Raw genomic sequence first — 72089 nt, forward strand, 5'->3', positions numbered from 1 at the left:
TCGTGGCAACCACATATTATCATGTTCCCACGAGTTTATATGTTGTGGCCACGACAAAACTAAGTGAACCGAACATGTCCCCTCCCGGTCACCGTACTGAATCACATTAGTGTTTCCCGATAAATTATCTTCATTCACAAACCACTGTTAATTTTAACAGAAAATCAAGCTTAGGCTACTGGATGTTTGAGTTGGCATGGCAGAAACCACGCAAAGAGCTGTCCCTTTATAATCACTAAAAATGTGTCCCTCGTTTTAATTGCAATCTCGCAAAGTTCCATTATAATCTGTCTACACTGTACAATAAATTATTTATTTATATAGTACATATTGCTTTTATTAACATCAAAGTGCATACAGCACCATGTTATGACTGTTGGGAAAGCATTGGTTTGATAAATGTCTTTTTTCTTGTGCTTGCAGGTTCATTCTGAGAATAAACCCTGATAGCACCAAATGCCAATCAAAATCACAGATCAGCCGGACATCTGGAAAAAGGGTCCAGAGAAAAATCGCCAGCCTAAATCCCCTTGTGGCATCTTTCATCAGAGAGCTTGTTGACTTCGATTGGCAAAATTATTGAAGGCTTGTTCTGATTTTCAGCATGTTTATATTTTTAGCCATGTTAAATACACGGGATGAATTCAAACACATTTGTAAAATGTACTTTTTAAAGTAAATGTTAAACAGTTAAACAATTAAACAGCATATTTTAATGACAAATGTTCATGAGGACTCATTCATTTTTGGGGGGTAAAAAACATATAGTTTACAGTGCTGTAGTGGTTTTTCATTATTTAATCATCAGTTCCCTTACGAGAGTACTCTCGTATTGCGTTTTGCTAAAACGCTATGGGGGAATTCCTTTCCTCGAGATATTGAAGCAAATTTTTATCCAAAAATACCATGTACACGCAGTGCAGCTGCACAACTCTCAGCAGGAAGCAGCTGCGTGCTGATTGGCTGTGCCGCTGCAACTGCAGCAACCTATGGCGAGACCGTGGGGCGGGACGGACCAATCAGGTCCTTCCAAATTCCCGCCACAAGGGGCAACAGAATTTGCATAGCCAAGGGTATATAAGACCCACTCTCGCAAGGTTAGTCAGATTAATTCTTCTTCAGCGACTTGCAATCGTTGAGCTCCAGATCGAAGCCCGCCGTCGACACGCACCCAGCGGAATTCCCTGCAGCCCTGAGGACGACGGATTCCAACCTGGTCTCCGCCTTCAGCCGCCTGCTGTTCCAGCTGAGCCATCCGGCGTTGAAATATCCTTTATACTATGTTTATGTGTGTTTATGATGTGTGCGTTGCTGCCAACGCCACTTCTAAGAGCTTCTAGCTCTCCACCTCTCTTCTCTCGTGCCCGCCGCGTGTTTACGCCGCGAACAGAGAACATTGGTCCTCCGCCGCTTCAAATAAAGCCGAGGACAGACGGAGCGCTCCTCTTCTCTCGTTCCGTCGCGCTGAAATGCGCCGCGGACAGAGAATGTGATACCCCCCGCCGCTATATGGCGCCGCGGGCATACGGAGCTCTCCCTTTCTCTCGTTCCGTCGCGCTGTGAAGCGCCGCGGACGGAGAAGGTTTTTCTCGCCGCACTGATGACACCGCGGACATACAGAGTTTCACTCCTTCCTCTCTCATCCCCACCGCTCTAAAATGGCCGTGGACAGAGAACGTTATATCCCCGCTGCGGACATACAGAGCTCTCCCTTCCTCTCATTCCGTCGCGCTGAAACGCGCCGCGGACCGAGAAGGTTATATCCTCGCTGTGCTGATGACGCCGCGGACATATGGAGCTCTCCACGCGCCTCCCTCTCTCCTCCGCCGCTCTAAAATGGCCGTGGACAGAGAATGTTATTTCCGCCGTGCTAATGGCTCCGCGGGCATACGGGGCTTTTCACTCGCTCCTTCTCTTACTCCGCCGCCCTGAAATGGCCGCTGACAGAGAATGTGATACTGCCGCCACGCGGATGGAAGATGTGCACTTCTACACACGAGTGAACTCAACATAAGCTCTCCTCACTCTTCCTTCTCTCTCACCCCGCCGCCCTGATATGCCACGGGCAGAGAATGCTAGAGGAGAGGCATGCGAACTCAGGCTGCTGGATATACCGAGAACGCGCTTACGTCACAGCCGTTCTCGCTGCAGCGCGCGCTTGCTGCTAAAGGTAAACAGCTGCTATATGGCAGCGCGCGCTCTCTGCACAGCGCGAGTTCGCTGACTAGAGCGCGTCATAACACGCGCTCTCCGTCTAGAGCATAACGATGTCATAAAATGGCTGCCAAGCTTGCGCCTTTTTTCCCTCAAACATCACTTCTCCCAGTTCCCCTATTCAGGCGGCTGGAGTGGTTCAACACTGTAGGTAATGTGTCCACTACATAGTGTGCACTCCTGCATAAGCACTGTTAATTCAGTGCCACAAAATCACTCAATAAACCTGATATTCTCCCAGTTCCCTTAGTTCAGGTGACTGGAGATGTAACATTGCAATAACTAGCCTGTGGCCAAACATGCTCAGTTGCACATTGACGCTGTTATGCGTTTACCTCTGTGAATTCGCTCGCTGGCGTACGCCGCGAATACTCTAATGTAGTGGCGCCCATTATTCAGTGCACGCCACCACACATTGTTTACAATGAATCAGAGCTTTTCTAGTGGCTAGGTAGACCCGCGCCTGCAGAGCACGCGCTATCCATTAGCCCGGCCGCTAACGTGCACGTGGACTAATCCGCAAGAATGCGTCCACTTTACAGTAACACTATCTAAACACAGTGTTACGAGTTCATCTGTAGGCAGGTGCCAACATCAAAGTTGTACCCCTACACTCAAGCACTTCCCTATGTTCCCCAGCTCCCTGCACTCAGGCGGCTGGAAACATTATTCCTACAATCGACGAGCCCGCAAACAAACGCGCTCGCCTGTACACATGCACCATTTCCCCGGCGACACAAAGCGTTCGCCGCTATTCTGCGTTCTCCGGCCCCCTGCACTCAGGCGGCTGGGAACACTATTTCCCTATTTACTATTTATGAGCCCGTGAGCAACGTGCTCTTCTGTACACAAACACAATCCCCTTGGTAAGCGCCACTTCCAAGGCGACCCAATAAGGCGTGCGTCACCATTCAGTGCATGCCGCCTCTCACAGTGTTACTAGCACAATGCATCCGGGCTAACAGGTCCCTGTTATTCAGTGACCCGCCCCACAAATTAATTCAACCCTTGGCTTCGATAACAAGGTTACTCACTACAGTTCGCTCACAGACCACCGTGCTTCCGCACTGTGGTAGAGACAGCGGTGAGAAGCGACATGAGTCACGTGCTTCGAACCGAAATATCAAACTGTTAAATTAAGGGAGCGGTGGTAACCGTGCACCCCTCACAGAGCGAGTCAGGCTTTGACAGTCGCTACTTCCTTGTGCCAAAAGAAGGGTGGTGGTCTCAGGCCATTCTAGATTTCAGACATCTGAACAAAGCCCTTATGAAGCGCCCGTTCAGAATGTTGAGAATGAAACAAATCCTCGCGCACATCCGCCCGGGTTATTGGGTTTTCACTGTGGATCTAAAGGATGCCTTTTTCCACGTACAAATAGCCCCTCATTACAGGCCATTCTTGAGATTCGCCTTCGAAGGGAAAGTTTACCAATACAAGGTGCTACCTTTTTGGTCTATCTCTGACTCCCCGCACGAAGTGCATGGAAGCGGCGCTAACCCCGCTGAGCTTCGGGGAATGAGAATTCTCAATTATCTCGACGACTGGCTCAGAATAGCTCAGTCAGAGATACAGTTGTTAAACCACAGATCTTGGCTTCTCAACCATTTAGAATGCTTGGGACTCAGAATCAACGTGGCAAAGAGTTTATTGTCTCCCACACAGAAAGTTTCGTTTCTGGGAACAGTATTGGACTCACTGCAGATGAGCGTGCGACTGACGTCACAGCGCGCGCTCTCTGTTCAGAACCGAGCGGTTTCCCTCAGGTCCGGTGCACACATTCCTCTCAAACACTTTCAGAGGGTGCTGGGTCTCATGGCCTCGACGGCGCTAGTTTTCAGACTGGGTCTGTTGCACATGCGCCCCCTACAGCACTGGCTGAATCGCCGCGTTCCAGCTCACGCATGGCTCTCGGGCCGATTGCAAATCAAGGTAGACCACAGCTGTGTGTTGGCTCTGGCTCCTTGGAAAAATCCCGTCTGGTACCAGACGGGCGTGAGTTTGGGCACTGTTACGAAGTGGAAAGTTATCTCGACAGATGCATCCAACCTAGGTTGGGGAGCCCTTCACGAGGGCAGGCCAGTCTCCGGTCTCTGGTCAGACTCGGGGAGGAGCCTTTACATAAACTGTCTAGAGATGAATGCGGTCACGCTATCGCTAAGAGCTTTCCTTCCGTACATAAAGCACCACCATGCCATGGTCCGAACGGACAGCAGGTCGGTGGTAGCCTATATAAATCGTCAAGGCGGTCTGAAAATTATCGATCTGCACACAATGGCATAAGAAGTCCTAATATGGGCAGAGCACAATACGCTGAGAGCGACTCATGTGCCAGGCATTCTGAATTTGGGTCCGGACATGCTGTCCAGGTGCAATTCAGACAATTGGGGCAGTTCTTGGAGAGGCAAAAGTGGATATTTTCGCCTCACAAGACTATGCTCAATGCCGAATATAATTCTCCAAGCACAAGGATGCGTTGGCCCACGAATGGCCCAACCTTCTTCTCTATGCTTTTTCCCCAATCTCAATGTTACCTCAGGTCATAGAGAGGATTAGGGAGAGCAGATGCGCTGTGCTTTAATAGCCCCGCTTTGGAGAAATCAACCTTGGTTCTCACTACTGAGTCAGATGTCGGATACAGATTCGTGGCCGGTCCCGCTGAGGAGAGACCTCCTCATGCAGGCGGGACGGCAGATCTGGCATCCCCGTCCCGATCGATGGGCGCTTCATGTCCGGGTACATGAGAACCCCTCTGAAAATGTATTGAATACCATTACTGAAGCTAGAGCCCCCGCGACCAGGCGGCTCTATTCAGACAAATGGTCAGTCTTTTCGGACTGGTGTAAAGCGCGAAGTCTGACCCCACATGATTGTGAAGTGTCAGAAGTGCTTACATTTTACAAGAGCTTCTGGACGCGGGTCGTTCCCCCTCCACGCTCAAAATTATGTGGCTGCTATATCTGATCCGTCCAGCGTATCACGTTCAAGTGAACGGACTAACATTGTTCGCTTCCTTAAAGGGGCTAGAAGGCTTCACCCACCTCGCACCCTCTTCAGTCCCTATATGGGACTTGTCCAGTGACTTGGATGTCATGAAGAGCTCTGCACTTGAGCCTCTGCATTCGGTGAGCTTTAAGCTCCTGTCACTAAAGACCGCTTTTCTGCTGGCGATCGTCAGTTAAGCGAGTGGGTGATCTGCACGCGCTCTCTGTGAGCGCCTTCGTGTCTGGAATTGGGCCAAACGATTTCAAGTCGTCCTCAAACCAAGACATGGATATGTACCTAAGTGCTTTCAACTCCATTCAGAGCACAGGTCATTTCACTCTCAGCACTTTCATCACCGATAGATGAAGAAGATGCTAATTTGCTCTGTCCTGTCAGAGCGCTGAGGATATACATAGAGCGTTCCGCTGCTTAGGCAACTGAACAGCTCTTTGTATGCTTTGGCGGCCGCACCCGAGGGTGCGCGGTTACAAAGCAGACCTTGTCACGATGGATAGTAGATGCTATCTCGCTGGCTTATGAGTCTAAAGATCTCAGCTGCCCTTTAGGCATTAAAGCCCATTCTACTAGAGGCATGGCCTCTTCGTGGGCTTGGTCTACTGGCATTTCTCTAAATCATATCTGTGTGGCGGCAGGCTGGGCCTCCCCGTCCACTTTATCAGATTATAATTTAGATGTCCCGGCCTTATAGGCTGGGCTTCTTGCTGTGTACAGTTTTAACCCCTTAAGGCTCGAAAAGTCCGGTCTGGGTTAAGTATTGTATAAGTCATAGCACATTCCTTATACGGCTCGAATTATCTGGCCATTCATTATCCTAAGTGCTTTCAACTCCGTTCAGAGCACAGGTCATTTCACTCTCAGCACTTTCATCACCGATAGATGAAGAAGATGCTAATTTGCTCTGTCCTGTCAGAGCGCTGAGGATATACATAGAGCGTTCCGCTGCTTAGGCAACTGAACAGCTCTTTGTATGCTTTGGCGGCCGCACCCGAGGGTGCGCGGTTACAAAGCAGACCTTGTCACGATGGATAGTAGATGCTATCTCGCTGGCTTATGAGTCTAAAGATCTCAGCTGCCCTTTAGGCATTAAAGCCCATTCTACTAGAGGCATGGCCTCTTCGTGGGCTTGGTCTACTGGCATTTCTCTAAATGATATCTGTGTGGCGGCAGGCTGGGCCTCCCCGTCCACTTTATCAGATTATAATTTAGATGTCCCGGCCTTATAGGCTGGGCTTCTTGCTGTGTACAGTTTTAACCCCTTAAGGCTCGAAAAGTCCGGTCTCGGTTAAGTATTGTATAAGTCATAGCACATTCCTTATACGGCTCGAATTATCTGGCCATTCATTATTCCTGGCCCGACTATGTCCGGTCTATACATTATATTACACGTATATCGTGTTCATTCTCATTAAGGGCTTGACTCAGGTCTGGCTCTTTTTGGGACTTCTTGATATCATATTACGGGCCCACCTAGGTTGGCCTGGGTTTGGTGTCGTCGGCTTTAGAGCTGTTAAGCAAGCACGGCGTTTTGCATTGGTCCCCCATAGCGTTTTAGCAAAACGCAATACGAGAGTACTCTCGTAAGGGAACGTTTCGGTTACTAACGTAACCTCGGTTCCCTAAGATGAGGGAACGAGTATTGCGTTTTGCTTGTCGTGCTTGCTCACTTGCTCAGGAGTCGCTTCAGTCGATTAACCTGACTAACCTTGCGAGAGTGGGTCTTATATACCCTTGGCTATGCAAATTCTGTTGCCCCTTGTGCCGGGAATTTGGAAGGACCTGATTGGTCCGTCCCGCCCCACGGTCTCGTCATAGGTTGCTGCAGTTGCAGCGGCACAGCCAATCAGCACGCAGCTGCTTCCTGCTGAGAGTTGTGCAGCTGCACTGGACATGGTATTTTTGGATAAAAATTTGCTTCAATATCTCGAGGAAAGGAATTCCCCCATAGCGTTTTAGCAAAACGCAATACTCGTTCCCTCATCTTAGGGAACCGAGGTTACGTTAGTAACCGAAACGTTACACCTGTTGTTAATTTAAAACTAATTGCTTTGTCTTTTTAAACTCTGTGTCTGGTTTGGTTGTTTTGTTCCTTTGTTTTCTGAGTATTTTGAGTTCTGTGTTAAATAAAACTGACCGCTGTGATTAGATCCGTTTCATCAACTTTATTGCAACCTTACCTATGGCATGTAGATTCAAATCAAATAAATGTTGTTTAAAGTAAATTAAGCTAAACTCAAATCGTAAAAAAAAATATAATTCTGTAATAGGAAATCAATTCTAATACTGTAAATAAAAATACAGTACTTGTACTGTAAATGAAAAACAGTATTCATACTGTAAATAAAATATACAGTATTATTACTGTAAATGAAAATACGGTACTTGTACTGGAAATATTCATACTGTAAATATCAATACAGTATACATTATTATTACTGTAAATTGAAACTACTAGTGTCACGGAGCGGGAGTGTTATGGATACGTGGTGTTGCAATAGACAATTAATTAATTTGGTAAATAAATATAAACAACATTTATTTATACATCACACAACTATTTACAACACAACAGAGGTTGGCTTTGCTTGAGTTGTTGCTCTGGATTTTCTTGCTTTAAAAAAAAAAAAAACTAATTTTTGCCTGTTTAGGTTCGTCACCTTCTCCATTGCATTTTTACATTTTTACCATTAAAGTTCTACACGCATATCCGTGTTTTTTTGTTTGTTGTTTTTTTGGGGGAATATATTTCAGGGCTCAATGCTAAGGATTTTTTTCAGGGGTTCAAATTTTTACTTGCCCTGTCAGAATTTTCACTGACCCCACCACAAAAAAAACCGACAAATAAAATAAAATAGGCCTAGTATTGTTTTTGAGCCATATAAGCTTAATAAATAAGGTTATGACTCTAAAAACTAATATCCTAACTCATATATATATTTTTTATATTGTTAAAGACCGTCAGTAATAAAATAAGAACAAATAATCAAATTATGAGCAAAAGCACAAATAAATACAGCAGAACAAACATATACAAATGAAATAAACAGTTCCCCTTCGAGGGAACTCGAACTGCGTCATCGTGACGACACTTTGGGGAACGCCCCTCGCGTAAAGCGTCTGAAGAAACTGTAAAATCAGCCCAATCCGATTGGTGTTGCGTGATGACGTCGTATGTGACGGCATACCCGGAAGATACAAAGAGATGTCTGAACAAAACCGAGATAGCTTTTTTGCTCTTCAGCGTGAGCGCTCTGTTTGTTCAGTCTGAAGGTGTTGTTGCAACTTGAAAGTAAGTGTAATAAATATATATATACTATGGCGAGCGAGCGTTTCAGGCTGTGTGTGCACCCGTGTCCGCGCTACATTACGGGCACGGACACACATCAGCTTTGTGTGCAGTGTCTCGGCGTGCAGCACGCCCAAGCCGCTCTTGAGGGGGCGGCTTGCGGTGATTGTGAACTGCTGCCGCTGAGGGTGCTGCGCTCGCGGCTGGCCGTCTTTGAGGAGACCGGTCAGCCTCGTGAGCCCCGCGGTTCTGGGCCTGCGTCTGTTGAGGCAGCGTGGCGCCGTAGATCGTGGGGCTCGCAGCGGGATCTGTCAAGAAGATATGGGACTGCTGAGGCATCCTCCCTATCCTCCTCTGACGATTCTGATATCCTCCCGCCCCGTGTGGAGGCCCGCGATGCGGCTTCTTCCCGCGGGGCGGAGGATCCGGTTCTCAGGCTGTCTGATTCTGAGGAATCAGACAATTTGAGGATCGAGGTGGATGATGTGGGGCTTTCGCCACCCCACACACCCGCTATTGAGGAGCTGGTGGAGGTTTTAACCCGCGCTGTGGCCAAACTGAGTTTGGATTGGCCACAGGAAATAGTGGACATCCAGCCACCATCTAAGCTGGATGAACGCTTTTCAGGCGTCGGGTTCAACCTCCACGGCGGGGTCTTCCTTTTTTCCCCGATCTGCATAACGAGTTGTGTAGATCGTGGGAAAAACCCTTCTCAGCCCGTGTAGCTAATCCCCCAGTACTTGATTTTGCTAATGTGCTGGGGACGGCTGAGTTGGGGTATGCAGCGTTGCCTCAGGTGGAAGAGGCGCTTGCGGGCCACCTCTCACCCGGGGCCGCTGCATCATTGAAGGCTCCGTCGCTGCCCACTAAACCTTGCCGCGACACGTCCAAGTTAGTCGGCAGGGCTTTTAGTGCGGCAGGTCGAGCTGCTGGTTGTCTGCACACCATGGCGGTCCTGCAGGCATACCAAGCCGACCTCCTCAAGGAACTGGATGAGGGCGAGGGACCATCTCCGGATGACTTCACCGAGCTCAGGAAGGCAACGGATTTGTCTCTCCGCATTACCAAAGAGACGGCTCGCGCTGTGGGCCGCTCTATGGCTGGAATGGTATGCGTCGAGAGGCATCTCTGGCTGACGCTGTCGGGAATCAAGGAGAGCGAGAAACATTTTCTCCTTGATGCTCCGATCTCGCCTTCTGGCCTCTTCGGCGGGGCAGTGGATACTGTCGTCGAGAGGTTTCAGGAGGTGAGGAAGCAGTCAGCCGCCTTCCAGAAGTTCTTCCCTCGCCGCTCGGGCTCTGCAGTTAGAGCAGGCCCGGGTGGGCAGCCCGGACCCTCATCCAGCTCACTGCACCGCGATGTGCAGAGGCAGAGTGTCGCCTCCCGCGCCCCTCCCGAGGGAGCTTGGCAAAGGAGGCGGCGCTCTCGCAGGAAGCCTTCTCAGCCTAAGAGCGACCTGAGGGACGTCATCCAGGCTAAGAAGGCTCCCAAGCGGTCCTAGCTTCGGCAGGACCGCTGAGAGTCGTCCCCCACAGGGTGGAGCGATCGAGGTCGTTTCCACTCTGGGACTCTCGGGGAATCGTTGCTGCGCTCCCGCCGTCCAAGACGTTTCGGGCCGCATCGGTTCCCTGCGCGCGCGCACTGAACCAGTCGCCTCCATTAGGACTTGCGACAGTTCAGCAGCCGCGTGCGCCTCACGGATCTCTTCCCCGACGACACCCTGCCGGTCAGCCGCTTCAGGGCGTTTTGGTAGGGACTCGAATAACACCCGAGGCTGGCCTCGAGAGGCTAGTTCCCTTAGTAGATTATCTCGGCGCATGGTCATGCCTTCCGGGTATATCTGCGTGGGCCCTGCGTACTGTGGAACGGGGTTACAGACTGCAGTTCGGTTTCCCTCCCCCGAAATTCAACGGGGTGGTTCGAACTGTGGTCGGTCCCGAGCAGGTGCGGGTGATGGAGCAAGAAGTACGCTCTCTGCTGGTCAAGGAGGCTATAGAATATATTCCTCCACCAGGCAGGGAGTCCGGGTTCTACAGCCGGTACTTCATAGTTCCCAAGAAGGATGGGGGGTTGCGTCCAATTCTAGATCTCAGGCTCCTGAACCGGTCTCTGAGGAGATACAGGTTCAGGATGCTCACAATTCCAGCCATCGTGACTCAGATCCAGTTCGAGGACTGGTTCGTCACGATAGATCTGAAGGACGCATACTTCCATATCTCCATCCTTCCAGCTCACAGGAAGTTCCTGCGGTTCGCTTTCGGGGGCGAAGCGTACCAGTATCGGGTTCTTCCGTTCGGCCTAGCTCTCTCCCCTCGCACCTTCACGAAGTGTATGGATGCAGCACTGGCTCCGTTGAGACTCCAGGGCATCCGTTTACTCAATTATATCGACGACTGGCTGATTTTGGCTCAGTCGTACGATATGGCGGTTCGACATCGAGATGTCGTTCTAGCCCACATAAGGTGCTTGGGTCTCAGACTCAACACGAAGAAGAGCGTGTTGACGCCCTCCCAGAGGACTACGTTCCTGGGGGTTGTATGGGATTCGACGCTGATGCGGGCACAACTGTCCCCCGCACGCGTGGAGTCCATACTGGCGATGGTCTCGAGAGTGAAACTGGGCCGCAGCCTCACTGTGAAGCAGTTTCAGAGACTGCTGGGTCTCATGGCAGCAGCAGCCAACGTGATTCCGTTCGGTTTGCTCTACATGAGACCCCTCCAGTGGTGGCTGAGAACCAAGGGGTTTTCCCCCAGGGGGAATCCTTTCCGCATGATCAGGGTAACGCGCAGATGCCTTCGTTCCCTCGTCATGTGGAAGAAACCTTGGTTTCTGTCCCAGGGGCCGGTGTTGGGAGCGTCGTGTTGCCGGAAGTCCGTTTCAACAGACGCTTCCCTCACTGGTTGGGGCGCGGTCATGGAAGGCCGCTTTTCCAGGGGTCTGTGGGAGACCCGGCATTCTTCCTGGCATATCAATTGCCTGGAAATGCTGGCGGTCTTCAAGGCTCTGAGGAGCTTTCTCCCGGACCTCCGCGGCCACCATGTCCTGATACAATCCGACAACATGTCGGCAGTATCGTATCTGAACCACCAGGGGGGCCTGAGGTGACGCCCTCTTTGCAGACTGGCGCATCAGGTCCTTCTGTGGTCCCAGGGGAAGTTGTCATCCCTCAGGGCGATGTACATTCCCGGGGACCAGAATCAGGGAGCAGACATCCTGTCAAGGCAGGGGCTGAGGCCCGGGGAATGGCGGCTCCACCCCGAGGTGGTGGAGGCTATGTGCGAGCGGCTGGGCCCGGTGGAAGTGGATCTATTTGCGTCTCGAGAGACGTCCCACTGCCCGCTGTGGTTCTCCCTCACTCATCCGGCCCCTCTGGGGCTGGATGCCATGGCACAGACGTGGCCGAGGCTGCGTCTGTACGCTTTTCCCCCGATTGCTCTGCTCCCGGGAGTTCTGGAACGTGTCCGCCGGGAGGGCGTCAGCCTTCTCTTAGTAGCACCCCGGTGGCCCACTCGGGTATGGTTCTCCGACATCATCGACCTGCTGGACGGTCCCCCATGGCAGGTCCCTCTGAGGAGGGATCTGCTGTCTCAGGCCGGGGGTACGATTTTCTACCCACGGCCAGAGGTGTGGGATCTCTGGGTCTGGCCCCTGAGGGGGCTCAGTTCCTAGCAGAGGGCCTGTCGGCAGGTGTTGTGGAGACCCTACTCAGTTCCAGAGCTCCATCCACCAGGAGGTTGTACAGCCTAAAGTGGAATGTATTTTCCACTTGGTGTAGAGAGCGGGAGGTGAACCCAGTTAACTGCCCAGTGGCTTCAGTGCTGGAGTTCCTTCAAGACCGCTTCTCCGCCGGTCTTTCCCCGTCCACACTTAAGGTGTATGTGGCTGCCATTGGGGCTTTCCACGCACCTTTAGGTGATGCGACGTTGGGAAGGCACCATCTGGTTGTGCCCAAGGTGCCATCTAACAGGGCAAGGTCAGTGGTTCTCCAGGCATTCCATCCTCCACCTCACGTGATGGCGGAAGAGAGCAGACTTCACCTCCTCTGCCCCGTGCGGGCATTGAGGATTTATCTGGAGAAGTCTGCTCAGTGGAGAAAGTCAGACCAGCTGTTGGTGTGTTTTGGTTCACCCAAGAAAGGGCTGCCTGCGTCAAAGCAGACGATTAGTAACTGGATTGTCCAGGCTATAGCCATGGCTTATCGGGTGCGCAACCTGCCTTCACCCTTAGCCGTGAGGGCCCATTCTACCAGGAGCATGGCCTCCTCGGTAGCCCTCCTTTCTGGGGCCTCTATGCTAGACATCTGCGAGGCAGCTGGGTGGGCCACTCCTCACACCTTCATTCGTTTTTATAGTCTGCATCTCCCTGAGACGCCTGGCGCGAGAGTGCTCGCCCCCTAGTTGTGCCTGGTTCCAGCTTCACACTGGGGTGGGTATGATTGGTGCGGGATAGTTGGTACTCGTTCCCCAAAGTGTCGTCACGATGACGCAGTTCGAGTTCCCTCGAAGGGGAACGTCTCGGGTTATGACTATAACCCTTGTTCCCCGAGAAGGGGAACGAGACACTGCGTCTCGTGTCCACCCAATCATCAGAGCGCTCGCTTCATCGCAAAGAACGCTATCTCGGTTTCGTTCAGACGTCTCTTTGTATCTTCCGGGTATGCCGTCACATACGACGTCATCACGCAACACCAATCGGATTGGGCTGATTTTACAGTTTCTTCAGACGCTTTACGCGAGGGGCGTTCCCCAAAGTGTCGTCACGATGACGCAGTGTCTCGTTCCCCTTTCATCACCATTAAACAGCATGTAAATCACAACTGCCTAATGTTATTGAATGAAATGCCAACCCAGGACGAGTTATAGGACTGTGAGGCTTTGGGGTGTTGATGGACTCGATCTACAACATCTGTGTTTTGTTCATCGTTTGGACGTAACGTTAGTCTTTTACAAAAACGGGATTTTTTTCAGCTTTATGCTCAAAATGTTGCTTTTTCATGAAACTTGCAACATTCAAGTGTTGATTAAAAAAATTATGTATGAAGCTGGAATAAAACAGTGGGTCTGTTCTTTCTTTTGATATATTGCATGTTTAGATATTCTGTGGACCATTAAAACTTGTGAAAATGACCATAAATGCTGGCGGTGACTGGCAAATTTCATGTTTACGTTCATTTAAAAGACCTAACCGACTATGTTTACGATGATACTCAACAAGACAGTCATTTTGATATAATTTTGTGTGATTATTCGCGTGCTGTGAGACGCGTGGCCGTGTGTGTGTGTTGTTGCCCTTCGCGAGTATCAAACTGAGAGACACTTTCTCGTCTATGAGCGCTTGAATTTTTAAATTGGAAATGCGCAAATGATCAGTTTCCGTGAAGATGCAGCTCTGGCCCTAGTGTCTTTCACGCTGGCACTGAACCATCAGGCAATTCTTATTGTCGACCGTAATGACAAATATTTTGTGTCATTCATTCAGGGGGGGTGGGGGGTCGTTTTGGGAGGGCGGGGCGCCCCCCCAAAACAATGGTAGGGGAAACACTGCATAGTAGAGCCCTAGTCCAATCACGTGCGAGGTCAAGGCCATGACGCGTAGAAGACGAGCTTTAAACTTTTTTTTTTTTTTTTACATTTCCTATGTTTTTGCTGCTTTCCTTTTTCGTGATCAACAATGACAGGACGTCCTCTTCAACTCCTCTGCATGGACGCAACCAACTTTTTGGACTCATTTTCAGGAGGCTGTCTTCGTCTTCACAACTCTGAGGCAAACTGCAGGCGCTATAAACCACAGCACGGGTAATGTAACGTTACGATTTAAAGAATATGCTTTTATTCAGCTGTATAAGGAAATGGTTGCGTTAATAGATCCGAGCTTAAAACTCCACATTTTGTTTACACAGACTATCCTCGCCTCATAACGAAGCCGTGAGCTCTTATCTGCTTGGAGCGATTTCCGCGAGTCCAGATTTAACCGCTGATCACGACGAAATTGTGTGTACGTATAACTTCTAATGTTTTTCTCATTCCTTGTTTAATTTTAACGTGACTGTTTTTATTAATACCAGTCTCATGTAATTGTTTTCCAGCTGCCTGTAAGACGTATTATGAATCGACACGCCGGAGCTTCGGATACAAACAACCTGAACTTACATCGCAGGCGGAAACTGCGAAGTTTAGCTCGGAGTCGATCAAGAAGAAAAAGGGTAAGATTTATTATATTAGATCCATTTTTTGTCATTGTGAGTATTTTTCAGGTTGCTTATTGTCTTTATGGATTGTATTACAGTTGCTGGAAGCGAGAGTGTGCTGGCTGGCTGAGGATGAGGTGGACATTTGGAAGTCCGCGACCATTGAACTCATGTCTGACGAGGAAGACGGCATTGTTGACGGGGTGTCTGGATGGATTGTGCGGCCACCGCCCTCTTGCAGCCTGGAGCTCGCCGAACTTTACATTACATTACGAGACATTACTGCTGCACTGTACATAGTTGTGTGTTTAACAATAAAGCTCTTTCTTTGAATAAACAGCCGTATGTTTATAAATGAAGCTCTTTCTTTGAATGAACAGCTGTGTGTTTATAAATGAAGCTCTTTCTTTGAATAAATGGCACGGTCCGTATCATTTTCCCATATATTCCTTGATGGTATGAATACTTCATAGCACAATAACATTAATATAAAACATAAATTATTACAACATAAATTATATATTTATTAGGGGCCAAGCACCAAAGGTGCGAAGGCACCTATTGAAACCGTTCCCGTCTTTTTTTCTTCTGCCATGGGAGTCTATGGCAGCCCATAGAACCGTATGGTAAAAAGTTGTGAAATTTGGCACACTAATAGAGGACGGTCTGGTATGTCACCATGGCAATTTTGGTGTCTCTATCTCAAACCCTCTAGCGCCTCCACCTGTCCAAATGTTTACTCATGTTTATGCTAATAACTTTTGAACCGTAAGGGCTAGAAACGAAATTCTTTTTACCTTCGATTGCACCCTATGACGTCATTTTCCGTCTTTGATATTTCCCCGCCATTTTCAATTAACCGAAAAACCTACTTTTGCGAACTCGTCCTAGACGGTTCATTCAATTTGCACGAAAATTGAACCAGATCATCTTCAGACAATATTGACAAAAAATCTTGCAACTCAAGTTGATTCGTCTAATTGTTTTCGATAAACGCGCGAACACATTTTACATAACGTTTGCAAAAACACACTTAAGGCAATATCTCCGCAACGCTTTATCGTGCTTTATGCAGCGTTTCGGCGCAGCGCCACCTGCTGGTCTGGAGATACGAAAAATGGCTATTTTAGCTTTTCTTTGCTGAACCGTTTGTCCAAATATCATAAAAGGGGCCTCGTTAGATTCGGGACGTCATGCCGAGTCAACGGATATCCAATTTTACCATATCGGCCATTTTGGCTGTCGGCCATCTTGAATTATGTGCTAAAATGCTGTATTTTATCAACGCATGAAAGGATTGTTACGAAACTCGGTATGGGTCATCACCACGATAACCCAAAGTAGCCTGACAAGTTTCAAAACAGCGCCACCTAGTGGAGTTTTTTTTTTTAAAAATGCTCAGAACTTTGGGTGGGGTTGACTTATTTTCAAGAGACTCATCTCATTAGACTCATGAATCGTTGCCGAGTCCAACGATACCACACTTGCCAGGTTTCGCCGTATGGTTTGTGCACAAAATGCATGCCTCGGATTTGCTCACCAAATTCGAGATAATTTTAGTTTTTTGTAAAACCTACTTTTGCAAATTACTCCCAGGTTATTTGCCTCATCGGAACCAAACCACTGCAGAAATTTTCTCTGGAGAGTGAATATCAATAATTATAAAAAAACAACAACATTTTGATTCATAGTTACTAAGGGGAGCCAAAATGTTTGATGTGACTGGGACCTATTTTACTAAAATGGTTATAACTTGTGAACGGAATGAGATATTTTCACCAAATTCAGGTCACGTGTGTGAGCTCAGTCTGAGATCACATGAAAAAAATCGCAACAATTGACCACTTAGTGGTGCTATAACAGGGGAAAACACATGAAAATGGCAACATATGCACCCAAACATTAGTCAGATGAAAATGGGCATTCATTGTCTTCGTCCAGGGTGCCATGATAGTCTATGAGGACACTGGTGTATCTAAAAAAAACTCTGAGAAATTTCAAGCCAGCGTTTTTCACAGCATTCACATCCTTAGACTCCTGAATCCATGCCGAGTCCAATGATACCAAACATGCTAGGTTTCACCTTATGGATTGTGAAAAGGTGTACTTTAGCACCTAAAAAACCTTTGCGAATGTCTCCGAGACAGTTAGTCCAATTAAAAAACCACAACAGGAAATTCGGAAACATAGGTCAATAGCTAAACAATAATGACCAAAAGCCAATATTTTGGAAGGAAGTGGCAAAAAAAAAAATTCCAATCAATGGAGCCCATTCACTCATAAATATTAATTGGCTATAACTTTAAAATAAAATGAGATATTTACAACAAATTTGACACATATATTTATGGGCACACTTTGAGGACACCTAAAAAAAAAAAAGCAGAGATGTGTTATAACTGTCAAAAAAAAACATATTTTTCCATAGTTAAATTGCCTGTATTGCTGTGAATGCTCTTTCCGATCTATGATCTAAGTTTATTTGTTTATTTGGATCCCCATTAGCCAGTACCTAGGCAGTGACTACACTTCATGAGGTCACAGAAAGTTAAAACTACAAAACTACATTAAAGCTGCAAGAGCAATGAAAGGGATCTCGCACCTGTGCCACCACCACCTTGGGGCTTTAGGAACACAGAGCACGGTGGCCAATATGCATTTAAGTATATAAAAATAGGAGGTATAAACCCGTCCCCAGCACGACGACTCCAATCTATCGAATAATCTTACGAATATCTATTTATCTAATATGACTTCTGAACTGTAATGTTGCCAGAATTATAATCATACACTGTTTGGGACAACTGGCACCCAAACTGGTTTCTCCCAAGGTTTTTTTTTCTCCTTTCTGGCTCTGAAGCAGTTTTGGTTCCTTGCCACTGTTGCCTTTGGCTTGCTCAGTTGGGGACACCTAAATTTCAACTATATTACCGTTCTGCCCGCATTGACACTATATGAAAAGTATTAGCTGGATAGTTAGATAGTTGGATAGTTAACACTGTGAAGCTGCTTTGAAACAATTGGACTTGTTGAAAGCGCTATTTAAATAAAGGTGACTTGACTTGACCAGCTGGTGGCACTATGACTAACTAAAATTTTGCAGAAACATCAGACTTTGTCAGGATGCCACAGACACGTTGTTCAACAAAACTCAAGATCTTTGAAATTTAACATCACTAAGGCTTAAGATTAGACTGACCAAATATGATTCTGGTTCAGTCTTAATGAGGAGTTAATCACAGTTTACTTTTGCCCACAGATGGCACTATAACTGACTAAATATTGGCATGTAGACCGCCATCGGTGCTCGGGCCCTAATTAAATCAACAACAATAAAATGAAACATACAAATCCCATTAAATGTTCCTTCCTTTAAAAACTCATTTTACTTCTTAAAATGTGTAATATCTGATAGTAAATCATTCATTATTTTCATTCCTCCAGATATTATAGTCCATTGTTGTCCAGTGGTTTTCAAAACAAAATACATGACATTCTGTGCACAGTTTAAAACAGGAGGAAGATCATTTGTAAAATAATGATGGTAATAATAGTCCTAAACAACTTCCTTGAGGAACACCACATTGCTCTTTTAAATCTGAATAACTTCCATAATAACATAAACATTGTCACATATTAAACAGATAACTTTTAAACCAATGCACACAGTAAGAAGTACATTTCTGACATTTCAATTTATCCAGCAATAATTTATGATCCATTACATAAAATGCTGAGCTAAAATCTAACGATACAGCTTCTACTAAGTTATTGTCATCAATTTGTGCTCATACTACTCCCTAATATTGATCTGTAATTCATATTTAGACATTATAAAATCACTATTATAACATTTACAATCACATTTTGTAAAATGCATCACTTCCTTTCTATTGAAGTATTGGTATTGACAATTGTGCCACATGATGAGTAATGTGAAACCTGAAAAAGACTTGCAGTAAACATTTAGTTTCCACCATATATTTCACATATCTGTATCTACAACAAAATGTGTGTTTGTGTGTGTGAGCATGTTTAGTCTGTATAAAATATTATTGTTTAAGCCTATTGTTTAAGTATTATTGTTTAAGTATTCATTTTCCGCCATATTTTGTGGTCTCAGTAATACATTTTAGGTTGACATAGGCTTGACAAAACTCGGTATGGGTCATCACCACGATGCCCTGAGGTAGCCTGAGTAGTTTTGAAACAGCGCCACCTAGTGGAGATTTCCCCCCCTCAAATGCTTATAACTTTGGGTGTGGTTAACTTGTTTTCATAGGAGTAACTTTTTTTGTCTCCTGAATCCTTGCCAAGTCCAACAATACCAGACTTGCCAGGTTTTGCGCATTGTTTGGGCAGCATGGTAACTTAGCGCTAAAAAAACGTTAGAGGATATCTTCGAAACTGCTAGACTGACCAAGACGAAACCAGCGTCAGAAGTTCTGAAACATAGGTCGATAGCCAAGTGTTAATACCAAATGTCAAAATATTGACAGTAAGGGGGAGTAAAATCCAATCAAAGTCAAGTGTCAGTCATTTTTCATGTGTTTTTTCATATAAATGTCTATAACTCCAAAACAAAATGAGATATTTTCACCAAAATCGACACACACATGTATGGGCTCACTCCGAGGACACATAAAAAAATGGTAGGATTGTGCCTCTTGGTGGCGCTATAATAGAACAAAACATGAAATTTCCATTGACTACAATGCAGAATTATGATATAAAATGCTATACTTTACAAATGAATTGGTGTATCATTACGAAACTTGGTTTGTGCCATCAACACCATGCCTTTAAGCTACTTAAAAGGTTTCAAAACAGCACCGCCATGTGGTCCATACTTATAATGAAAAGAACTCTTGAGGCTATATCTCTGCAATGACATATTGACACTATATTGACACCCTGCTTTGATATATTGACACCAAACTTTGCATGTGTCATTGTTCCCTTATTCTGACCACATCATATCAATTTCGTAACTGTGCCGCCTATTGGTTGAAAGTGATAAATCATTAAATCAATATTATTGACTGTATTTATCATTTTACAGCCATTTTGCCTAAAATCACCTTAATAGGTCTTTAATTGCTCATTGCTGCCGTTGATCTGACATTGCCAGCATTTTTGGCATGTCTTGTCTTCTTCTTTGCGCTTGGCCCCGGTATTGCTGCTTGCAGCTATATTTATTATTATTATTGGGGTTTACATTTATAATGAGCCAGGGTGACCAATAATGATTGGTTTGCAGTGATCTGCCAACCAATCACGAGGGATTTTTCTTGTTTAAAAGTAGTGGCCTCAGCCAATACTGAGTGAGTAAATTCAAGTCTGGCCGTTGACTCTCTGGTTTTGCTGCTATTCATATGCTAATTAGAGGTGTCGCACCTCCGCGCGGTCTCTCAGCGGGGGGCTCTCCACCTACGTCATGGTTCGTTTACGACAATTTGTGGCACAGACGAACGCGACGTTCGCTGCCTCTAAATTGTCGTAAACTGCCGAAAATTAGGGAGATTTCCGGGAGTCTACAGGCGTTTACGGGGTCGAAAATCCCACTTTTCATGCAGTGTTTGCATCAGTATGGCTGTATTTTTACCTTTTTTTTACCATTCTAATTATTGTTTAATGCATCAAATATATTAATAAAACGATGTGTAGTCCATCTGGATGGTGATGGGTGTTATTTATAACAATTATAGGCCTAATAATAATAATTTATGTTATAATATATAACTCTGGTGATGAATAAACCTACCTTTCACATTTAAGCATTTTGGTCTGATGTGAACAGGTGCTGGTGGAATGATGGATATTTTCTTTGGGCCTCTTACCATTTGAGCATCATTTAAATGCCACAGCCTAGTATTGCTGCTGGTCATGTCCATGCCTTTATGACCTCTGATTTTTCAGTCTCGCTCCCGCAAAAATATAGGCTATGTTAACGTCTCCCGCCCGCGACATTCACGTCTTGTCCCGCTCCCGCCCGCATAAACGTATAAATAGATTCCTTTCTGTAGCCTATGTCCATAAAAAATCCATTAAATTGTTTCAAGTTACTATACACATTCCCGCATAAACGCTCCCTATAAAATACTTGTTATTAAAGCATCAATATTCACAAATCACTTTTAAGAGAAAAGCAATAGTCTGCCTGGTTTGGCATGGCAGAATGCGTGTAATAGAACCCCTGCGCCCTAGCCCGGCCCGTGTCCGACAGTTTATTAAATCGGCCCAAGTCCGACTGGAGTCAGTGTTTTTTGTTTGTTTGTTTGTTTATCGTTCCTATTGCACATTGTTGCAGCCATTAAAATTGTTCAGCTTTGTTTTTAATGTCAAAGTAGTTATATTTTGTTTTGTTTCGTTTCTTAAGTTAATTTAGAAAAAATTTTGGAGCATTTTTTTATTTGTTAAATAAAGTTTATATATTTTTGTTAAAGTGACGACCAAGCGGCAGTGAGTTAACCCAACGCTTTAGCCTCAAATCAACACTTGACTTGCCTTGCCTATAATACAATCCATAAAACACTTTAAGCATCACAATGTTAGTTTAAACGTTTACTATAACCACGACAGTAAAAAGGCATTTTTGACAAGTTGAGGCAGGCTGATGCTGCTCGCAACGGCGCTTGCAAACAAAATGGAGTATAATCTAAGCAAATAATAATATTTTTTTTTTAAAAAGGAACGCGCGAGTAATGGCTGAGCTCAGTATTTTGACTGAATAATACGATTCTTTCTCGCAAAACCTTATATTATGCCTCCTGAACCCTTTCCATATGGTGCGGGTCTCACTGTATCATTGTGTGATACTTTTGTATCATTTTTGTAATGTTTTAGCCTGGTCTCCATTCACTGCCATTATATGGAGGAGTGCATTTTAAAATTTCTGCTTAAAACTTCACTAATGTTTTTCAAAATTGTTACAAATATATTACTCTAGCTTTTTAGGGATTAGGGAGCGGCGTGCATGCATCTGCCATGCCAAACCATGCATGCGGCAAAATATTGCTTTTCTGTTAAAAGTGATTTGTTAATATTGATGCTTTAATAACAAGTATTTTATCGGGAATGTTTCTGCAGGAATTTGTATAGTAACTTGAAACAATTTAATAGATTTTTTTATGGACATAGTCTACATAAAATAATCTATTCATACGTTTACGCGGGAGGGAGCGGGACAAGACGTGAATGTTGCGGGCGGGAGAAGTTAACATAGCCAATATTTTTGCGGGAGCGAGACTGAAAAATCAGAGGTCATAAAGGCATGGACATGACCAGCAACAATACTAGGCTGTGGCATTTAAATGATGCTCAAATGGTAAGAGGCCCAAAGAAAATATCCATCACACCACCAGCACCTGTTCACATCAGACCAAAATGCTTAGATGTGAAAGATGGGTTTATACATACCTGTTGTAAACCACCGCTCACTTCAGCAGACACGCGACCGCGCTCGTGTTAAGGTGCACGAGCGCCAAGCACGTTCTCTGCGAGACGTTCTAACCATAAATATCCATGGTTCTAATAGAGTGCCGAAGTTATGACGTCACTTTGTAGGCCAAAACGCGGAAGTGAGTTAGCATTTTAGCCCTTCCGGTTCCCTCGCCTTAAAGTCTATGGGTTTTTTGAATGGGTTTTTGCTAAATCGCCTGAAATAAGGTCTGTGGTTAACAAAGCCTCTAAATATTTTATTATTTATTTTAGACGTCATCGTGACAAACAGGCAATCTCTCACTAGCCCGCGTTTCAGCCTTATGAAAGAACTTATGTGGCGTGAATAAATCGCGCTATTTGCGCAAAGTTGGATGCTTGAACATTTGGAGTTTACTCCCTTCACATGTTCGTCTCGTTGAGAAATGGCTGACATGGGCTGTGTTTAAATGTCTTTTTGTGTTAAAATCTACTGTTAATGTGTGACAAAACGTAGTTTTAAGACTTTTTCAGTCGATAATGTAGTTGTTTAAAGCTCAAATCTGTGGTTTATTGATAAGAAGAGTGCCTATTTTAACATTTTATCTGGTGTTTTCGGAGTTCCAGTGCTTTCGGAGTTCCAGTGGGTCAGCGGCGCTCCACGCTTGTTTACCCGGCGAGAGTAGACTTTCCTCGGCTAGTCCTTCTGACGTCTGCCGCTGGCTCTGATGTCTCTGTGGCGTCTCCAGCTATAATTCGTCTTGTGGAGATTTAACGGCCCATATTTGCTCTCATGGATCTATAATTTGTTTCCTGGCAAATCGTTTAGGCTGAGGGCAAAGTGAAGTTTCATTACTTGTTTATTTTTAGGCTATAACTGTACGTTACCGTTGTAAGTTAGCCGACTCGCACTGACTTTGAATGTTTGACTGAATTGTTTGCTTTATTTAATGTATAGCTTATTATACATTTTACTTATACTTTTGTATTATTGATCATACATAAACTTGCATTTAACAAAAAGAGACTGGGTTGTGTTTCATGTCATTTAATGTTATCACAGTGATAATCATATTGTCTGAAAAAACATTAACAAAAGATAAATCTCAGAGAGGCACGCATAAACAAAATGAGTTTCTAACATTTTTGGAAAAAACGAATGGGCAATATTTCTCATTAAAAGTGGATAAGTGTTCATACACAGCGCAGATCATAATGAGCGAGCGTATTTTTTAAATAAAGTTTGAGGAAGCTTGATGATGACGTTGATCCGCGACCATGGTGTGCTGTAGTCCGTTTATAGCCTACCGTTAGCATTTTATATCTGACGGCTTTATTTAAGCTTCAAAATTTATACATTTTGGATTAATTTGTAAAGATTATCTTGATAGACAAAACGTGTAAGGGTCATAACTCTTTGTTGAACACAGATCTTATTTTTTGCGATTTTCCAAAAGTCTATGGGGAAAATGCATGGCTTTTCGATCGAGGGAACCCATGCGCCGCTAACTTCCGGGTTGGCCTACAAAGTGACGTCATAACTTCGGCACTCTTTAACGTGCTGGTCTAACAGAACAGTCACTGAGAGACGCGCGTGATCATTTCTGTGTTTTCGCTCCACTTCATATGCCAGTAAACCTCGCTCTAATAGAGACAGAGCGGCATGCGTCATAATCTGAAGACCACGCCCACCGGGGGGGGAAACAATCAAACCGTCTCCATTGACTTTGCATTGTGTGAAGCAGCCTTTTTGTCATTTCGGACTTATAACAAAAAACTGAACAATGTATAAAAGCTGATATGTGACAAGGTGTGCAGCAAACAAGCTAAACAAAACCCAGAAGCAAAAACCCAGATGTTTTTATAAGCTGTTGACCCAAAAAACGAGCGTTTAAATACAAAAAAGTGGATTCAGGCCATTGAGACAGCGCGCGGGTCATATTACACTGAGAACACCGACGACTAGAGGAGAACGTAATCAGCGTCAGTAAATATAATATATAAAACAGACATTTGGATATTTGACTTAACAGTGACAAAATGTTTACTGCACACATAGACATATTGAGGCATACTGAGTGTCAGGATCCCAAAATTGACCCATTCTTCCTGCTGAAGCTTCACTTCGTATTGCCTGTATCCACTTTTATCTTCTTAAACGCTCGTTTTTTTGGGTCGACAGCTTATAAAAACGTATTTCTGTGTTTTTTAGCTTTGTTGCTGTACACTTTGTCACATATCAGATTTTAGACATTGTTCTGTTTTTGTTATAAGTCCGAAATGACAATGAGGCAGCCTCCCGCAATGCAAAGTCAATGGAGAGCGTTGGATTGTTTTCCCACCCGGTGTGGGCGTGGCCTAAATACGCTCTGTCTCTATAGCTCTGCTGCCGCCATGTTTTCAACACCTGGCCCCGCCTTGATGCGATGATTGACAGGGCGGAGACTTGATCGGCTCGGATTGCATTTTCAATTCCACATTGAATTTTGCTACATTCATTGCGGGACATATAATGAAAATGCAATCGCAAGTATCTTAACTGTGAGTGTAAATGCAATTAAGAAAAATAACATTTAAATTATCATTTTGCTACATTTTTTTCTTGAACATGTTAAACACATTTAATCATTTCTGCAATACATTTCATTTTCATTTTGCAACTTATAAAGCGTTAAAATATATTTTCAATTTATATGTTAAAACTAGGGTATGAAATAGCAAATGTAAATTATATTATTCAATTTGAATTATCATTTTGCTCCAAATGTTGCACAAATGGTATGTAAAATGTAAATTTAAATACTGAAATGCATTGCCGTTTTACATATTGCATTGTCATTTTGCATATTGCATTGCAAATTGAATATTGCTACTCAGGTGCTTCCATAAAAATCGCCTTTAAAGTTGTCCAAATGAAGTCCTTAGCAATGCATATTACTACTAATAATAATTTTTTATATATTTTTACGGTAGGAATTTTACAAAATATCTTCATGGAACATGATCTTTACTTAATATCCTTAAAAAGGCCAATCGATAATTTTGACCCATACAAGGTTTTGTTGGCTATTGCCACAAATATACCCATGCAACTTATGACTGGTTTTGTGACCATTATATATGTCTTATATAATATATAAAATAACTTGAATGTTTCTACATTCATTTGGAAATTAACTGTGAAATCCTTACAATATAAAAATATATTAAAAACTCTAAAAAAAAAAAAAAAAAGGCTCAACTTCAAGTAAGTGTTCGTTCTGCCTTAAAATAGTAAGCTTAGTCAACTTGAAATATAAAGTTGTACTAAGTGACAATTTTGAGACAATTTTGAGGCAGCACGAACACTTTAAGTTAATAACATTTTTTTTTTGACAGTGTAAGGTGCGATTAATCACGATTAATTACAGAAAACTTTTTGGACAGTTTAAATACAACAAAAAATGTGAAAGAGAAGTTACTCACGAGACTTGGCGTCTGACAGCCATGTGTGAGTCTGTGTGCTTCAGATAAGTGCGCTCAGAAAAACGAGCTATTAGAAGATTAAACTAACATAGCTTTAAAACGTATGGGAATAATAAACTTTAATGATGAAAGAAGAACTATGCTATCCGTGAGAGTGATCGCGATATAGATGATAATCAAAACCAAGCAGATGTCTTGTTAGTATTTGGCAGAGAATCCGATAGGCCTTTATCACACTTCCTATTTCCGGTAAGTGAAGCAGTGCACGTCTACTTCCGGTCCCATCACGACTCAATCAAAACGTGGGTGTAACTGCAGCGATCCCGTGCTCTAATACTAAATAATGACATCCATACCTCAGATTTGAACATTTCCTGACACTAAAAGAATAGAGGAGAGCATGGGTGAGACTGATATGGTGGGATGAAGTTGTATGTTTGTGTGTTGTAGGCCTATACATTTCCAAACTGCGGATGTTTACGTCTCATATCGTCAGCCTGCTGAAATGTTCCCATCCAAATGTGCATTCTGAATAATAAATACATTTCTAACCTGCCGCAGTCCAGTGACTGTCTTCTCATTAACAGTGTGTCTCTTACTAATCATATTTCATACCTGTTGTTTCATTTTTAAATTAATTTGACTGATAAACAAACTTACGAAAGTTAACCATGGTTTTATTATAGTAAGAATGTAGTAACCATGTTTTTTTTTTTTCGTGGATTGACTACCATTTGTATTAGTTTTACTACAAATACCATGATAAACTACAATAACCATGTTTTATTTTATTTGTAATAAAAACCATGGTTCATTTTCATGTAATAAATAGATGAATGAATGCGCGGTAACTGCCTTAAAGAAAGTAAACAATGTTAAGCATTTAATTAATCTTAAACAGTAATACGTTAACAGCGTGACTGAATTTTGGCATAAATGTGTGAATTACATATACTGTAGGCTACAGTGAAATGATTGTCACTGAAAAGTGACAGAACAATGACTAAAATATTAATACAAATCAATATGTTCATTCAGATCTTATTCGTCAGGTCTCACACACACTTAATCGCGGACACTATTTAGACGTGCACTGACACCGTGTGGTGAAATAATCACGTATGTTTACGACCCTCGGCTTATGTCGGATTAAAAAACTACAAGTTCAACAGAGTTTGAAAAATCCTGTACACAGTAATTATCAGTTTATCTCTTCTCCTGTCTCGGAAAATGTCCGGATTTTTAAATCATCCTCCAGATGCTTATTTTAATTGTCGTTTGTTCAGCTAGGTGTTCACAGCACATTGAAAACACGCATAACCGGAAGAATCAGCACACTGCTTCGACGCGCACTTCCGGTATTCAATTCCTCTGTGATAAAGGCCTATTGAGGCAGGAACTGTGTGGAGAGGGAGCGGCATGCAGCAGCTCATTTGCATTTAAAGGCACATGCACGAAAACAGCCTTTTTCTTGACTGTAGTCAGAAATGGGTATTTACAACATGTAAAGGAATAATTGACGACGGGCCGTTGAATTATTAGAAAAGTAATGCACACCCGAGGTGGTGATACGGTCACAACGCGAAGCGGAGTGCATTATTTTTCTAATAATTCAACGGCCCGGAGTCAATTATTCCGCTTATACTATGGTTACCACACCTCAAGACATCGATCCGATGATATATTTAAAGGGATTCGTCCGTTTTTTGTACTTAAATCGCTATTGTGAGTAGGACTATTTCTTCCGTGTCTCAACGGCTCTTTTGCTAGTTCCGAAACATCATTTTAAAGCTGGTAACGGAGGCTTGAGCCGTTGATAGCATTCTACTGCAGTTATTAATGAAGTTATTAGAAAGAGTGATAGCGACAGAGACACAGAGAGGGAGAGAGAGAGAGAGAGAGAGAGAGAGAGAGAGAGAGAGAGAGAGAGCTTGTGTGAATTAGGCTACCTCTGTGCGTCTCTAAACAGCGCTGTTATTACATCACTAGTGAAAAAATGTCATGTGTAGCTTTTCAGTTGCTACACTATATAGGCTAACTGATAAAATCGTCAGGGCAGCGCTGACAACACCTTTTTGTGCAAACTGTAGAGTATGTGTGCGAGCATGTGTGATTGCAGTAATGAGACAGAAAAGCTTGTGAATGTATATTTATTAATTTAATTATTTATTTGTTCGTTTTTTTGCAATAATAAATGAAACACAAAAGTCCTTAGGCATATCTATATTATTTGTTGTACCTGCAATAATAACGGGAAAAAAATCATGCAGCAGGCCTACCAGCTGTATTATATTTACTTTTTGATTCATGCTACAGCTTTATTTATCTAGACCTACATGTTTTATTTATTGAAATTAAACTGTACATTTCCGTTAATTGTAAAATTAGACATCGAAAATGGCAGATCAAGCGCAGGGAGCTGTGTGTTCGCGGAGATTGTCTTTTCCTGTTGGTCCCGGCCTTGATTTTCTGTGGCGTTTGAAGTATTGTTTCCTGAGAGGATCAGGCTCCATTGTTTTCTTTCTTCTGCTGAAGGTGCCCAGTAGCTTCTCAGGCTTGTTTCACACTTGTGCCCTGTGACAGACATGATTTGCCTGCTCTCCAGCCCTGCTTCAGACAGTATTTGAACTGTGGTGCTTCTTAATTCCGATTGACCAATGATGTTGTATTTGGATATATAGAGGTTCAGTCCAGCTCTAAGGGAAATAAAACTTGATACTGAATACTCTCGCCGGATGCGTTTCGGACAGTGGCATAGAAAGCTCGCAGCTGGGGATTTGAAGTGTCTGCCCCCTTTCTCTCTACCTCATCCAGAGACGTATTTTTTGCTTTAAGCCAGTCATTAAACACATTAACTGCCCAAGCTGTTGTTTTTTTTGGTGTTTTCTTCATGTTTTTCTCCCTCGAGTATGTCTAGCTGTTCTTCGCTAATCATTTTATGTCTTTTGTTGTTGCCGGCTGCCTTTGATATCGCTTCCGTTTATGTTGTTTTTCATCTGGACTGTCTAATACTGCTGCCGCCCAGTTGTTGAACGTTTTATATTCACCGTGAATATTAAAATTTACTTTAGGAAATCGCCTGTCATGTTGTTGTTTTTTTTGTCCTGTAATTTCCCTTATTACAGTTAACTATGCAAAGTGATATGGAACTGTAATGCGGTCAAGAGAGTTGCCTGGAACTATGTTCGCTGTGCGTTTCCCAGAAAATAATTGCACACCTCAGAACATTTATCAGCCAATCAGATTCAAGCATTCAACAGCCCCGTAGTATAAGGATTTATAAACAATCTGTGAGGTATTTTTAGCTGAAAGCCCAGCCCAGTTTCAGTTAAATTAAAGTTAGTCTAAATTAAAAAGAATTTAATAAAATAAAAAAATTATTTAATAAAACTCAAAACAATGAAACAATTCAGATTACTTAAAATGTCAAATGTGTCGCTCAAAAGAAAAATAAAGTTCTAAATACTCATAAAAGTTAATTTGATTGAACTAATTTGTTCAATTTGAGTTGGCTCTACTCAAACCAATTAAGTATTTTGAGCGTTAGGGTTTAAAGTGTAGCAAATTCCACCTGTGGCTTTTTCACTTACATCTCAGGTGGTCACTACCCACGTTTACTCTATGACTATTGTTCTTCTCTTAGCCAATTACCAACCAACTGGTGGTCCGTCTATGGCTGCAGTAACTCAAAGGGTCCTGCTGAAGTTTCCAGTTCCTTAATGCATTTCCTCAATTCGCCCTATCTCTTCCCCCTGCATAAAAGAAAATTAGATATCCATAGAAAATAAGATCCAGGGTTCCAGATTAGTTTTGCATAGCAAGACTCTTGTCTATTGGTCCATTTTTCAGTGCTCTGTTTTGGTTTCAAGGCCAATGTGGCATCCATAATCGGCCATGGGAAACCAACTTGTCAGCAACAGCAGCTTTCTTTCATACACAGTGTTATATGAAATTACATCGTAGATCAAATCGGCGTTGATAGTGCGTTATTCAAACGTTGCTGACATTTGACAAACTTGGATTGCAATATGGTTCAATAATGCTGCTAATGAGAAGTCTGATCATGCTGCGTTTGATGGATGAAGCTCTCCAAAACTCTGATTGATTTTTATGTGAGGCTGAGAGCGCCAGCCTGGCATGATCGGAGCAGATATTCACAGATAACTGTCTCAACATCTGCAAATATCAAATCGCTCACGGATTCAACCGCGAGTGGCAATTCCCACATGAGCAGAAGAAGTGGCATAACGGGATTTGCTGATCTATTAAAGAATCGAATAACATCAGGGCGCGCCTTTTACGCTCTCGCTGCGTGTTGCTTATCGAAAGCTGATTCAATCAAGCGTGATGGGTGCTCTTTGGTTTCACACGCACCGCAGGATAGATGGCTATGGGAAGGGCATGCTGTGCCACAGGAACAATGGCACGATATGCTCTCTGTCCTCATGGGGGTGACGCGCAAGTTCAGGGAGGTTTTAACAGGGCAGTTTCAGTCATCAAACTAAAAAAAGAGAAAGAAAAGAAATTAAATGTAATATGATATGTAAACTCAAACCTTTGGGTTCAGTAGGATTTTTCAATATTTTGAAAGAAGTCTTTTATGCTAACCAAGGCTGCATTTATTTGATAAAAACACAGTAATATTGTGAAATATTATTGCAATGTAAAATAACTGTTTTCTATTTTAATATTTTAAAATGTAATTTATTCCTGTGATGCAAAGCTGAACTTTTAGCATAATTGTCTTCAGTGTCACATGATCCTTCAGAAATCATTCTAATATTATTTGATACTCAAGAAACATCTCTTGTGTGTGTCAATGTTTTGCTGTCAATGTTCAATGTTCATCAATTTTGAAAACAGTTGTGCTGCATATGTGTGTGCGCACACACACACACACACACACACACACACACACACACACACACACACACACACACACACACACACACACACACACACACACACACACACACACACACACACACACACACACACACACACAAACATGCACCTAGGCATGCAGACTGCTTCTACAAACATTGGTGAAAGAATGGGTCGCTCTCAGGATCTCAGTGAATTCAGGCGTGGTAGTCAGTCCTGTGCAATCAGTCCATTCATGAAATTTTCTCACTACTAAATATTCCTCGGTCAACTGTTAGCGGTATTATAACAAAGTGGAAGCAAGTTATAACAAAGTGATCAGCAATCAGTCCTTTGCAATCAGTCCATCAATGAAATTTTCTCACTACTAAATATTCCTCGGTCAACTGTTAGCGGTATTATAACAAAGTGGAAGCAATTGGGAACAACAGAAACTCATCCATGAGGTGGTAGGCAATGTAAAATCACAGTGGGGTCAGCACATGCCAATAGCTACAGACCTCCAAACTTTGTGTGGCCTTCAGATTAACTCAAGAACAGTGCGTAGAGAGCTTCATGGAATGGGTTTCCATGGCTGAGCAGCTGCATCCAAGCCTTACATCATCATGTGCTGTTGGAAAGCATCAGATGCAGTGGTGTAAAGCACGCCACCACTGGACTCTAGAGCAGTGGAGACATGTTCTCTGGAGTGATGAATCACGATTCTCTCTCTGGCAATCCGATGGACGAGTCTGGGTTTGGCGGTTGTCAGGAGAACGGTACTTGCCTGACTGCATTGTGCCAAGTGTAAAGTTTGGTGGAGGGGGTATATGGTGTGGGGTTGTTTTTCAGGGGTTGGGCTTGACCTCTTAGTTCCAGTGAAAGGAACTCTTAATGCTTCAGAATACCAAGTCATTTTGCACAATTTCATGCTCCCAACTTTGTGGGAAAAGTTTGGGGATGGTCCCTTCCTGTTCCAACATGACTGCGCACCAGTGCACAAAGCAAGGTCCATAAAGACATGGATGAGCGAGTTTGGTGTGGAGGACCTTGACTGGCCTGCACAGAACACCTTTGGGATGATTTAGAGTGGAGACTGCGAGCCAGGCCTTCTCGGCCAACATCAGTGCCTGAACTCAAAAATGCGCTTCTAGAAGAGTGGTCAAAAATGTCCATAAACACACTCCTAAACCTTGTGGAAAGCCTTCCCAGAAGAATTGAAACTGTTATAGCTGCAAAGGGGTGGGCCAACTCCATATTGAACCCTATGGATTAAGAATGGGATGTCATTAAAGTTAATGTGCAAATAAAGGCAAGCATATGTGTGTGTGTGTGTGTGTGTGTGTGTGTGTGTGTGTGTGTGTGTGTGTGTGTGTGTGTGTGTGTGTGTGTGTGTGTGTGTGTGTGTGTGTGTGTGTGTGTGTGTGTGTGTGTGTGAAAAAATACCCCAAAATCTAAAAAATTACCAGTACATGTAGAATATACCAAGATTTATTTTCTCTTCCCTGCAGAAATATCAAGTCCTTGGCTGAATCGCTGTTCCTCAAACAGTCATTATAATGAATAGAGAAGGCAACTCTGTGTAAATACAAATTTATCGATATAAGACTACAAATATAGAAATACAGATTTAGCAGTCTGAAAATTAAGAACGCAAGGAGGGAATAACATTGATGGAGTGCTGGAGTTCTCTGAGAATCTGTGAGGCAATCAAGCAAGAAATGCAAATAGGCCTATTGACCTGATGGTGTGTGCCAAGCAAATTTACTGAGACTAGAGGAGAGAACTACCAAATGAAGTGGTAGAAAAAGGTTTTTATCTTAAACGAAGCAAAGTTGTATAAATGAGTATGTAGCATGCTCAGACCTACAGTGACGCATTGCTGCCACATACATATTATTTTTTCCACTCAATTATGTCGTAATAACGAGATGTTAAGTCGTTTTAACGACATCTTTTCTCGTAACAACGAGATGTTACGTCGTTTTAACGACATCCTTTCTCTTAATAACGAGATGTTATGTCGTAAAAACGTCATAATTTTCTCGTAATAACGAGATCTTATGTCGTTAAAACTTTTATTTTTTTATATTTTTTTATATACTTTTATTTTTTTCTTGTTAAAATGACATATATTTTCTCCTAATAAGGACATGCGTTGTACATTAGAGAATTCAAATAGCCCATGTGCATTTGTCACACTTCCATGTCTGAAAAGCAGAAGCAATCTCTGCGTAAAATAGGCTCTTCCGCTGCCTGTATCAGGTATGAAAAGGCATGAAAATTATGTTCCTTTTTAGAAAGAAATGGTATCTGTGAGGATTTCCAGTCAGGATTTAGACCGTATCATAGTACTGAGACTGCTCTCATCAGAGTTACAAACGATTAACTCTTATCATCCGATCGTGGCTGTATCTCTCTATTAGTGTTACTCGATCTTAGCGCTGCATTTGATACTATCGACCACACAATTCTTTTGAATAGACTCAAAAATTATGTAGGCATTAGTGGAATTGCATTGGCATGGCTTAAATCATACCTATCTGACCGTTATCAGTTTGTAGCAGTAAATGAAGAGATGTAACACCGATCACAAGTACAGTATGGCGTACCGCAGGGCTCAGTGCTAGGACCGTTGCTTTTCACCCTGAACATGCTACCACTGGGAGATATCATTTGGAAGCATGGCGTTAGTTTTCATTGTTATGCTGACAATACTCAGCTCTATATTTCTTCACGCTGTTGTGAACTTCTGTTGTTTCTTGAAGTAGAGACCAGGAGACGTCGGGATCAAAACAGAAGTGATTCTTTTAATGAGAACTCTCTGTGCTGCAGGTCATCCGAAAACAGTCTAATTTAAACAGCATACCTGATGGGTTATATACATTCCAAAGGGGGAGAGATTATACCGCAGGGGAGGAGACACTCTTAAGCAATACAACGCAAATGTTGTATAGGTAAAAAGGAACCACCCTACATTCCTGTCTCATCAGCCATAATTCAATCAGCATAACAGTGTCATTCAAATGCATATCACTCAAGCAGTATTGCTCTAAACTTGTCATGGTAAATAGTCGTGAAGTGCATAAAGACAAAAGACTTAATGTCTTAAACACTTACACGGCCTGACGTCCTCAAGTTTACTTCAAAATGTAATGTTTTCAGTTATATTCTATTACATTGGAACCTAGATATAACAATGTATAAATTTGTAATCTTACAACGCCCTGTAGAAATTTACCAATTCACAAGATTAATGGAATGCATAGCTGATATAAAAAATTGGATGACAAAAAAGCTCCACAAGTAGTAACCTAGAATACTGTCAAACACTTGATGGCTGCTCTGTCAAGTCCTCGTCGTCAGTGAGGAACCTGGGTGTGCTCTTTGATACCAATCTTTTGTTTAAAAGCCACGTTTCTAGCATCTGTAAAATTGCATTCTACCATCTTAAAAATCTATTTAAATAATGGCACATGCTCTCAATGCAAAATGCTGAACAGTTAGTTCATGCGTTCATGACCTCAAGGCTAAATTATTGTAATCGTCTACTGGGTGGTTGCCCTGCTCGCTTAATAAATAAACTCCAGCTGGTCCAAAACGCAGCAGCTCGAGTTCTTACTAGAACCAGGAAGTATGCATACATTTTAAAATCTTGCTTATTACTTACAAGGCACTAAATGGTTTAGCTCCCCAGTACTTGAGCGAGCTCTTAACACATTATACTCCATCACGTCTACTGTGGTCTCAAAAGTCCGGCCAGTTAAAATACTGAGAATATCGAAATCAACTGCAGGCAGTCGATCCTTTTCCTATTTAGCACCTAAACTCTGGAACAGTCTTCCTATCGTTGTACGGGAAGCAAGCACACTCTGTCAGTTTAAATCTAGACTAAAAACACATCTCTTTACTATGGCATACACATAAAACACTTTTTCAATTAAATGATTGTTAGGCTGCATTAACTACGTCAGCCGGAACCGGGAACACTTCCCATAACACCTGATGTACTCGTAACATCATCAGAAGAATGGCATCTACGCTAATGATAGTCTCTCTGTTTTATCCCGAGGTTTACTGCAGTCAGCCAGATCCAGGCCGTATCCAGATCAGATGGTGGACCTGCGCCCAGACATGACCAACGCATGACCCTGAAGTGTCTGCAGAGACCGTATCAATTAAACTCCCCCTAAAATTGCCTCATCGACACGGCATCCTCAATAAACCCGTCTCCGGCGTGATGACTCCGATTGTTCGAATATTACAATTTAATAATTGTTAAATTGTTATGTCATTCTCAATAAACCCGTCTCCGGCGTGTTGCCTCCGATCTTTCGAATATTGCACTTTAATAATTGTTTCATCAATACGGCATCCTCAATAAACCCGTCTCCGGCGTGATGACTCCGATCTTTCGAATATTGCAATTTAATAATTGTTTAATCAATACGGCATCCTCAATAAACCCGTATATGGTGTGATGACTCCGATATTTAGATTATTCCTATTTAATAATTATTTAATCGACACATTATCCTCAATAAACCCGTCTCTGGCATGTTGCCTCCGATCTTTCGAATATTCCAATCTATTATGACCTCTGACCTGTAAAGTTGGCAGAATAATAATCATAGGCTGTTTGTTAATTGGCCAGAGGAGAACTGGCATCCCGACTGAGGCTGGTTTCTCCCAAGGTTTATTTTTCTCCGTTAGGTCACCTGATGGGGTTTTGGTTTCCTTGCCACTGTCGCCTCTGGCTTGGCTTGCTCAGTTGGGGACACTACATTTTTCAACTAAATATCCAAATAAATCTAATTAATAAACTAAATTAACCATATAAACTAAAATGACTGATCTAATTACTGATCTAAAGCCCACACTGTCACTGTATGACAATTGAAATGAACTGATGACATCACCGTTTTCTCCGGAATGGCTGTACGGCTGAATAAAATTATGTTGCATTATTTTCCTGTTTAACACTGTGAAGCTGCTTTGAAACAATCTGCATTGTTTAAAGCGCTATATAAATAAAGTTGACTTGACTTGACTTGGAGTAGGCTACATGCAAAACGTAGCCTATTTAGATTCATAGTTAGGCTATATGTTTAAATATTAATTTCAAATGTTGATGATGTGAGCAGCTGTCACAGTTCCTGTCTGTCTCTGTTGTTTTTTGTACTTCCTGGTTTTAGTTATCACATGTTCCTTTGTCTGAGTTTCCCGCCACTTGTCTGTTTCCTTAGTTACCCTCATCTGTATCACCTGTGCCCCTCGTTAGTTAGTCATCTGTGTTTGTATTTAAGTTCCTCCCATTCCTTCAGTCTCTGTCCGATCTCGTTTGTGTACGTATATGTTAGGTGTGCTTCTTTGTTATATTTGAGTCTTCTTAGTATTAAACGTTGTTTGAGTATTCTACTACCTGTCTTTGCCTGTTCCTGCCTGCACACCCGTAACAGAAGATCGGACCAAAACAGCAAGAGGACCTCTCTGGGATGGGTATTCTCCTGGTCCCACTCTCTCCAGAATCCCCATTGGAAGGCGGTTCAGCGGAGGATCGCCTTTGGGGGATTCGGCAGAACGGTCGCTCACTGGAGAGGTATGTAGAGGAATTCTCTGAGCTGGCTTATCTGGTGAACTGGCCAGATGCGCCGCTTAATGCGGTTTTTCTGATGGGCCTGGACGAGGACACTATTTGGTTCCTGGAACCTGCCTGTTCCTTTTCCCTAGTCGAGACAATCAACCTGGTTTTGTCCCTAAATTGTTCAGAGTTCGAGTTAACAGAAGAGGTTCCTATGACTATCTGTCTTCCTCGTCCAGTCCCCTCAGAAAAGCTTGCTGCCTGGTCAGTTCGCCCGCAGCCAGTTTCCTCTGCATATCCCTCCAGTGGGCCTGCCGGGAAGATCCTGCCTGTCCCCAAGCCCAGGAGGAAGAGGAGAGCTGCCGCTAAGCGCCCGTCTCAGGTTGTGACGGCCGCTACCACGGCAGATTCACTGGAGCGGTGGTTGATAGACTTTGGGAGCGATCCTACCGCTCCGTGTTTCCTGGACTCCGCTCCAGCCCTCCTGGACTCCGCTCCAGCCCTCCTGGACTCCGCTCCAGCACTCCTGGACTCCGCTCCAGCATTCCCGGATTCCGCTCCAGCACCCCTGGACTTCCTGAACTCCGCTCCAGCACCTCTGGACTTCCTGGACTCCATTCCAGCCTTCGACGAGGCCGCTCCAGCCTTCGACGAGGCCGCTCCAGCCTTCGACGAGGCCGCTCCAGCCTTCGACGAGGCCGCTCCACCTCGCAGGACTGTCCCATTCCACAGGCCCTCCATTCCAGCCCTTAATTCCCCAAAGAAAGTTTTTTTGGGGGGGCTATATACCTGTGGGTGGGAGACATGTGGGTGGGGCTCTGGTCCCGCCAAGGCGCCCAAAGACTCCTGTCCCGCCAAGGCGCCCAAAGACTCCTGTCCCGCCATGGCCGCCCAAAGACTCCTGTCCCGCCATGGCCGCCCAAAGGCTCCTGTCCCGCCATGGCCGCCCAAAGGCTCCTGTCCCGCCATGGCCGCCCAAAGGCTCCTGTCCCGCCATGGCCGCCCAAAGGCTCCTGTCCCGCCATGGCCGCCCAAAGGCTCCTGTCCCGCCATGGCCGCCCAAAGGCTCCTGTCCCGCCATGGCCGCCCAAAGGCTCCTGACCCGCCATGGCCGCCCAAAGGCTCCTGACCCGCCATGGCCGCCCAAAGGCTCCTGACCCGCCATGGCCGCCCAAAGGCTCCTGACCCGCCATGGCCGCCCAAAGGCTCCAGACCCGCCATGGCCACCCACGGCTCCACCCTGGTTGTTTTGCAGAAATAATTTCTTTAAAGTGAATTTCGTTTTCTATAAATTGTATTTTAATTTTGATCAAGGTTTCATAAACAAATTGCCTGTATATTTTATATAAAATATACAGCCTTTGAGTAAGGCTGTATATTTTATATAAAATATACAGCCTTTGAGTAAGGCTGAAAGCGTCTTTCTTTTTAATACATTTCTGGAATGTCTTAATTACAATAGGCCTTAAAGATAGTTTTGAGATTTGTTTGCTGCACCGGAGTCTTTCATTACTAGGTTAAAGTTACGCCACTGAGGCTAATCATGAGCGGTCCATGGCACCTGCTACCCAGGCTGTTAAGAACTATCGGCTATATCAATAAATTAGGCTACAACAATTTCGTGCTATGGGCACTGCCACTGATACAGGCAGCGGATGAGCCTATTTTAAGCTGAGCTTGCTTCTGCTTTTCAAACAAGTGTGACAAAGGCATGGGCTAAATAAAGTCTCTAATGTGGATACAGACATATATACACACATCACTATACAACACATGCTCTTATTAGGAGAAAATATTTGTCGTTTTAACGACATACGATCTCGTTATTAGGAGAAAATTGTCGTTTTTACGACATAAGATCTTGTTATTATAAGAAAAGATGTCGTTAAAACGACATAATTGAGTGGAAAAAATAATATGTATGTGGCAGCAATGCGTCACCGTACAGACCATACACTACAGTCACTGAAAAAAATATGATGTAGGATTTTTTTAGAAAAAAAAAATCCCTCAAATTGCTGATAAATTTCACAAGTACATACAAAGAAATGACATGTAACACATTTAATTGAACATGAAAAATCTGAGGTAGAAAGACTTTGTTTTCTTGTACTTGATTAAGGGCCCTATTTTAACGATCTGAAACGCAAGTGTCAAAGCGCGAAGCGCAAGTAACTTTGTGGGCGGGTCTCGGCGCTGTTGCTATTTTCCCGGCGGGATAAATGGCTCTTGCGCCCGGCGCAAATCTAAAATGGGTTGGTCTGAAGTAGCTTCATTATTCATAGGTGTGGTTTGGGCGTAACGTGAATAAACCAATCCGAGCGTCATCCAACATTCCCTGTAAAAGCAGGTGCGCAAGTTCCATTATGGATTGCTATTATTATGGCGTATTTACCAGGCGCACGCCAGGAGTGGTTCACAGCCGAGGAGACTGATGTGCTTGTAAGAGCAGTGAAAGACAGAGAAGTTGTGTTGTATGGGGATGGGAGAAACCCACCCAAAATAGCGTCGGTTAAACAGGCGTGGGAGGAAATAGCCACAATTGTTTCATCAGCTGGCATCCCCAGGACGTCGCACCAGTGCCGCAAGCGCTACAATGACATCAGAAGACGGGGAAAGTCCAAGCTTGCCAGCATCAATCTGGCACGCCGTGTAACGGGAGGTGGATCTGCCTCTACTCAGGACCTGACGCCAGCAGAGGACATCGCTGCGTCCACCCTCACCGATTTTTTTTCCTGGTTCTTGACGGACAAACCAATTTGTTAGATGTCCTTATATACATATATGTCTTGCCAGAAGTTGCCACTATTGGGCAAACAGGTCTCCGTAATTATTAGACTACAATTAGCCTGAATAATTTGTAAGCTAGATTTATGCCTATTTTTTCACATCTTCGTGGCACACCACAATGATTTCCGTCATCTCATGTGTTAATATTTTTTAGTGTAACAATTTATGATTTGCAAAAATAACTGTTGCATCTGTGTAGATTACATGAGCAAAGTGTATGCGCGTTGTGCACGCTATACATTATGGTCAAGCATGCGCCCTTAAAATAGCATAATGAACAACGCGCAACGCGCCACTGACTTTAGACTAGGTTTTTTCTGGTCAGTGGCGCAATTGTTTAATGGAACAGCAAAATAGCACCAGGGATTGTTTGCGCCGGAACACGCCTCCTTTTTTGCGCTGAACCGCCCAGGTAGCGCAAGTTCATTCACTAGTTTAGCGACGTGCTTCTGTGGAGGGAAAAGCGCGCTTTGCGCGGGTGCAAAATAGGAATGACACATGCGTCGGTGTACAAAGTCAATTGCGCTGGGTGCAAGATAGGGCCCTAAATGTGCTTCAATAGTCTTTGTTCTATTTACAACTTTCAAGCATATTTTTTGAGTACAACAATAGAACATGAAGCATTTTTAAAATGATGCAAGTTTAATACTGTCAGATGTATTAAAAGCAATCAAAACCATTTTTAATCTTGAAACATAGTACGAAAATCTGTCCACCACATTGTTTCAAGATTTAAAAAAACAAACAAACATTGATAGGCTATCATATACTGTAGTCAAGTCAAGTCAACTTTATTTATATAGCGCTTTTAACAATGCAGATTGTTTCAAAGCAGCTTTACAGTGTTAAACAGGAAAATAATGCAGCATAATTTTATTCAGCCGTATAGCCGTTCTGGAGAAAAAATGTCATCAGTTAATTTCAATTATCATACAGTGACAGTGTGGGCTTTAGATCAGTAATTAGAGCAGTAATTTAGTTTATATGGTTAATTTAGTTTAATAATTAGATTTATTTCGATATTTAGTTGAAAAATTTAGAAAAAAATGGTATCCCCAACTGAGCACGCCAAGCCAGAGGCAACAGTGGCAAGGAAACCAAAATCCCATCAGGTGACCTAATGGAGAAAAATAAACCTTGGGAGAAACCAGGCTCAGTTGGGGTGCCAGTTCTCTTCTGACCAATTAACAAACAGTGCATGATTATTATTCTGGAAACTTTACAGGTCAGAGGACATAATAGATCGGAATATTCGAAGGGTCGGAGGCAACACGTCGGAGACGGGTTTATTGAGGATGACATATCGATTTAAGTATTATTAAATTGTAATATTCAAACAATCGGAGCCATCACGCCGGAGACGGGTTTATTGAGGATGACATATCGATTTGAGTGTTATTAAATTGTAATATTCGAACAATCTGAGTCATCACGCTGGAGACGGGTTTATTGAGGATGCCGTGTCAACGATGCAATTTCAGGGGAGTCTAATTGACACAGTCTCTGCAGACACTTCAGGGTCCTGCGTTGGTCATGTCTGGGCGCAGGTCCACCATCTGATCTGGATACGGCCCGGATCCGGCTGACTGCAGTAAACCTCGGGATAAAACAGAGAGACTATCATTAGCGTAGATGCCATTCTTCTGATGATGTAATGAGTACATCAGGTGTTATGGGAAGTGTTCCCGGTTCCGGCTGACCTAGTTAATGCAGCCTAATAATCATTTAATTGAAAAAGTGTTTTATGTGTATGCCATAGTAAAGATATGTGTTTTTAGTCTAGATTTAAACTGACAGAGTGTGTCTGCTTCCCGTACAATGTTAGGAAGACTATTCCAGAGTTTAGGTGCTAAATAGGAAAAGGATCGACCACCTGCAGTTGATTTGGATATTCTGGGTATTATCAACTGGCCAGAATTTTGAGACCGCAGTAGACGTGATGGAGTATAATATGTTAAGAGCTCGCTCAAGTATTGGGGAGCTAAACAATTTAGTGCTTTGTAAGTAATAAGCAAGATTTTAAAATGTATACAATGTTTAATAGGCAGCCAGTGCAGTGTTGACAGAACTGGGCTAATACGGTTATACTTCCTGGTTCTAGTAAGAACTCGAGCTGCTGCGTTTTGGACCAGCTGGAGTTTATTTATTAAGCGAGCAGGGCAACCACCCAGTAGAGCATTACAATAATCTAACCTTGAGGTCATGAACGCATGAACTAACTGTTCAGCATTTTGCATTGAGAGCATGTGCCGTAATTTAGATATATTTTTAAGATGGTAGAATGAAGTTTTACAGATGCTAGAAACGTGGCTTTCAAACGAAAGATTGGTATCAAAGAGTACACCCAGGTTCTTCACTGACGACGAGGACTTGACAGAGCAGCCATCAAGTGTTAGACAGTATTCTAGGATACTACTTGTGGAGCTTTTTTGACCAATAATTAAAAATTAAGTTTTTTCTGAATTGAGTTGCAGGAAATTACTGGTCATCCAATGTTTTATATCAGCTATGCATTCCGTTAATCTTGTGAATTGGTAAGTTTCTTCAGGGCGTGAAGAAATATAGAGCTGAGTATCGTCAGCAGAACAATGAAAACTAACGCCATGCATCCTACTGTATATCAAATATATATATATATATATATATATATATATATATATATATATATATATATATATATATATATATATATATATATATATATATCTGTATATATATATATATATATATATATATATATATATATATTAGGGATGCACCGTATGGAGGACGAGAAATGACTTAAGTATAAATAAATTAAAAAATTAATAAATACGTAAATGCTGAATTAAATAAATAAATAAATGTAGAAATACATAAATAAATGTATTAATAAATAAATAAATGAAGAAATAAATATAGAAATACATAAATGAATGTATAAATAAATGAATAAATAAATAATTAAACGTATAAATAAATAAATAAATAAATAAATAATTAAATGCTGAAATAAATCAATATATAAATGAATAAATAAATAATTAAATGCTGAAATAAATAAATAAATGTATACATAAATAAATATATGAAGAAATAAATATAGAAATACATAAATAAATGAATAAATAATTAAATGCTCAAATAAATAAATAAATGCAGAAATAAATGAATAAATAATTAAATGCTTAAATAAATAAATAAATGCAGAAATAAATGAATGAATAAATAAATAATTTTGTCTAAAAAGTATCATTTTGAATTGTGCTATTTTTGTATCATTTGTGTTATACTATAATTTTTCTACACTTATTTATGTATTTCTACATTTGTTTATTTTTACATTTATTTATGCATTTTTACATTTCTACATTTATTTATTAATGCGCACGTATGTTAATACGGTAGGCAGTCCTAACCTCTCTCAATGCAGGATTGGTCAAACAGGATCGTCCTGTCGGCTACGGCTGTACTACTGTGGATACTAGTTTGTTAAATATGGCGGGTTTTTTAAGTCCCATTGCTAATGATTTGCATTTAATAGCAATTGATATAGATCATGCACCAAGTGACTACCTTCTGTTTCGTTTGGAATGTGTAGTCGATGATTTAGTTCAGCTCAGTGCTGATATCATGGATGTAGACTAGTGATGTGTCGTTCATGAACGATTCGTTCATTTTGAACAAATCTTTAATATGACTCGGGACTACCGAGTTGTCTCAGAGAGTGATTCGTTCATTTTGTGTTGACCGCGCATGCGCATTACGCTGAATCTGTACTGGAAAGAACAAAAATGATTAGTTCCTCTTTCGAGTCTCGAGTTCGGGTTTGAGTCTTTCGTTCTTCCTGTCAGTCCCATAGAGTCTATGCTGTCAGTAACGGAAACAGAAAAGATTCGTTCTTTCGAGTCTCGGGTTTGAGTCTTTCGTTCTTCCTGTCAGTCCCATAGAGTCTATGCTGTCAGTAACGGAAACAGAAAAGATTCGTTCTTTCGAGTCTCGGGTTTGAGTCTTTCGTTCTTCCTGTCAGTCCCATAGAGTCTATGCTGTCAGTAACGGAAACAGAAAAGATTCGTTCTTTCGAGTCTCGGGTTTGAGTCTTTCGTTCTTCCTGTCAGTCCCATAGAGTCTATGCTGTCAGTAACGGAAACAGAAAAGATTAGTTCTTACGAGTCTTTTGGGTTTGACGTTTGAGTCATTCGTTCTTTTGCCACGTGACTTGTCACTGTATTGAACACTAGTTCACAACCTTTTTACTAACAAGCACATAGTTATTTTTTTATTTTATTTTTTATTTTTTATATATAATTCTCAGTTAATATCAGACATATACAAATATGGGAAATATATTGACTATTCAAGTCTAACATCACAAATTAAAGTCAATTAGACTATTATTCGTTTTGAATCAACTGTATTTTATTTTTCTCTATTGAGTTATATTATTATTATTTTTGTCCTTGTGTTATTAATGAATAAAAATCAGTTTAAAAATGTTACCTAAACCTTTGTAACATATCTTATAGGCCTATAGCACCTATACAAAAACATATTACACACACACTCACATATATATATATATATATATATATATATATATATATATATATATATATATATATATATATATATATATATATATATATATATATGTGTGTGTGTATGTGTGTGTGTGTGTGTGTGTGTGTGTTTGTGCTATATGATTCAAAATGAGTAATAGTCTAATTGACTTGAATTTGTGATGTTAGACTTGAATAGTCAATATATTTCCCATATTTGTTTATGTCTGATATTAACTGAGAATTATATATATATATAAAAAAAAATAATTTAAAAAAAATAACTACGTGCTTGTTAGTAAAAAGGTTGTGAACTAGTGTTCAATACGGTGACAAGTCACGTGGCAAAATAACGAATGACTCAAACGTCAAACCCGAAAGACTCGTAAGAACTAATATTTTCTGTTTCCGTTACTGACAGCATAGACTCTATGGGACTGACAGGAAGAACGAAAGACTCAAACCTGAACTCGAGACTCGAGACTCAAAAGATGAACTAATCATTCTGTTCCCGGACCTGTGTCACATGGCCCGGCCCAGCTCCAGATCAGAGTCAGACACAGACGAGTGGACAACTACCGTCTCGAGGAGTTCGAAGACACGAGAGGCGGAGAACAAACGTGATAAATATGAAGTTGCAAAAGAAAGAATGTCTCTGATCAGGAGGTGAGGTGAACTAACAGAGTTAGACTGCAATAGCCTGACCCAAGAACTAACTTAATCAATTAATTAAACATTTCAGTTTCTAATCATTTGGCTTTGGTTGCAGTACCCTATAGTTTATTTTTATTTAGTTTTACAAATGTAATCAACATTTTCATAAGTACTAGATGGGTTAGGCTATTTAACATGTCATTTTAATTATATTTTTCTGAAATGAACGAAATGACTCGAAAAAAGATTAGTTCATTTTGCTGAACGAGACTCAAAGATCCGAGTCAGTAAAATGATCCGAACTTCCCACTACTAATGTAGACTTGGATCGAGAAGGGTCTGACTGCAGAGCCGCAGAGCCACAGTTTTACCAGTTTAATGCTGCCTTCACATGCTATCGGAAATGTCCTACTTCCCACTTCTGAAATCATGATTACGAGCTCATTAGATTCAAGTTTTGACTTGCTCACACTGAATTAAAGCCACAGTGAATTGTTCTTGATCAAAACTGACCTGATTAACATGGAAAATTACAAATTTCACCATGAAATCATGTAGGGAAATGTCCCGTGTGTTTCACGATCACCATATGACATCCAGCGCTGTGAAAAAAATAAATAAATAGGCTACACGAAAACACAACACTGCCAGAAGTTGTTGCCCAAACTTCAAAAGCCTGTTTAAATGATTAAAGGTCCCATGGCATGAAATTTTCATTTTATGAGGTATTTCAACATTAATATGAGTTCCCCTAGCCTGAATATTGTCCCCAAGTGGATAGAAATGTTGATCGGTGTAAAACCGAGTTCTGGCTGTCTCTCTCTGCCTTTGAGAAAATGACAGGCCAGACGAGCCAATCCTGAAGCCTCCTGGTTTGACGTCCAAGCAGGAACGGTTTCCTCCCTTTCCTCCGCCCAGAGAATCTGGCACGCCCATGCAAACGCTCGAGAGATCATTAACGTTACTTGTGAACGAGTGAACTGGCAGTTTCTCAGTGTTTGGATGTACAAATGAAAACAGAAGTCTTTCTTCAGTTCCTTCTGATCTGTGATCATTGATTTCTGATGTGTAGCTAATTATTTATTATTCGTGCACACGCTGCGGCTTCTCTCTCTCCCGACAGAACGGTGTTTTCTATCTTGTGAGTCAGTGTTTTGTACGTCCTCGTCGCGTCTATCTGTTCTAAAATGTGCATACAGTCTTTTCTGTTTAACATCAGCAGTAACATCTTTAGAGATAAACCTCACACACGCCGAAGCTCGGCCTTCAACATCCCCGACCCCCAGTACTGCATCTGGCCCACAGCGGAGGCGCCAAACGCGGCGTGAGATTAAGCAGAAGGAGGGTAAGCGTGAGGGTATCTGGGCTAGGCTAGCCAGCTTTCCCCACAATAAACTGGATTACATTCGATTACTGCTGTTGTGTCTTTGTTTGCGCTGTGTAAGTTACTCAATGCGCATCACTGACGCTATTCATATGATTGGAACATATCTAGAAATAATGCTTTAATCAAACTTACTAACTCGTTCATCTCGCTGTAATGGTACATTGCATGTGTTACAAAGTTGGTAGAATAATGATGAAGAGGACTCGGTGTGACTGGGACTCGTGTTTATTCAGAACTCTCAGATACAAACACAATAAACTCGCGCTGACAGACAACGCTCTCATAACTCAGTAGTTACTATAAATAACTTTGTTAGCAATCGCTCCGTCTCCGTGATGTCCTGTTCGCGAACGAATCATTCTTTTGAATCGGTTCTTTTTAGTGAACCGAACCAGTTCACCAAATCGGACTGAATCGTTCTAAACGGTTCGCGTCTCGAGTCAGCGCTGATCCATAATTTACTAACTTTCTGACATGAGTGACAGCCCCTCTGACTAGAAATAAACTAATAACCTGAAGTATATTCTAGTAACTACAACAGTTCACCCTGAACTGAGACATGCTGAGAGAACTGATGTGAAGTGAACACAGGTCCATCTGTCTCTGGCAGACTCGTGCCTGCTAGTGCCTCGTTAAACCACGCCCCCTCCGCTCATTTAAAATGCAAAGATGTCAGCCAATCACAACAGTGGGCGTTTTTCCTGAAGTCTCACAGCAGACACGCCTCTTGAAGCAGGGCAGTCAGCCACAGGGCAAACAGCAGTATAGAAAAAATGCCTTTTATTTCTAAATTATGACATTTTATGATGTAAAAATCATACTAACAATATAAGTACACCTCAGGAAACACTATAAAATAATAGAAAAATGCCATGCCATGGGACCTTTAAAACTAGAAGCATATCTTCACTTTAATATTACATTTAGCATGTGAACTACTTATATACAACATGTGATATGCATGTATGCAGGGCCGTGCAGAGAGTTCTTCAGGGGCAGGGGCTCAAATGTAAAAAAGGGGCAATATGTAAATATATATATATATCTTATGCTCATCAAGCCTGCATTTATTTAATCAAAAATACAGAAAAAAACAGTAGCCTAATATTGTGAAATTTTATTACATTATGTTCTTTTTAACTTTTTATTAATAAAAGAATCTTGAAAATAGTATCATTTTCCATCATTGACATTAAATCCTCATATTAGAATGATTTCTGAATGATCATGTGACACTGAAGAGTGGAGTAATGATTCTGAAAATACAGCTGTGATCACAGGAATAAATTATATTTTAAATTATTTTAAAATAGAAAACCATTATTTTAATAATATTTCACAATATTGCTGTTTTTTATCAAATAAATGCAGGCTTGATGAACATAAGAGACTTTCATAATGCTGCATAATATTCAAAAATGGTAATATAATAAAGTCCTTTCACGTAACCATTTCGCCGGCCTACACTTCACATAATAGGCCTGTAGGTGCTGGTGGCACTTGGGGTTTGTTAACTTTGATAGTTTCATGAAAAAGTAAACGGTGTATCAATATACATAAATACAAGTGAATTTAACACTTACCATTAATGCGACTTTTGCTGCTGCTGCATGGTTTTGTGCAGGGATTTGTTTGTTAAAATCCATTTTGTCAGTGATGCAATTTAAAAAATTAGACAAACCGCAGGAAATCGTTCCACAAACGTTAGTTCGTCTGTCCATGTCATTTTCAACCGATTTATGAATAAGAACAGAAAATTACCATTTCACATCGCCCAATGGAATTTGAACTTGCTTTGCCAGATCACGATTGGTTGGTGTATATACATGACAAACGGGCATTGGTGAATTGTGTAATACTTTAAAATATATAATATATAGATTTGTAATTAAATCAACACATTAGCTTTGATTATGGATGAAAAAAAAATATTGGTTTACTTTTTTCCTGTAAGGCCACACACTCTCTGAAAGGACCATATTTGGCTCGAGAGCCGCTTCCGAACAGAGGAAAATCAGCTGTCAATTAAAACGCACGCGACCCATAGCAACGCGTTACGGCAACGCCTCAACAGAAATTGTCCGACTTTTGAGCCGTTCGTTACCATTGTATACATTGTCATGTTATAATAATCACATTTATTTAGTTTTATTGACCACGATATTATCATTGATATTTGTCTGAGAGGGGCACTTTTGATTCATTTTGAAAAAGGGCAGGGGCTCGAGCACCCAAAGCCCCCCCCTCTGCACGTGCCTGCATGTATGTATGAGACAGAGGGGAACACTGTGGCATTTGCAGCAGATATATGCTGCCCATCATAAATCAAAGCACGAGACAGACGGGGTTCGTCGGAGAAGACCGGAGAATGTGACATAATGTACAATATTAGTCTGTATTTGCAAAACACAAGCCGTGGTTCAGCTGCGCGAGACAAACGCTGCCAGTGTGAATGCACAACGGGGGCGCGTGGCTCCCGCTCTCCATAAGCACCGCACCACTCCTGCCCTGCCAACGCACTGCTTGCGTGTGCGGTGTGAAGCTGGCGTAACTATCTCGCCTTCGTTCCTAGAAACGGTTCTGACTGGTTTGCCTAATTGACCAATCCTGCATTGAGAGAGGTTAGGACCGCCTACCACATTAACATACGTACGCATAAATAAATAAATGTAGAAATGTAAAAATGCATAAATACATGTAAAAATAAATAAATGTAGAAATACATAAATAAGTGTAGAAAAATTATAGTATAACACAAATTATACAAAAATAGCACAATTCAAAATGATACTTTTGACAAAATTATTTATTTATTCATTAATTTATTTCTGCATTTATTTATTTGAGCATTTAATTATTTATTTATTTATTTCAGCATTTAATTATTTATTCATGTATTTCTATATTTATTTCTTCATATATTTATTTATGTATACATTTATTTATTTATTTCAGCATTTAATTATTTATTTATTCATTTATTTATTTATATTTATATTTATCGGCCGACTTTTGATCAATTTAAAACCATCGGGATATCGGCTATAGCATGAAAAAGGCAGATAGCCTATAACAAACCGATGGTTTATTAATGAACTGCGTGAAGGCACTGAGCTGTGTAATGTCTGCTGCATAATCTAAGATTATAATGTAATATTCCTGCTGTGCTGCTGTCTGTGTTTTAATGTTCATCAAACAACAAAAGACCAACTAACAAAAAAATAAATTGCTCACTAACTTACTGTTGACTAAACTTTCATAAGGATTCATTTCCGCAATGCGGACAACGCAGACAGAATCCAGTCATAAAAATGGAATTTACTGCAAAATGCGGAATGGCACGGAATTTGTTTTGATGAATAAATAAAACGTTGGTCAGTACACTTAAATCAAATCGCGTTTGTGTCTGTGAATATTGTGTCTGTGAATATTAAGGCGCAAAAAAACTGTTTAAATATGAATCCTGCATGTTTCTCTGTCTCTGTGAATGAATGGAGACGCGCGGTTTCATTTAGCCTACCTCTCTCTCTCTCACACACTCACACACTCACACACACACACACACACACACACACACACACACACACACACACACACACACACACACACACACACACACACACACACACACACACACACACACACACACACACACACACACACACACACACACACACAATAAGAAACTCGCAGTGTTTTTTTCATGCTGCTCACACAAATCGATTGCTCCTGTCTCCTGCTCCTGATCGATTGCTCCTGTCTGTGTGTAGCTCTGTACAGCCTTGCTTGCATTTGAATCTCAATTTTCTTCTATCTTCTTTGTTTTTCTTATTTTTCTATCTTCTTTGTTCTACTGCTAAATATAACTTATTCATCACCATACATTGTTTAAATATTGCCTATCACGTTAAATTTGACATCGCTAGCTTTTAATCTAAATCACCATCACACGTTAGCATTTCGCTAGCCTGTTAGCTTGTCATCTCTGCACCCGGGTCTCCTGTTCTCTGAGTTCATTAGTTGGATTAGTAAATAGTGTCCAGCAAACAATTGTGGTAAGTTTGATTAATCAACAAACACGGTAAGTCATGTCATCTCCTGCCATTGTTACTTGCACCACATGCTGTATATTTAGTATGGCTTCTCCGTTGGCGAACAGGGCTTCACATGTGATAAATGTAAAGAGATAGTTAGGCTGACGGAGAAGATTTCAGAATTAGAAACACACATCCATACTTTATCTGAGAGTAGTGAGGATGTAACAGCTTTAGATACTGATTTGGATGCGAATAGCTTAGTGAACTCTGTACATTCTTCGGTTCCGGCTGCAGGGCCCCCGCAGCAGGGAAACTGGGTGACAGTAAGACGGCATAGTCGCAGATCAAAAAATCACCTTTCTGTTCCGATTAGAACATCAAACAGGTTCTCCCCTCTCAGTGAAACACCCACTGAGTATCCTGTTGAAAGTGCCCTAGTCATTGGTGATTCTATTACACGGAATTTGAAAATAGAGACACCAGCCAGCATAGTCACATGTTTACTGGGAGCAGGGCCGTGCAGAGAGTTCTTCAGAGGCAGGGGCTCAAATGTTAAAAAAGGAGCAATATGTAAATATATATATATATTAGGGGTGTAACGGTACACAAAACTGAAGGTTCGGTACGTACCTCGGTTTTGAAGTCACGGTTCGGTACGGATTCGGTACAGCAGTTTTACAAAATTGCTTTTTATAAATTTTTATTCAACAGTGGTTTAATGAAAAAAAAATTGTGTCTGTCCTTAAATGAATTCAGTTATAACTAAAAGTTTCTTAACGATAATGCTGTAAACTATATAGGGAGCCCTTACATATTGCTATTAAAGATTAACAACAGAGCCCAAACTATTAGCCTAAATTCATTTGCTATTTATTTTTAGATATAAAAATCAACACTCATAAGCTTCACATAAGGCAGTTTTTGTATTAATATCTAAATCTAATTATTATAATTTTTTTCTCGTTGTTGAAATATAATAATTTAGTGGCTGTAATTTTCATGACAGGTTTATTTAAACATACATTAAATAAACAAGACATCACTAACAGTGGTATATAATGAATATATATAGGCTAATATAACGAAAATATATGCTAATATAGTGCATGTATTCAGTGAAAGAGTTAATCTCTCTAGTGAACTCACAGCTGTGGACACTGAATGACTTTTGAGGTAAACGTGATTCTACATGACATTGTTTGTTTACAAGCTGTTTTATTGTCTTTCCGATGATACGTTTCAATAAGTTGTAATGTATCCTCAACATACCTTTAGATATTAATTTCTTTAGGAAGAGATGATCACGTTCACTCGCGCGGCGCGCGCTGCCGCTTGAAGTTGAACTGATACGCGTCTCTCTGTCACGTCACGTCAAATAATAGAGTGTTAAAATGGCATTTATCGTTTGAATTTCGTGATAAAATGGACTGAATACTTAATATGTTCGTGTGGGAACTCGGATTGTGTTCCGCGCTTTAAACAAGCCGACTGTTAACTGTTATAGATTACATTCATAACCGTTCGGTACACGCGCACCGTACCGAAAGCCCGAAACGTTAGTTCGTCTGTCCATGTAATTTTCAACCGATTTATGAATAAGAACAGAAAATTACCGCTCCACTTCACATGCCCAATGGAATTTGAACTTGCTTTGCCAGATCACGATTGGTTGGTGTATATACATGACAAACGGGTATTGGTGAATTGTGTAATACTTTAAAATATATAATATATAGATTTGTAATTAAATCAACACATTAGCTCTGATTATGGATGAAAAAAAAAAAATTCCCGTAAGGCCACACACTCTCTGAAAGGACCATATTTGGCTCGAGAGCCGCTTCCGAACAGAGGAAAATCAGCAGTCAATCAAAACGCATGCAACCCATAGCAACGCGTTATGGCAATGCCTCAACAGAAATTTTCCGACTTTTGAGCCGTTCGTTACTATTGTATACATTGTCATCAATGTCATGTTATAATAATCACAATTATTTAGTTTTATTGACCACGATATTATCATTGATATTTGTCTGAGAGGGGCACTTTTGATTCATTTTGAAAAAGGGCAGGGGCTCGAGCACCCAAAGCCCCCCCCTCTGCACGTGCCTGACCGGGAGCCAGAGCGCCTGACATCAAAGCAAATTTAAAAGTGCTGGCTAAAGCTAATCGTAAATTCTCTAAGATTATTATTCATGTCGGCACTAATGATGTTCGACTTCGCCAGTCGGAGATCACCAAAATTAACATTAAAGAGGTGTGTGAACTCGCTAGTACGATGTCAGAGGCTGTTTATTGTTCTGGACTGCTCCCTGTAAAAAGGAGTGATGAGATAGTTAGCAGACTCAATGGCTGGTTGTCTAAGTGGTGTCCGCAAAATAACATAGGGTTCATAGACAATTGGAAAAGTTTTTGGGGCAGACCTGACCTGTTGAAGAAGGATGGCATCCATCCCTCCTGGGGTGGTTCCGCTCTTCTCTCTAGTAATTTGGCACATAGTCTTAGAGCTAAACCTTGACTCACTAGGGCCCAGGTCAGGAAGCAGACAAACTGGCTAAACCGACCGTCTGCTAGCTGTCTCACGTCACCAGACTCAGATAAATCACAGCACATAGAGACTCTTTCACCTAGATATTATCATATAGAGACTGTGTCTGTTCCCTGAATTAGTAAATACAAAAAAACATCAAAACCATTCAACAGTAAAAATTTAATTGATGTCCAACAATTAAACAACAGATATAATACAGATGAACAATTGATAAAGCTTGGGTTGCTGAATATTCGATCCCTTTCCCTAAAAGTGCTTATTGTTAATGATATCATTACAGATAATAATCTAGATGTGCTGTATTTGACAGAAACCTGGCTAAAACCTGATGACTACATTACTTTAAATGAGTCCACCCCCCAAGATTATTGTTATAAACATGAGCCGTGTCTGAAAGGTAAAGGGGGAGGGTTTGCTGTAATTTATAATAATATCTTCAGTATTACTCAGAAGTCTAGTTTCAAATATAATTCCTTCGAAGTTTTGGTGCTTTATGTAACGTTATGTAGTGTACATGATAAACCCCGTTTAACATTTGTGTTAGCTACTGTATACAGGCCACCAGGGCATAATACAGACTTTATAAAAGAATTTGCTGATTTTCTATCAGAGTTAGTACTGGCCATAAATTATACATAATTGTACATAAATTATTAATTGTTGGTGATTTTAATATCCATGTAGACAACGAAAAAGATGCATTGGGATTAGCATTTAAAGACATTCTAAACTCTATTGGAGTTAGGCAACATGTGTCAGGACCCACTCATCGTCATTATCATACTTTAGACCTAAAATTGTCACATGGAATAAATGTTGATACCGTTGAAATTCTGCAGCAGAGCGATGACATCTCAGATCATTACCTAGTATCATGTATACTTAATTTAGCTAAGGCTGCAAAGCCGTCCCCCTGCTTCAAAAATTGCAGGACAATCACTGCCGCCACTAAAGATTGATTTTTAAATAATCTTCCTCATCAGTATCATCTCCTCAGCATCCCAGATAGCTTAGAAGAACTCGATGTTGCAACAGAAACTATTGACTCTCTCTTTTCCAGTACTTTAGACACAGTTGCTCCCCTGCGCTTAAAGAAGATTAAAGAAAATAGTCCAACGCCGTGGTACAACGAGCACACTCAGGCCCTTAAAACAGCAGCCAGAAAAATGGAGCGCAGCTGGAAGAAAACAAAACTAGAGGTCTTTCGTACTTCGTGGAAAGAGCACATGATCGCATACAGAAAGGCCGTAAAAATTGCTAGATCTGCTTATTTATCGACTCTCTTGGAAGAAAACAAACACAACCCTAGGTATTTATTCGATACAGTAGCTAAATTAACCAAAAATAAAGCTTCAACTTCTGATGTTTGTAAACAGCACAGCAGTAATGACTTTATGAACTTCTTTACATGTAAGATTGATAATATTAGGAAGAAAATTTTAACCATGCAGCCGTCTACTACAGTATCACATCAGACAGAGCATTGTAGTGTCTTTGAGGAAATATTACACTCATTCACTGCTATAGGAGAAGAAGAATTGGCTAAACTTGTTAAATCATCAAAATCAACAACATGTATGCTCGACCCAATACCGACTAGGCTATTAAAAGAGATGCTACCAGAGGTCATAGATCCTCTTCTTAATATCATTAATTCATCTTTGTCATTAGGATATGTACCGAAAACTTTTAAGTTGGCTATTATTAAACCACTTATTAAAAAAACGCAACTTGATCCTACAGAATTAGTCAATTATAGACCAATCTCAAATCTACCCTTTCTGTCAAAAAATACTTGAAAAGGCAGTGTCTTCACAATTATGTTCCTTTTAAGAAAGAAATGGTATCTGTGAGGATTTCCAGTCAGGATTTAGACCGTATCATAGTACTGAGACTGCTCTCATCAGAGTTACAAATGATTTACTCTTATCATCCGATCGTGGCTGTATCTCTCTATTAGTGTTACTCGATCTTAGCGCTGCATTTGATACTATCGACCACAAAATTCTTTTGAATAGACTCGAAAATGATGTAGGTATTAGTGGAATTGCTTTGTCATGGTTTAAATCATACCTATGTGACCGTTATCAGTTTGTAGCAGTAAATGAGATGTCACACCAATCACAAGTTCAGTATGGAGTACCGCAGGGCTCAGTGCTAGGACCGTTGCTCTTCACCCTGTACATGCTACCACTGGGAGATATCATCAGGAAGCATGGCGTTAGTTTTCATTGTTATGCTGACGATACTCAGCTTTATATTTCTTCACGCCCTGAAGAAACTTACCAATTCACAAGATTAACGGAATGCATAGCTGATATAAAACATTGGATGACCAGTAATTTCATGCAATTCAATTCAGAAAAAAATGAATTTTTAATTATTGGACAAAAAAGCTCCACAAGTAGTAACATAGAATACTGTCTAACACTTGATGGCTGCTCTGTCAAGTCCTTGTCGTCAGTGAGGAACCTGGGTGTGCTCTTTGATACCAATCTTTCGTTTGAAAGCCACGTTTCTAGCATCTGTAAAACTGCATTCTACCATCTTAAAAATATATCTAAATTACGGCACATGCTCTCAATGCAAAATGCTGAACAGTTAGTTCATGCGTTCATGACCTCAAGGTTAGATTATTGTAATGCTCTACTGGGTGGTTGCCCTGCTCGCTTAATAAATAAACTCCAGCTGGTCCAAAACGCAGCAGCTCGAGTTCTTACTAGAACCAGGAAGTATGACCATATTAGCCCAGTTCTGTCAACACTGCACTGGCTGCCTATTAAACATCGCATACATTTTAAAATCTTGCTTATTACTTACAAAGCACTAAATGGTTTAGCTCCCCAATACTTGAGCGAGCTCTTAACATATTATACTCCATCACGTCTACTGCGGTCTCAAAATTCTGGCCAGTTGATAATACCGAGAACATCCAAATCAACTGCAGGCGGTCAAACCCTTTTCCTATTTAGCACTTAAACTCTGGAATAGTCTTCCTAACATTGTACGGGAAGCAGACACACTCTGTCAGTTTAAATCTAGACTAAAAACACATCTCTTTACTATGGCATACACATAAAACACTTTTTCAATTAAATGATTGTTAGGCTGCATTAACTATGTCAGCCAGAACCGGGAACACTTCCCATAACACCTGATGTACTTGTTACATCATCAGAAGAATGGCATCTACGCTAATGATAGTCTCTCTGTTTTATCCCAGGGTTTACTGCAGTCAGCCGGATCCGGGCCGTATCCAGATCAGATGGTGGACCTGCGCCCAGACATGACCAACGCAGGACCCTGAAGTGTCTGCAGAGACCGTGTCAATTAGACTCCCCTGAAATTGCATCGTCGACACGGCATCCTCAATAAACCCGTCTCCGGCGTGATGACTCCGATTGTTCGAATATTACAATTTAATAATACTTAAATCGATATGTCATCCTCAATAAACCCGTCTCCGGCGTGTTGCCTCCGATCCTGCGAATATTACGATCTATTATGACCTCTGACCTGTAAAGTTTCCAGAATAATAATCATACGCTGTTTGTTAATTGGCCAGAGGAGAACTGGCACCCCAACTGAGCCTGGTTTCTCCCAAGGTTTATTTTTCTCCATTAGGTCACCTGATGGGGTTTTGGTTTCCTTGCCACTGTTGCCTCTGGCTTGGCGTGCTCAGTTGGGGACACTACATTTTTCAAAATTTTTCAACTAAATATCGAAATAAATCTAATTATTAAACTAAATTAACCATATAAACTAAATTACTGCTCTAATTACTGATCTAAAGCCCACACTGTCACTGTATGATAATTGAAATTAACTGATGACATTTTTTCTCCAGAACGGCTAGACGGCTGAATAAAAAGCTTCATTATTTTCCTGTTTAACACTGTAAAGCTGCTTTGAAACAATCTGCATTGTTAAAAGCGCTATATAAATAAAGTTGACTTGACTTGACTTGTTTTTCAGCCTCTGCCACTTCAATATGAAGACATGAATGCATCTCCAGTCACTTCATGAGCATTTTACCATTTCATTCACAAAATCTATCGTCATATAACCCAAAATCACTGGACTTAATGACAGACACCAGCTTCCTGACAGACCGGCAGCAGCTTGTGAGACTGGGGAAACTCACATCCAGGACTCTCACAATCAGCACTGGCGCCCCCTAGGGTGCGTTCTCTCCCCACTGTTCTTCTCCCTGTACAACAATGAATGCACTTCTAAAACCCCTCTGTCATGCTCCTGAAATTGGCAGATGACACCATTGTCATCGGCCTCATCCAAAACGGTGATGAGTCTGCTTACAGACTGGTGGTTGAACAGTTGGCTGTCTGGTGCAGTTATAACAACCTTGAGCTCAACACACTCAAAACGGTGGAGATGATAGTGGACTTCAGGAGGAACAGCCCAGCTCTCCCCCCACTCACCATCATGAACAGCACTGTGGCAGCAGTGGAGTCATTCAGGTTCCTGGGTACTACCATCTCTCAGGACCTGAAGTGGGACAATCACAGTGACTCCATTGTGAAAAAGGCCCAGCAGAGACTGTACTTCCTTCGTCAGCTGAGGAAGTTTAACCTGCCATAGGAGCTGCTGATTCAGTTCTGACAGCTGCTAACCCTAACCCAGTTTTATGCACTTCCATCACTGTCTGGTTTGGTTCAGCTACCAAATCAGACATCAGAAGACTACAACGTACAATCCGGACTGCGGAGAGGATTATTGGTGCCCCCCTGCCAACCCTCCAGGACCTGTACTCTTCCAGAGTGAGGAAGAGCAGGTAAAAACATCACAGATTCCCACACCTCCTGTTTGAACTGTTACCGGCGACTCCAATCACTCGCCACTAGAACATCTAGGCATAGGAACATTTCCCTCTTGAACAGTTAAATATATATATATATATATATATATATATATATATATATATATATATATATATATATTTATATATATATATATATATATATATATATATATATATATATATATTTATATATATATATATATATATATATATATATATATATATATATATATATTTATTTATTTATTTATTTATTTATTTATGTTGGCCTGCTGAAAGTTAAAAGGATCCAATCTATGTTGATTAGAAATGATTTGATAATTCAGCAATAAACTAGCAGTACAAGTTAATGTAATGTTTTTTTTTTTTTTTACTTTGCCGATTTAAAACATGATCAAAACACTCTATTTTAATGACAAAATTTCAAATAAGAGGGCAAGTGAAAAATATCGGTATCGGCCAATAATTGTTCGTTAAATATATATATACATATATATACAGGTGCTGGTCATATAATTAGAATATCATCAAAAAGTTGATTTATTTCACTAATTCCATTCAAAAAGGGAAAACTTGTATATTATATTCATTCATTACACACAGACTGATATATTTCAAATGTTTATTTCTTTTAATTTTGATGATTATAACTGACAACTTAGGAAAATCCCAAATTCAGTATCTCAGAAAATTTGAATATTGTGAAATGGTTCAATATTGAAGACACCTGGTGCCACACTCTATTCAGCTAATTAACTCAAAACACCTGCAAAGGCCTTTAAATGATCTCTCAGTCTAGGGCTGCGTCCCAATTCGCATACTATCCGTACTAAATAGTATTCGAAAAAAGAATTAGTATGTCCCAAATCTTAGTATGTTGAAAAAAGTATTCCAAAGATTCCCGGATGGTTTACTATTTCCGGTCAGAATCCGAAGTGCAGATCGATGCATACTCTAACGGCTGATATTGCCCACAACCCATTGCGAGATGGATGAGGATTCGATTAGAACTACAAACGCGGATAAAAAGTGTTAAAAAACTACAAACATGACGGTTACACGAGTCTGACGGTTAAGTGGAGAGGATCAGATAAAGTGGTTTGAGTGAGCAATTATCAGTATTTAACCTGACGAAAAGATATTTATTCAATATTATCCACATTATATTTCTCCTTCAGCAGCATTGAGAACTTTTGTAATGATACGTTTGGCCATTAACTTTGCAAACACATGAGAGGAGTCTCTGCATTAAAGACCCACGAAAGGCAGATCAACGAGCAACTACATTTATGTCCGATACGGTAGGAAATAAAAATTGAAAGTGGGGGATTTGAACTGTGACGATGATTGACAGGGCAGTTTAAACGGTGACGGGACACACGTAACAGAGTCCGTTAAAGATGACGAAGTAGTATGTCCCAAAGCTTGCATACTCTTTTGCTACACACTCAAAAGTATGTACTTTTTCTTCACAAAAAGAGTACATACTTTTAGGACGTAGTATAAGTAGGCGAATTGGGACGCAGCCTAGTTCTATAGGCTACACAATCATGGGGAAGACTGCTGACTTGACAGTTGTCCAAAAGACTACCATTGACACCTTGCACAAGGAGGGCAAGACACAAAAGGTCATTGCAAAAGAGGCTGGCTGTTCACAGAGCTCTGTGTCCAAGGACATTAATAGAGAGGCGAAGGGAAGGAAAAGATGTGGTAGAAAAAAGTGTACAAGCAATAGGGATAACCACACCCTGGAGAAGATTGTGAAACAAAATCCATTCAAAAATGTGGGGGAGATTTACAAAGACTGTACTGCAGCTGGAGTCAGTGCTTAAAGAACCACTATGCACAGACGTATGCAAGACATGGGTTTCAGCTGTCGCATTCCTTTTGTCAAGCCACTCTTGAACAACAGACAGCATTAGAAGCATCTCGCCTGCTTCTAACTAATTATAAATTTATTATAATAAATATATTAATATTACTGAAACATACAATACATTTACATGCACTTATTTGGATTTTGTTACATTTAATTCTCCTTTCATAAAGCTAAATTCAAAATACAATTCTACGTCCTGTTTGCTGTTTGAATTGAAAGCCTATTCAAATCAAAATCACAAATTCTAACAACACAGGCATAACACATGGCACACACAAATAGTGGGTAAAATGCGTAATAAGTTAGAACTATTTTGTTTTATCATTACTGTTTGGTATAAGTATGTTTATAATTGGATGTTTCTGTTGTTACGTCTATTTTATATATTTTTTGCAATGCTTTGTAGGATTGTATCCTACATAAAAGATATAATCATGCTGGCTACCTTTTAGAACCTTTTAGTTCCCCTAGCCTGTATATGGTCCCCAAGTGGCTAGAAATTTTGATAGGTGTAAACCGAGTTCTGGGTGTCCTGCTCTGCCTTTGAGAAAATGAGAGCTCAGATGAGCCGATCTGGAATCTTCCAGTCAAGAGACTGCATGTGTACTCAATGTCCAAATAAATCTAATTATTAAACTAAATTAACCATATAAACTAAATTACTGATCTAAAGCCCACACTGTCACTGTATAATAATTGAACTGAACTGATGACATCACCGTTTTTTCCGGAATGGCTATACAGCTGAATAAAATTCTGTTGCATTATTTTCCTGTTTAACACTGTGAAGCTGCTTTGAAACAATCTGCATTGTTAAAAGCGCTATATAAATAAAGTTGACTTGACTTGACTCGACTTGAATGCTCGTCACTGCAGCCTTTCTTGTGATAGGAAAAGATAAAATAATGCTCGACAGCTGTAATGGTAAAAAAACGTTGTAAAAGTATTAGTGAGGGGTTCCACATGTTACAAAGATAGTTGAATAAGGAGGAAGAAGACAGGGTCGGCGTGACTGGGACTCGTGTTTATTCAGAACTCTCAGATAAAAAACAAAATAAACCGCGCTCACAGCGCTCTCAACAACACAGCACAATATAACTTTTCTCAGCAATCTTTCTCCAGCTCGCCGTCTTTCTGGTCTACAGGTGCCAAGTCCGTCTCTCTCTCTGGCAGTGCGTGCAGACCTCGCTAAACCACGCCCCCTCCACCACAAGATCTAATACTCATTTTCAAAGATGTCAGCCAATCACAACAGTGGGTGTTTTCACTGAAGTCTCACAGCAGACACGCCCCTTGAAACTGTAGTGACTATGAGTCAGATAAAATAATAACTCAACGGGGAATTGAATTAAAATGAAAGAGACTCGAATTACACTATAATTTATAAATAATTCAGAATTAATGTTTACACCTTAACTTATTCATCCACCGATATGTAAGAACTTAGAGGGGACTCTGTTAAAGGGAAACAGGTCTATTTAGCTCAAATGAATTAATTAATTAATTCATAGGGGATTTTGAGAGAGTCTATTTTACAGCCGAGCAAATGACTCTTCCAACGTTCGTTTGAACGGGCCGTAAATATCAACTCTGCAGCGGATATTAATATCCGAACAATAGTGAAACCCTTTTTAACAGCCAGGTAACTTAGATCAGCAGTTCAAGACATTAAATTTGTAAGCACATAACACAAGAACAGTTATCTTTGAATACAAACTGAACTTTATTGATTACTCTAACACATCAAACTAAATCTAACATAAACACACGCACTCGCACATTCACACACGTTGCAGAAAGGAAGAAAATGAGGAAAAGAATACGTTTTAAGAGAGATCAATTATGAAATCCCAAGCAATATATACATTTATGACACATGACCTGAAGAAACCATTGATCAAAAATTAGGGGCCAAGCACCGAAGGTGCGGAGCCCCTCTTGAAACCGTTAGATTTCTTATTATTATTATTCCGCCATGGAAGTCTATGGCAGCCCATAGAACCGTTTGCGGGAAAATGATGGAATTTGGTACACTGGTAGAGGTCATTACCAATAGTAACCACACCAATTTTGGAGTCTCTAACTCAATCCCTCTAGCGCCACCTCCTGTCCAAAGTTTGACTCATATTTTTGCTAATAACTTTTGAACCATACGAGCTAGAAACAAAATCCTTTTTTCCTTTGATTCCTTGGCTCAAGCCGATTCAATTGCACAATATGACATCATTTCCATCATGACAATATTCCCGCCATTTTTAATTAACCGAAACCCAACTTTTTCGAACTCCTCCTAGGCTGTTGGTCCGATTTACACGAAAATTTAACCAGAACATCTCCAGACCATGCTGACAAAAAAACATGGAATTCAAGTTGATTTGTCATATCGTTTTTGATTAACACGCAAACAAATTTTACGTAACGCTTGCAAAAACAAGGACAATACTTACTTTACAACACAACCTAAAAACAACTAAATATCAACATCCGCTGACGATGGTATTGGACGTCAAATTAACGTTGGCATTAGACGTTGAGCTGACGTTGAATTTTGGTCACCTGACATCACAACCAAAATGTAACCAAATATCAACGTCTTATGACGTTGTGTGCCTGCTGGGGCAAATCACCAAAATGGTAAAATAGTTATGACTTGTTACAAATTGCCATGAGATCATACAAATTCAAACAAATTAGCTACCAATCACCCAAACAGTAAAATAGTTATGAATTGCTATGAGATTGATTGAGATTAATTGCTCATGCGCCAAAATGCAAAATTGTTACAAATTACCATAAGATTGTATAAATTCATACGATATAACCACCAATTCGCCAAAACTAATTACGATTTTACAAGAGATTGTCAACACGATATCAAAAGCAGGCACAACCCTAACAAGTGCATTGTGGGTATTCTCAAGCCGTTGAGTGTACATCGGTTGTTCGCTCATTATTGCAGTGCACAATCTACACCACTACAAATGACTCCCCTCAAATAGTGCCTCGGTTGGGCCGATTTCGGACACAGCCTAGATTTTGGAACGCAGCCCATGTGTAATTGTTTACCCCCTGACCCCAAATCAGTGACAATATGATGCATCAGGTAGACAGAGAGAGAGGTTAGATTTTTCTGTGGTTTCTAACCCCTCAGATGTTGTGCACCAATCATCGGACTGCTCTAATTGGCCTCCTGATCGGCAGTACCTTTGATGTGCAGGTACGAAAGAGACGTTTACTACAAATGACATCTTGAATCCACGATGCACCCGTTTGTGTGGGAGAACCACACCTTTGAACCTGATACCCGCTGTGAAATATCTAAAGAGTAGTCATTTTCGAAAGCAACAGCACATGAAAGAGTAAAAGAAAAAGGTTGTAAACTGTGAAGTAGAATAACATTATCATTATCATTTTTGTAATTAGACTGAGGGCGGTCGAGCACACAGCGTTACACAGCCATTACATTTTGTTCTCAATTTTTGTTTTTTTTAATCTAAAAAAAGGAAGGACATTAGAAAGATGTTCAGAAAAGTATTACACCAAGAGGAGACACCTTTGTATCTTGCTGAGTTAAAGACTTTCACCAGATTTGATTAAAAGTGGCTTGCGTAGCTCTGTTGGACTGCGCTATCAAAATGCCATGTTTTTAGAAATGTGCTTTTTTCATGCAGGTTTTATGTCTTTTTAAGATAAAAAAGTATACCTTTTCAAGAAAAAGTTAAGTTAAATAACTTTCAATTAAATTATTAAGAAATAACAATAAACTATTATATCAAACTACCTGTTAAGGTTTTAGTTTTAATAATTTTCATCAACTTTTAATTGTATTTTTGAATAAACAGTGGATCTGAAAAAGCAACTATAAAGTGAAATTTGTATATCTGCTAAAGTGCCAGGACAAGATATTCTAGGGTCTTCAGGCTTTTTCAGACTAAGAACTCCATTTGTGGATAAATGGAGCCATTTTAATTTAAGCGAAACATTTTGAAAGGCCATTGCTAAGGTTTTCTAGGATATTCTTTATGGTTTCTAGGGTGTCACTAGGCAGTTTCAATGGTCTTCACAGTGTATTCTAGAGTACTGTTAATTTATGTCTAAAGTATTTTTAGGGGTTGTGACAATTATTTGCAGTGGTGGATTGAGACAATTATTCAGGCCAGGAATTTAACTCTATCCCATACCAACTCCGGTGGCTTAAGTATTATTATATTAATTTAAACTTTTATCATCAACCAATTATATTAATTTAATAACATATAAATATACCTTAGTGTCTTAATTGTTTCGATTTTTAAAATGCATTAGCATTTGCTTCTTGTCGATCCACTGGTTCATAACTGCGAGTTTGCTGAGTAAAAATATGGGTCGATTTTCGCAGTGGTCTAAACAAAAAGAGCAGAAAGGCTTATTGAAAATGCAAATTCATTCTTTGCCAGCAGGTGGCAATTTCAGAATGGCAGACATATAGCGGTTTACCTGGTAATGGCTGTACACAAAGCAACAACACCTGACTTTGAAATGTGCAACGCTCATATTTATTCAATGAAATCATAGCCTTTTGAAGTTTAGGGGCCGTTTACACAACACCGTTTTCAACTAAAAACTGAAAACTTTTTATGCATTTTGGTCATTAATTGGTCATAGCATGAGGAGTCTATGGGAGTTCCCTTTCGAGAGGTCTCTCATATTGCGTTATGGGAAAACTCCTTTTCTCGAGAATATGAAGCAAGACTTTTATTCATATAAGTGTCTATGTAAAACGCAGTGCCGCTGCACAGCAATACAACAGAGCGAGGTACGCGCTGATTGGCCATGCTGCGGCAACTGCAGGAACCTATGGCGAGGCGGCTGAGAGAGCGAGCCAATAGGGGTCGCTAGAAAAACCCGCCGAAAAGGGTCTCCTAAATTTGCATTATTGAGGCTATAAAAGACCCTGCTTAGCCATAGAAATCAGATTTTATCTCCTTCAGCGACACCATCGCTGACCTCTGGAATAAAGCAACCGCCGTCCACAAGCAACCAGCTTAACCCTGCAGCCTTGAGGACGTCGGATTCCTTCCCGGTCTCCGCCTTAAACACCTGCCGTTCCAGCTACGCCATCCGGCGCCATATCCTTTTATTCAGTGTTGTGTTGCCGCTGCAACCCTCACTTCACGAAAAGAGCAGCGAGCGTTGTTTCAAATGTCTCGCACCAACTGCGGCTCGTGCAGAGCCCCTCTCCTCAGCGGCGACCGCCACATTATCTGTGTGCCGTGTCTTGGACGGGACCACGCGCAGATCGTGCTCTCTCGGGGTGGCTGCCCCGAGTGCGATGAGATGGCGCTAAAGACCCTGAGGGCTCGTCTCGCCACCTTCGACCAGATTCCCGCCCACGCCTCTGGGACCACGCAGGAAGAAGCATCGCGACCAGAGGCCATTTGAGCGGCTGCACAGCGGGCGATTTTTCGCGTGCCTCGCCATCGCCAGTTATGTTCACCCAGGAAGAACAGCGCCCCTCCCTTGGAGCGGCCTGTTCCGTCTTTTTCGGTGGACCAACAGAGGAGGAGGAAGACAGCCTTTCTATGGCTGCATCTGGCAGCGAGTGGTCAGATTCTGTCTCGGAGCCCCCCGCTTCGACGCAGACCGCCACAAGTGCCAAGACCAGCATCGACGCGGAGCTGGTTCGTTTGCTCACCAGGGTCGTAGGAGACCTCGGGTTCGAGTGGTCCCAGCCCCAGGAGCCAGCACGGAGTAGGCTGGAGGAGTGGTTTCTGGAAAGCCGCCGCCTTTCCTCCCCTCAGAAGCTCGCCCCCTTCTTCCCCGAGGTGCACGACGAGCTGACGAAGTCGTGGAAATCGCCATACTCAGCTCGTGCCAAGTCTGCATTTTCCCAAGTGCTCTCAACGGTTGACGGCGCGAAGGAAAAGGGCTACGAGAGTCTTCCTCCCCTCGAAGAGGCCGTTGCTGCGCACCTCTGCCCGCCCTCCTCCAGAGGATGGCAGGCCAGGGTGCAACACCACTCGAAGCCTTGCCGCGCCGCTTCAGCTCTCGCTGGCCGAGCATATACCTCGGCCGGCCAGGCTGCCTTGGCGCTCCACACCATGGCCGTTCTCCAACTGTTTCAGGGCAGACTTCTCCGCTCCATGGACGAGTCTGTTCCTGACGCCGAGACTCTGAGAGACCTGCGCAGCGCCACGGACCTAGCCCTTCCCGCTACTAAGTCCACCGCGCAGTCCATAGGCAAGAGCATGGCCAACCTGACAGTTTTGGAAAGACACCTGTGGCTTAACCTAACGGAGATGAAGGATGTGGACAAGGCCTCCTTCCTGGATGCCCCCATCTCCACCACTGGTCTTTTCGGTCCGGCAGTAGTGTGATTTGCAGAGCGTTTCACGGAAGCGCAGAAGGCGTCGCAAGCGATGAGGCACTTTTTGCCTAAATGCTCCAGCTCTTCCTCTGGTCGTCAAGCCAAAGCTCCGCCCCCTCAGCCTGCTAAGGCGGCGCCGCCGACTTCACGGCAGCGCTCTCTGTCAGCTAACCGCACCAGACAGCCGGAGCGACGGGGACCACGACCCAAGGCTGTGTTGAACCCCGAACCCCCAAAGCCGTCCTAGCCACAGCGAGAAAAAGAAGGTTGTTAGGTCCCGCCTCGGCCGGACCCCCACCTTACCCATTCGGTCTCCCAGTTCCCAACAAACAGGTGACTGGCAACTTCAATTTCGCAGCCAACGAGCCCACTGCCAAACATGCTCGCATGCAAACAAACGCCGTTTTCACAGCGACCCAAATAAATCTCAAAAAGAGCTTTTTCACTGCAGTGAATGTGCCCACCCCCCAGTATGCACTCCTACACTCAAACACTCCTCACACAGCGCACGCGCTGTCATGTGCTATAAATGTAGTGGTGCCCACTATACAGTGCACGCCACCAAGCATAAACACTATCCCCTCAGTGTTACAAGCACAAAGCACTCGGGCCACCGGGTCCCCGCCATTAGGCAACCCTCCCCCATCTCACATCCAGCCCTTAGCTTCCCGGGCTCAAGCCTGGCAGGCCATCCCCGGTATATCAAATTGGGTGTTGAACATAATAAAAGAGGATACTCGCTACAGTTCGCTCACAGACCCCCGCGCTTTCGCGCCGTGGTCGAGACCTCGATGAAAAGCAGCGTCAGTCACGTGCTTCGCACAGAGGTGTCAAAACTGTTGGAGAAGGGAGTGGTGGAACCCGTTCACCCATCACTAAGCAAGTCAGGCTTTTACAGTCGCTACTTCCTCGTCCCAAAAAAGGACGGAGGCCTCAGGCCCATCCTAGATCTCAGACATCTGAACAAAGCTCTCATGTTTCGTTCATTCAAGATGCTGACGGTGAAACAAATCCTCGCGCACATTCGCCCGGCGGATTGGTTTTTCACGATCGATCTGAAAGATGCCTACTTTCACATTCAAATAGCCCCCCACCACAGGCCATTCTTGAGATTCGCCTTCGAGGGGAAGGCTTATCAGTACACAGTCCTGCCATTCGGATAATCTCTGGCACCCCGCACTTTTACGAAGTGCATGGACACGGCATTAGCCCCACTCAGACTTCGAGTGATGCGCATTCTCAACTTCCTCAACGATTGGCTTGTAATAGCTAAATCAGAGACACAGTTGTTAACCCACTGATCCTTGCTCCTCAGCCATCTAGAATGTCTAGGTCTCAGGATTAATACCGCCAAAAGCTCACTGTCTCCCGCCCAGAATGTCCCCTTTCTGGGTATAGTTATAGACTCAATACACATGAGAGTGCGGCTTACGTCACAGCGTGCGCTCTCTGTCCGGAGCATGGCAGCGTCATTCAAGACCGGGGCTCGCGCTCCCCTAAAACGTTTTCAGAGGATGCTGGGCCTTATGGCCGCGGCATCGGCAGTACTCAAACTGGGTCTGTTACACATGCTCCTCCTTCAGCTTTGGCTGTATTCCCGCGTTCCGCTCATGCATGGAAATCAGGCCAACTTCGCATCAAAGTGGACCACAGCTGTGTCAAAGCTCTGGCTCCTTGGAAGGCGACCGCCTGGTACCAGAAGGGCGTGGCTATGGGTACAGTCACGAAGTTGAAAATGGTCTCGACAGATGCCTCCACCCTGGGGTGGGGTGCCCTACACGAGGGCAAACCAGTCTCTGGCCGGTGGGCAGAATCAGAGAGACAACTGCACATAAACTGTCTAGAGATGAGAGCAGTTATTCTATTGCTGAGAGCTTTCCTTCCGCACATAAAGGGTCACCACGTCTTGGTCCAATTGGACAACATGTCAGTGGTATCCTATAAAAATCGCCAGGGTGGTCTGAGGTCAGACGCTCTGCACTCCATGGCGAAACACCTCCTTTTATGGGCAGAGGGCAACTGGAGCTCCCTGAAAGCGGCTCACGTGCCAGGTATCCTGAATCAGGGCCCGGATATGTTATCCAGGGGAGGCATTCCCCCAGGGGAATGGTCCCTACACCCACAATCGATTCAGTTGATTTGGAGCACCTTCGGCAAAGCGGAAGTAGACCTCTTCGTCTCAGAAGACAATACTCAATGCCCAATATTTTTCTCCAAACGCATGGATGCACTGGCCCATGTTTGGCCCAGACTCCCTCTTTATGCCTTTCCCCCGATCGCGATGCTGCCACAGGCCATCAAAAAGATCAGAGAGACAGTTTCCACAGTTCTTTTAATAGCCCCGCTATGGAGGAACCGGATTTGGTTCTCCAAACTGATTCAGCTGTCAGACACAGCCCCATGGCCTATTCCACTGAGGAGGGACCTCCTCACGCAGGCGAAAGGGAAGATCTGGCATCCCAATCCTGAACTATGGGCCCTCCATGTATGGCCCATCAACGGATACCAGGGAACCTCTCTGAAAGAGTGCTGAATAATATTTCTGAAGCCAGAGCCCCCGTGACCAGGCGGCTATATGCTCTGAAATGGTCAGTATTTTCTAACTGGTGTACAGCGCGAAACCTAGACGCACATTCGTGCGAGGTGGCGGAAGTGCTCTCCTTCCTCCAAGAGCTAATGGACGCGGGTCGTTCCCCCTCCACGCTCAAAGTGTATATTGCCACCCTAGCTGCTTATCTTGCTCAGGTCGCGGGACAATCACTAGGGAAAAGTGAGCTTATTGTACGCTTTCTTAAAGGGGCCAGGAGAATGAACCCGCCTCACCCCCCCTCAGTCCCTATATGGGACCTTGCCACAGTATTAGAGGCTATGAAGGGCCTCCCCTTCGAACCGCTTCAGTCTGTGAGCATAAAGCACCTGTCACTCAAAACCGCATTTCTTCTGGCACTGGCCTCAGTTAAGCGAGTGGGTGATCTACACGCACTCTCCGTGAGTGCTTCCTGTCTTGAGTTCGGGCCTAACGACTCCAAGGTTGTCCTTAAACCAAGACATGGGTATATACCTAAAGTGCTTTCCACTCCCTTCAGAGCACAGGTCATTTCATTGATGGCCTTGCCCGAGTCGCAGGGAGAAAAAGACGCTAGCCTGCTCTGCCCAGTCAGAGCATTGAGAGTATACCTAGAGCGCTCCGCCCCTTTCAGGCAGTCAGATCAGCTCTTTATTTGCTTCGGTGGCCGCACTTAAGGCTGTGCTGTCACGAAACAAAGACTGTCACACTGGATAGTGGACGCTATCTCATTGGCTTATAATTCTAAAGATTTTGTTTGCCCTATAGGCATCAAAGCCCATTCCACTAGAGGCATGGCCTCGTCACGGGCATGGTCATGTGGTATTTCTTTGGACGATATTTGTGCGGCGGCAGGCTGGGCCTCTCCGTCCACTTTTATTAGATTCTATAAATTGGAAGTTCCTGCTTTACAAGCGGGAGTTCTCTCCATCTAGGCTCGGGCCAGTTTTTTGCCCTTCATTCATGAACAGATTGTTCCTCTCGACCTCTCGAAAGGGAACGTACTCGGTTACTTTCGTAACCTCGGTTCCCTGAGAGAGGGAACGAGTATTGCGTTCCTCGCCGTGCTTGTGCTTCTCAGGTATTGCTTCAGTCGATTTTTAAAACCTGATTTCTATGGCTAAGCAGGGTCTTTTATAGCCTCAATATGCAAATTTAGGAGACCTTTTTCGGCGGGTTTTTCTAGCGACCCCTATTGGCTCACTCTCTCAGCCGCCTAGCCATAGTTTCCTGCAGTTGCCGCAGCACGGCCAATCACCGCGTACCTCGCTCTGTTGTATTGCTGTGCAGCGGCACTGCGTTTTACATAGACACTTATATGAATAAAAGTTTTAGTTCATATTCTCGAGAAAAGGAGTTTTCCCATAACGCAATACTCGTTCCCTCTCTCAGGGAACCGAGGTTACGAAAGTAACCGAGTACGTTTTGGGATGTCAGTGTGGTGTAAGCAGATCATATGAAAACGCACAAATGAGATTAGACGGATTCATACAAATTAGCCATTAATTTGGCAAAACGTAAAATAGTTGAATGAATCGCCATGAGATACTCATATTTGTACAGCAATTCTGCAGTGCTGTCAGATGCCCTATTCTGTGGGTGTTACAGTCATCTGTAGTATAACGTCAGACTGATGCTCATCACACAAAACTCACATGGATATATTTCCGTAGAGAGATGGATGGTGCAAACAAGGCAACAAGAGAAAGAAGGTTACGGGGATGCCGACAAAAACATTCATTTTTATATAGGCAGGGCATCTCTTCTACGAGTCTTCACAGGGGAAACTTCACATCGGCATCTGTCTTCTGATGCCAGAACACAGAAACACAGAGAGCTCATAATGACGCAGGGAGAAATATTTTTAGATTGTGTATGAATTTCAAATAGATGCATCTGGAAGTTGATCAGACTCATAAGTTAATTGATGTTTCAGCAAGCTGGAAATGCAGATCAGATACAAGCAAGCCCGAAGATATACAGTGGCCTCATAAAGTATTTGGACACGTAAGCCGCACTTAAAAATGCATGAATGTCTTAACGAAATATCAAACCATGCATCATATATTTTAAAGAAATATAGTACACTTTTTAACCAAAGGATTTCACTAAAAGAAGTTTGTTGAAATTTTAGGGTTACTTTCTAGTTGTCTAGTAGTTTGTGGAACATCTATTAAAGGGGACATATCATGAAAATTTTGTGTTTAAGTGCTATAATCGGGTCCCGGGTGCATCTACCAACCCAGACAACATGAAAAAAGACAACCCAGTAACTTTGTTTTGGCCTTTCTCTTCCAGCACATGAAAAACTAGACATTTAGATTTCTCTCCCCTTCTGACGTAGGGGATTATAATATTACCGCCCCTTAATCTGCACGTTTCCACCCATGGCACCGCTACTTTGTTTTTGCAAGAGTCAAGTCACCTATATTTATATAGCGCTTTTTACAATGCCGATTGTTTCAAAGCAGCTTCACAGTGTTAAACAGGATTTGATTCAGCTGTACAGCCGCTCTGGAGAAAACGGTGATGTCATCCAGCTCATTTCAATTATCATATAGTGACAATGCGGGCAGATCAGTAATTTAGTCGAAAATGTATTTGAATATTTAGTTGAATATTTAGTGTCCTCAACTGAGCAAGCCAAGCCAAAGGTGACAGAGATAACAGCGAACAAGACCCTTGTGTGTATTTGCCAGTTTAAACAACAAAAAATGTGAAAGAGAAGTTACTCGCGAGACTTGACGTCTGACAGTCATGTGTGAGTCTGTGTGCTTCAGATAAATGCACTCAGAAAACGATCCATTAGAAGTTTAAACTAACATAGCTTTAAAACGCATGGAAATAATAAACTTTAATAATGAACGAAGAACTATGCTATCCGTGAGAATGATCGCGATATAGATGATGTCTTGTTAGTATCTTGCAGAGAATCCGATTGAGGCAGGAACTGTGTGGAGAGGGGGCGGCATGAAGCAGCTCATTGCACATTCACGAAAACAGCCTATTCTTGACTGTGGTCAGAAATGGGTATTTACAACATGGATTTATAAATTATCTGTGAGGTATTTTAAGCTGAAACTTCACAGACACATTCTGGGGACAGCTGAGACTTAAAGCTACACTGTGTAACTTTTTTAGTTTATTCTTAGCTAAAAACACTTAGTTCTTTCAAAAATATATGTGCTCATTAATGTATATTTACTTCTTTCAAGTAATAAAGTATTCTCGTAAGTTTATAATATGCCATTGAAAATACATACGGTAATGGGTTCGAATGCTGGTCGCCATGTTGCCCCTCCATCTTGAAAGTACATCAGCCAAAGAGGGACATACCCGTGAATTCAAGCTTCGCCTTTCGCGTTTTAACACTCCATGGCACCGTGTCGAATGTGGCCGAGGTCGAACTGGAAGCCATATTAATCTTGGACTAAATCGGCCACTGTAGGAGTTAAAACGAAATCGGAATTGAGAGGAAGAGAAACGTCTCGGTTACGTATGTAACCCTCGTTCCCTGAAGGAGGGAACGGAGACGTACGTCTGAACTGACCGACGAATTGGGATCTGTTTCCAGAGACCGACCTACTTCGAGTGATTAAAACGAGCCAATGGACATTGGCATGCGGTTCACACATTCCACGCACCGCCCCGCAGCGCGGGTATAAATACGGAAGTGGAATACCGCATCATTGCTTTTCAACTGAGGAGCCGAGATAAGTGACTCGGCCTTCAGCTGAAGCACAGCACCTGGCGACGGGACGTACGTCTCCATTCCCTCCTTCAGGGAACGAGGGTTACATACGTAAACGAGACATTCCCTTTCAGTTGGTCACGTTCGACGTACGTCGGAACTGACCGACGAATTGGGATCCCTACCAACACGCCAGGATGCTGGCCCTTCCAGGGTCCTGCCTGAACTCGCTGGACCACTCCTATGTTAGAGTGGGAGTCAGGGCTCCCGGCAGGGAAGGACAGTCACTGCTGTTCCTGCAAGACCCGCTCAGTGTGACTATTGGATAACGCTGGGAAAGCGTGCCCATCTCGGGAGATGGTACGCTGCGGAGCCACGTCCTTCAATGGAAGGAGAGGTGGAATACACATAAGGACTAACCTAACAGGGTAGTGCAACATATGGCAGTCTCTGGAGTGGACCCAACCTGGTACCAGGGGGGGAAGAACACACCCAGAGACGACAGAGGAAGCTCTGTCGAGGGAAGACACGGGGCTAGCCGAGTAGGGTAGCTGGTACCGTGGAGAATACACATATGGGGTAGCCGTGAGGGGACCGCAACATATGGAACCCAGCCTACACACACGTTCCACAAGCATACGGGTGCAGGCCTGGTGTCAGACGGCCGCCACGTCTGACACCAATGGGGGGATGGAGGAACTCACAGGGTTAGCCGTTTCCATGGAACACAACTGGAGCAGAATAGACGCACGTATCCGGCCCAGAGGGCGGGAGTGGCGTATGCAAGCCGACACTAGAATGGGCACTTAGCGCTG

The sequence above is a fragment of the Gobio gobio genome, assembly GCF_949357685.1.
Source record: "Gobio gobio genome assembly, chromosome: 24".
Taxonomy (NCBI): Eukaryota; Metazoa; Chordata; class Actinopteri; order Cypriniformes; family Gobionidae; genus Gobio; species Gobio gobio.